The sequence below is a fragment of the Xiphophorus maculatus genome, chromosome 2, assembly GCF_002775205.1.
Source record: "Xiphophorus maculatus strain JP 163 A chromosome 2, X_maculatus-5.0-male, whole genome shotgun sequence".
Classification (NCBI taxonomy): Eukaryota; Metazoa; Chordata; class Actinopteri; order Cyprinodontiformes; family Poeciliidae; genus Xiphophorus; species Xiphophorus maculatus.
Window position 1 is genome coordinate 27,383,497 of NC_036444.1, and position 55,460 is coordinate 27,438,956.

The window sequence follows — 55,460 nt, forward strand, 5'->3', positions numbered from 1 at the left end:
CAATTACCAATAGAATTGAAAATTGTATCCATTTCCCCTTACCTCGGGTTGCCTAACTCTCTGCACTGGGATTAGGAACCCAACACAGATCTTCCAAGAGTGGGGAGTTGTAAGATTACTGCAGCCAGGAGAAGACATCTTGGACTAGATACCGGGTCACAAGATTGTTGGAAGGACGGAGCGTACAACTGAGGTAGATGATGCAATCCAAAACACATGAGCAGCAGCAACGTATCTGGTTCTTTAAATTCGTTAATGTTAAATCTTTAAGTCCTTCAATACTCTGAGTGCTGATTGTTTTAGTACATCTCATTTAACATCAGGGATGGAGTCAAGACCGTTTCTTCCGAGACCAAGACTGGACCAGACATTCCTAGACCAAGACCAAAGCTGAGGCCGAATGATTAGAACTTCGGTAAATATTTCAGGATATTGCTTTCTATATGCCATGAGAATTGCAAAAATAGATGGAAAAATATTTAATTACTCAACCAAAACTACTTCTTGGTATTAATCTAATAATTTTCATAATAAACTAGTACAGAGCAACCAGAACAAGAACCAACCATCTCAGAGACAGTTTCTACCCGAAAGCAATGACAAAACTAAATGCAATCAAAAACAACCATTAATCATCATAAATGATGTATGTGAGAATGTGGCTGTTCTTATTTATTTATTTTTTCTGCCAGTTGTTTGTTGATTCTTGCGTTGTGTGTGAATTGTGAGACAGTTATTTTTTGTTTTTGGGCATGTGCACCGACTGATGGCACCCTTTGAATTTCGTTGTCCTTGTGACAATGACAATAAAGATTTATCTTATCTTATCTTATCTTATCTTATCTTATCTTATCTTATCTTATCTTATCTTATCTTATCTTATCTATCTTACTTAGGTTATTAAATGCAGCCATACATTGATAAACATCCTCTAAACAGAATTAATCAGCTTATGTTGCACAGTAGTTGCATGATAAAATTTTTTTTTAAAACAGTGAGATTAGGATAATAAAGATTTGTCATATTTAACGAAAATTATCTGAATAAAAGCCATTCATCAGCGTCAGATGTAGAAAAGCTTACGTATCTTAGTAAGGTAATTTTTAGGGATCTTAACTAGTAATGCTTTTCTGTTTTGTTCATGATGTGTTTTTAAGATAACTTTTACTCTCCAACCTCCATACTGGCTTGTGGAAGTTATTTAACATTTCCACTAAGAATCTAGGATTTTATTAATGTGACTTATGTGGAAAAATATTTATTTCTATGTGTTTTGGACTTTCATCCACACAAAAACTCTGTTTTATGTCACAAAAAAATGATTAATTATGAAAACTCCGACCAAAGTGTAGATCTGAGAAAACTTTGTAGTCGTGTTTACGTGTAGACATGGAAGAAGTGAGATTTAGGGTCCCGCGCAGTACACTCTGTGACAAATAATGTCACACACTTGCCCCAGTCAACGTCGCCCTGTGTTTTAATAACTTCATATTCTAGTACGCTGTTAACCTATACATTTGTCCACACCAATGAACCTCTTGGCGCCATATTTAATTCCTAACAGGAAGTCGTGGTTGTTTTGAAGGACTCTGATAGGTTTTAGCTTTGTGCTACACTGCCCCCTATGGGTTTAGCATTTTTAAAACAATGCTCAGTGGCATTTTTGTGCAGCTTCACGTGTATCAAAACATTTCTGATTTCGTGTGTACAATATTTTCTTTTTAAATGTGACAGACATTCATGCTTGTAAAGCTGAGTGCACAAGGCTGTAGTTAGATATACTGTATATCTTAAATATATATTTTTACAATTTATATTACAGAACAGTAACAAACTGAAAATTGTGGTTTAAGCAACTGACCATATCAGGACTGCCCTTTTAATTGCATTTCTTAATAATGGCGCCTTTATTATTGCATGACTGCTGTCATGCAGCCTATGCAGAGTGACTCAGGCCGGCGGCGCCGTCAGAAGCTGGGCAGAGGCGAGCAGCTCTTCCAAAAGTATCTTAAGGAAACTTGGCACTCTTCTTTGGAGTCATTTCAGATTCAATCACACTTGATCAACTTGGACCGGATCCGGTGGTATTTATAGAAAGTTAAACATTATGCGGTTATACAGCCTGGCCGAGACCCAAGAGCCCGCTATTTATTTCTGCCTCTGCAGCAAAGCAGGGAGTTGAAAATTCTTGGCTCTCAGGTCGACTCGAGATCGCTCAGTTTCCAGTGAAACTGAGAAGGAGATTTTTGTCAACAGAACTATGCACATTTAAAACATTGTGCTATCTTAAGCTACAGTTTAAAAAAAAAACTGTCTTGAGTAAGAGTTGACATTTTCACATTTTTATTTACTTCCATAGTCCATTACTAGGGAATAATCCGGTGTAAATAATTGACTGATTAAGTTGTGTAAAACGTCAGCAGGCAGAGCCAGGAAAATTCCACAAAGTCTGTCTCCAGATTTATTTTTCTCCTGTGACATTCAAGGCAGTTAGCAGACAATAGACTATTAAACTCCTGACCCATTAACCTTTATTTTCCTATGTTTCAGCTCCCTCGCTAGCAGTCTGAGAGTTAATGAGTCAGCTAACATGACAATAAAATTAGCAAGGTGTTTTAAGCTGTTGCGTTTCTGATGCCTAGAAACAGGCCAACTTTCCCAATCAGCAGAAAGCATTTAAAAGCACCCTTCCCTCCTAAAAGCCATTATCGCAACAAGATAGATCTTGAAGCGCAAGAGGCCATTAAGGCAGTTTAATGAATAGACTAGCCAGAGCAGCCAGGTGTCTCCAGAAAAGCACTTGATCACACGCCTACAAAGTTTCAGCTCTTTGCTTCACCGGCTGGCGCGTTTCTGAATGAAAGCTCGGTGGAAATCCGCAGCGGGGAGCTGAAAATGGCCTTCATGCGTTTTGTGCAGAAAGCCATCCCATAAGACATAAGCATGTCTATCGGTTATTTGAACTGATTTCTCAAAATGCAAAAGCAAAAGGCATAAATATCAGCCTGGGCTAACCTTTAGCTTATGACTGAGTCCTTGGCTGTGTGCTGGACTTCCTCCTTCCTGCTAATATTGACTCGTTCTAATTTGCTCTCATGCTCGCTCAACTGGAACCAATGGTAGGTGGGTTGCATCATGTCAGAATAAAATGCAAGGCTTCTTCAAGCCTGCATGTTTTGCATTTGGAAAATTTGTCGCTGTCAAAGTGTTATCCCACACGAACGTTTCTCTTTGTTACAACTAGAAATAGTTGTAACAAAATCCAGATTTGATGCTACAGACGACACAAAGCAGCACATGCAATGCCTGACGTAGAAAATAATTACGGTTTTTAAAACTGTTTAATAAATAAAACCCAATCAACCAAAATTCAGAATCATATCCTCAACTCCAGCATATCTCTGGCTGACTTCTAACTGCGTACAAACAGAGAGGTAAAAGGGAGTTGCAAAAGCAAATGAGGTGTGTGGTACTCAATTAAATTTTTCTGAGTAACTTTTTAGAAAACGTGTAACTGTTTTTGAAAATATATATATATTAGGAGTATTTTTACTGTACTTTTTACTTTTACTTGAGTAATTTTATTATGAAGTATTCCTAATGTTTTAACCAAAAAATTCACCAGACACAGACACACATCTGCAGTATTTGATAAAGTTTCATAAATTTTATGTTGATAAAACCCTGATTTGGATTAAAAAAAAAAGTCTTTTGCCTGATTTATATATTTTTTTGTTAATTATTTGAATTATTGTTATTTTTGTCCTTAAAACACCGAAATTTGAACTTGACTTCATATTTTGGTTCGCCTGATTATGCAGTTCTTCAATATTAAATTCTTGATCATTTGATCAGTGACTCAGTGCTTGAGTCGACTTTTTACCAAAAACTTTTTTACTTTTGCCGTCCAAGTAATTTTATTGGACGGCTGCTTTTTACTTTTACTCGAGTAAAAATGATGTTGAAGTAGTCCTACTCTGCCCCCTTGTGGTCGGGGGGCTTTGGTCACCTGGGTGAGTGTTGGTGCAGCCCAGCGGACGTAGCCAGGCTCTGTGGTTGCTTTGGGTTTCTTGGCCTTGCACTGGGATTGGGTTGACTTGTTTGCTTGGTGGGGGATGCTGTGGACAGGTGTCTTTTCTTTTTTTTTTTAGAACTCGTTTTATAGGCAACGAGTTCAAACTGGTGGCTTCACTAGAGGTAGTCAGCGGAGGATAGAAAGGTTTCTTATAGACGGACTAATAGATCTGAGAGAGTCAGAATTCTTGCTGGTTGCTAGGTGATCAAATGTGTATTTCATCAAATAAAAGTATTTTTAAATTGTACAATATGATTTTCTGGATTATTGTTCAGATTCTGGTCCTAATGGTTGAAGAGAATCAAGTTTAAAAATGACAGACCTCTCCGTTTTTGTTAGTTGGAAAAACTTGAAAAATGTATGAAAAACTTGTTTTCTGACTGTATGAATGTGTTTCTCCTTTTTTACCAGTTATTTTTTGCTCAAAGAAATGGCGCTCTTCACCAGTTATTAGCCTCTAGAAGCAGTGAGTCGCTGAGGTCTAAAGTTGACATAAACGTCTACATTTATCAGGAAAGATGAAAAATTATGACTCATAGAGAGGATAAGCTACCAGTTTCTCCCAACTTTTTGTTCCCCCTACTGCTGCTGCCATCAAAACATCAGTCATCATGAATAGAATAAAAAAGTTTAAGTTTGGGATAACAGCTGACGGAAGACATTGTTCTCATCTCACACCGCAAGCAGAACATACTATCACTATAACAATAACAAGAATAGTAAGGCAGTAAATATCAGTATGTTTCACCGTAACATTTTTCTACATCATTGTTTAAAAAGGTCGTTTCCGACCCAACTCCCTTTTATTAAAATCACAATCACCGTTTCTGATGGCAGTGTTTCACCCTGGAGTTTATAAGTTACTCCATAGTGGCTTTTTTCCACGACCTTCTCGCATCAGACGATGACTAACGTCAGAGGCCGCGTTCACTCACCGCTGTGACATTCCGATAGCCAGTTGTCGTCTTGAGTTACAAGAGCCTTTAAATGTCAAATGGGAAACGTCTGGGTCATCCTTTCAGTGCAGGGGTCAAATCGGTAAGTGCAGGTAGTCAAGCAGTCTCCGAGTCGCTGAAAAACACTCATCGCACGATTTGTCTTCAGCTTTGTCTATTTCTCGTAGAACTCCTGGCTTTTTATTATTTATGCCACTGTCAAGCATACAGGTGGAAACGTATTTTAAGGCTGTGTCTTCGGTCTTCACCGAAATCATAGGGCCAAGGCGAGAAAGGAACGACCCCAGAACAACAACTGCAAAGTCCTAGCAAGTATCTAGACTTTTAAAAAATCTGCAGCGAGAAAAACACCAAGCTCACTTCAGCAAGAAGAAGTTTGGGAACATTGTCATTCATACGTGGCTGTGGGGTCCGAAGCCAAGGATATTTTCCAGGTTTAATATTCCAGGGCGTTTCAAACCCAACAACTCTCTCAGACAGAAACTGGTTCCTCCCAAAGACAAAACACCAGCGGTAAAACGCTGAGACAGATTCGTGGCAGTGATGGTTGTTCAGACCTCGTCAATGCAGAAACAAAAGCAACATAAGGTCAAACATAGAAGAACAAACTCATTAGTTCAAGAACAAGTGTAGAGTATGAGGGACAGCTGTTTGAAGATGTCGATGGTGACAATTAGAACAAGGTAGGAAGTTGGTTTGAGGAGTGAAGGAAGCCATCTTTGTTAAACATAAAAAACAATACTGAACATAGGAGGTATCCTCAGATTTGATCTTTCTAACAGCTACTCTGCAGGCCTGACTGATTTCCCCGGGTGATTTTATACTTGCATGTACACCTTAGGACACGTGGTCAAAACAACTCATGTTATTGTTAGGGAGACGCTTGGATCGTCAAGCAACAACACAAACATTGAGCTGAATGGAAGGTAGGACCAGGTGCTTTAACTGTCCCGTTAGTGTTGGTTTACAAATGACTGAGCTGTCTAACGTCCATTAAAGACATGCTGTTGTTCAGACCTCTCAGGTGTTCTGGTTCTGGTCTGCTCTGCATCAAACAGAATCAGAACCAAACATGGAGAAGCAGCATTCGATTCTAATCTGCAACAAACGTCCAGAAAACTTCAAAAACAACAAAAACACTGAGTTCCTTTAAATAAAATGCAAATTTTAAAACACCAAATAATTTGTAAAAAAAAAAAAAGCAACCTATTTTTATATTAACTGAGTTCACATGCAGTATTTAATATGTTTTCTTTGTCACTGTTTTATTTACTTTCCTTTAGAATAGCCCAAAATGGAAACCTCTCGATCTCCGCATATGAAATGCAGATTTGAAAGAAGTTTTCAAACTTCTGTTCCGTGAGCTGCGTTCAGAGGTAATCAGAACATTAAAATGATGGATGCTGGTTCTCTGGCACTGGCGTGGCCGCACTTCCTGGCAGTAAAACAATAAAAATGATAGATTGAAAAATCCTAATGACATAATGACTGAAATCAGCTTCTCCCAGAAAACGCTTTTCCTCACAAAGCATGGGGTGTACTTTTCCAGGGAAACTTTAATGGGACTTTAACTGGTATGTATTTCTGTAAAATCACAGGTTTTAAAACAAGTCTGGTTCGGTTTGGCCACAAAGATGGTCTTTTCCTACACTTAATAACCTGTGGGTAATTTTTCCAACCCAGATTTTGGTTAAATATCAACCAGTGGATGGGCATTTTAGATATCTTCTAATGTCTGTCTAATGTTAAGGCTAGCTGTAGCTAGAGGCTACCTCAGCAAGTAGAGGGGTATCCACCTAAGGTTATTTTAGGACAAATTAACCTACCCGGGTTTTCCCATTGTTGGAGAAAGCCGATATACTTCAGCTTGAAGTATTTCTTACATAAATACAGAAGAAAACATGGAAACGGGCTCTGGTCACCTAGCTCCTTTGCTGTTTAGGTTGTTTCAAACCTAACCTTGTCAGAAAAAACAATCGTTTCTTTATATTTCTGAATTTTTTACACCAACCATGTGTCAAGCCAACACTTATTGGCTTGACGCAAATTTTCTGTGTTTAATGCTTGGTCTACTGTCAGGAAATCTGGTTTTAGGACTCCAATTGATAATTTGATTTTATCAGAGGTCACAATCTGTCACGTTGCACAAGAATCAGAGTCCAAAAGGTGATTGAAACCGCAACAACAACATATGTACAAAATGTTTTGTTTAAAGTACACAATAAAGGGAAAAAAGGGATGAAATGATAATATATATCAAGTTTTTGAGACCACTGAGTCTGCAGCTGCCTGTTCAGTTTTAACTAATTAGTTATTTATGTTCTTCCTGTTAGCGACTTAGCCAGTGTATGGTATCAAACGTCTGGTCTGAGCAAAAAAACATATAAACATTTAAATCTGGATAAAAAAAGTTCCTGCTCAGTATGAAACACTACTAATTTAATTTGACTATACTGTCTGTTTTGTTAAAGTGTGAACATTGTAGATAGCTAGGACTAGCTTGCACTGGCTAACTAGCAAATTGAAGGCTAAAGTTATCTCAAGTTATCTAATTCAATCTCTTGGGTAAACGAATGTCATTAACACAATGACATAAAGAAATGACATAAACAGAACAATTTTACCATTCTTCCTTATGTTATTCGGTGAAACAAGGTTATCAACAGGTTGTTGAAGAATTCAAAATGGCAGCCTGTGAAAAACGATGAGCCCTGTCCTCCGGCATTCTCTAACTTAAGAACTACTAGAAACTCTCCCACCAGCTTTAAAACTGCATTTTTGTTAACTACCCAGCCCAGCAGTCCTTTCTGTGGAGGTGCAAAGACAGAACAACAGTCTTGCTGATATTATTAAGAGTAAAATGTGCTTTTTTAATACCTAAAAGCATCATCAGCGATTTACCATCTCAGTTCTGCACAAGCGCAAAAACAGGAAGCTGACAGCAGGGAACTGAGTCTCCCTTCTAACCTTTCCGCTCGCACCTACAAGCCCAGGCTCTTAGCCACAGGAAATGTTGGAGACAATGACAACATCCAGTATGAGGAGCTATAAACATAGTGGTACGGCGTAAGATCGAGAACTGGTGAGCCTTGACCTTCTTTTCTAAGGTCGGCTCTCAGCTTAATGCGAACCTGGCACTTTTCCCACCCATTAACCCCGGTCGTTTCCAGGGATCAAACCTGGACCTGTTTTAAGAAACAAGAAAGCGAGGTGTAAGTTTCCAAACTAATTTTGTTCTGTAAATTAATGACTCCAGTCCAGCTTAAAGAGATGGTTCCAAATATTTAAAGTAAAACTGTTAAAATGTCAAAAATGTTGTACATGTTGCAGTGTGAAAAGCAAGACGAAGGTGTTCACTTTAGCTAAGAAATTATTTTATGTTCTCTTTATTTAACTTCTATACCAGACAGTTATTCTGCCAGAAAACACTTTGCAGGATCTGTTCTCAGTACTTGTTTCACCCAGGAGAGTCATCGATGGCGCACCACCTCCAAGCCTAATTTCCTATAGATAACTGGCTAATGCAACCATGGCAATGATTTAACGGTACGGACTGAGAAAATTGTCTTCATTTAGACTACTTCAAAGTAATTTTGCTTTTTACTCCGCTTTACTTTTACGTCAAAAAGCTTTTCTAAGTGGAAACGCTCTGTTCTTAGTATTGGTGTCTTGCAGGAAAATCACCTCAATTTCCCAGGTAAATAATTATAAACTTTTGTGTAAATGATTGCCCAACTCAAGCGTGACGATGATTTGTTTTAGAAAATAGAGATGTTTTAAGATGATCGGGGTTTACTCTAGCGAAGATGCCAAGACAGCTATCTAGTGCAAGTAAGATATTCGCTGGTTATAATCGCTCAACAGAACCTCATTCCAAAGATTCGGAATACCTTCAAAACAACAGAAGAAGATAGGGGAAAAAAAAACAAAACAAGTTGAAGCAATTACATCCAAAACTGGTATGGAAACGAATATTTCGCCGTCACTAAACAAACTTAAAAACGATGCTTGTAGGGATGGAAGCAAACACACTGCATTCAGCGGTTAAAGGCATTTTCCTTCAAGGCATCATCTCCAGGTCTGCTGTGTGTGGCTTGGACCCGTCGCACAGTGACTCAGGCTGCTCTCCATTTGAAAAATTAAACAGCAGAGAGGGAGGTGGGTGGAGGTGGTGGCGGTGGAAGAGGCTGGAGTTGGCGGCGGCTAGGGAGTTGGCAGAGTTAAATGAGGGCCTCGGGATGAAGAGGGAAGAAAAAAAAAAATTATAAAATAAAATAAAACATGCTGAGCTCAGCACAGCCTTTACAATCTCAATCACAGAGGAGGGAGCCGGAGAGCTGATGTAATGGCTGAAGTCGTGCCGCCACCGCCTTGGCAGAGGGTGGGGAGCTCGTCAGCACAGCCGCACTAATTCACCCCGCCACACACACCACCAATCATAAGATCGACCCCCCCCATGCCGGATCAAGGGTACATCATGCCATCAGCGGGGTGGGGGTGGGGGGTGGGGGGTGAGTTATGGTCAAGTGTAAGAGCAGGCGCTCATAAGGTCCAGGATGGGAGATTTAGTGACACAATGAGAGAAAATTACCCCTCCTCCTGATCCCCCCCATGCAGCCCTCTCTTTTTGCACATTAGAAAATGTATTGAGATCCTAAAGAATACGTACTTGTTACACCTTCCTTGATGACTGAACACACTCCTCTCTCTTACGATCAGTCTTGGGGGCAATCAAGTAAAAATATAGTTATGGATTTCCGGGAAAAGAAAGGCGGCCAGTGTCGAGAAATTTTCTGGAGGTCAGCAGGTGGTGGTTGAAGAGAAATATTTTTGTTTTTTACAACCATGCCATGAAGCCATGCCAAGCCTCTGGTCACTTTTATGCAACGTTTGTGCAAAACTGTTCCACGAAATGGAAATTTATTCTCAAACGATACTTTAAAGCGGACCTTTCATGCTTTTAAATACTTATTTTTCATATTTAAATCATCCATTTAAAGTAGGACCTCAATGTTCTGGTCTGAATTCCTGGTTATTGCAGCTCCACAGTCCGCTCGTTTACCTGTTCTGAGGGGTTTTACAGCAACTCGTTTTGCAAAGGTTTTGTTTTTTAATTGTGATTGAGATATGACACGACACGCCCCCCTCCTTTACACCTTATTCGGCCATTTTTGTAGTTTTATAGCAGCGATACGATTATATACTGCAGATGTCAACAACGGAAGACTTGTCCATCGTATCTTGCATGTTGGACCCAGAGTCTGACTCCGAGCAGGAGAATGAAGACTACGAACATGCCGAACCAGGCGTTCAAATGAGTGTATTTCCATGGTGTACTTACCGTATTTACACCCTTTTTATCCCTACCAACTACCTACAGTATGGAGCGTAGTTTAACTACAGTGTCCATGCATGTCGGATACCTTTTCAAATAGTAATTAGCATTACACAATATGAAAGAAGTAAACAAAGGCTCGACATAATTGAGGAGGCAGCGTCGAGAACGTCACTGAAAGCATGTTAAATTTAAAGGCTCAAATAGTGGATTTTGCATATGTCCCTTTTGAAGTGCACAAGTAAAAAAAAAAACTGACAGAAATTTTCTTTGTCAGAACAAATCAGAATATCCTTTGAAATTACACCTGAACGTAAAAATGTTTAGGTTTAAGGCATCCGAAATGTCATAAGTAATTATAAGACATTCACGGTTGTTGTCTACAGGTCCGCTGGGTTTTCTTCGCTGACGTTTCTTCAGGGAAAGCAGTTAGTGGGTGTGTCCAAACTAAATTGTTCTCCAAGCTAAATCTGGACCCACAATAATAACTTATGTTCCGCCACATCGAATCAAAACTGGGGAGAGCGTGCAGTGATTTCTTCTAAGTCGCTACTGCCACCTAGTGTCCGAATGCTGCCATTGCGTGTCCAGGATGAAAACGGATGTAAGACGTCAACAGTTACGGAAACTTACGTTAGTTCGGGCCATGTTTACCTACATGAAAGGTATGGAGACACAATTCAACTTCACGTTTTTATTTTGTACATTAGTAAAACTGTAGTCGAATTCAAGGAAATTTCACAGAAATGGTTAATTTTTTAAAAAGTCCATTGTGACATAAAAATACATATTTTAGAAATAATTACTGTGGCAGCAGATAGCAAATGTGAATGTCAATGGACAACATTTTTCTTTCTTTTTTTTTATTTTTTTTTTACATATTTTAGATTTTATTTACCTTGTGAGATAATCCAACAAAAAGTAGTGAATCATTTTGAAAAGGAGTAGGAAGCTACAAGATTTAAAAATAAATCTTTTTAATAACTATAAATCTAAAAATAATCATGGGCATTTCTTTTCAGAAGACGTAAGTCCGCTGAGATATGTCGCCACTGCTTCTGCTTGACTAATAGAAGCTGTTTTTCGCAAAAAGTCAGGATCAGTCGGATTTGATGAATTGGGATCTTGAAAAGAAATTTTTGTGTCTTGCCACATATTCGTAAATGGTTTGATAATAATAATAATAATAATAATAATAATAATAATAATAATAATAATAATAATAATAATAATAATAATAATAATCATTAATCATTAATAATTAACATTTTCCAATAAAATTAATTGTACTCGGGGCGGGAGACCGATGACTGATTTGAAATCGGCACTCTTCTACTCTCCCCTGTCATCACATCCAGGAAGAACAATCGAGTATCACAGCGGCACAGCCTGCGCAGGCACTTGGACATTATCAGAGCAGAGATGGTAGGTTTGAATGAAGCTGAATGCCGCTTTATCACTTTAGTAATATGCGATATGTACATTAACAATAAAATGTCCGGTTAGTTATTGTTATGTCGCTATTTTTGATCAGGGGTTCATTTAGTCACGCTATGCTAAGCGTTAGCCTGCTAAGTTGTGTCTGCGCTGTGAGTAAGCAAAACAGCTTCAGTAGCTGTTAGCATTATAAGCTGTCTCAGAGGGAACACGAAGCAACTTTTCTTTAAAGTCCACTGTGGAGTACTGGAGAACACGTCTCCTTAAACTACATGATAAAAACCGAGAAGCTTATTTGTGCGGTTAAACCGTCGGCAGCGGGGTACAGCCGAGGTGCTAGCTGAAGTTAGCCGCACCAGATTGAGTTAGCATAAATGCCCTGAGCGGAGGGAGAACCGTGGCTTTACTTTCGCTTTGTCTCAGGTCACTTTCTTTTTATCAAAAATAACGTGATATATTTGTGTTGCATTCTTATATGTAAAGAAATTCGCTTGGAGAAATCTTTAGATAAATTTAATGTGTATATTTTAATCCAATGTGTATATATTAGGCTACAACCGCAGTGTAGACTAATAAACGGTTCAAGCTAGCATAGGCTACTGAGTTGTCATCGTTTAACGGGTTTATCAATTATTTAGCGGCTATACGGTCATTTAAAACCCCTGACCAAAACAGCCCAGGCTACAGACGGGCACAGTACGTTTTACCTAGAAGGTTTTTTTTAACACACATATTTTCTTAAAGAACTTAGTGATTATGGAAGACAATTACGTGCGTCTGGTTCTGTTGTGTTTGTCCAGCTATCAAATTGTATAATTTGCTCTGCATGCCTTTTGACGTCTTGCTTGTTTTCTCTCTAGTTCCGCAACCAGTACGACAACGATGTAACAGTATGGAGCCCTCAGGTGAGTTTCCCCCCGGCAGGCTCCAGTTGCACCGAGTTCAAGGCCGTTTTCTGAGGCGCTTCTGTGTCCGCAGGGTCGCATCCATCAGATCGAATATGCCATGGAAGCGGTGAAGCAAGGCTCAGCAACTGTGGGACTGAAATCCAAAACACACGCTGTCCTTGTTGCACTGAAGGTACGACCATGCAGCCCTCTGGGATGGGAAGGGAAATGTGATTGTTAGGACTTTAAAGATTTTAACAACAGAGTAGGTGGTTCTGGTTGGATGTTTACAGATTGACAATAATTGTTCTTAGTACTGAGGAAGTTTCTGAAAGGTGGGGAAAAAAACCCCTCAACAACAACAACAACAGATTTTTCAGTATTTGACCTGCTAACGACAGATCAGAGCTAATTACAACCTCTGGTTCATTTACCAAGGTGTTTACAATCAATACTGTTTTCAATTCAAATTTGAAAATACTTTACTGTTCCCAAAGGGAATTAAAATGTTGCTGCAACTCATATTAATTCAGGATTCTCCAAAGAGTTACTGTCGCTGGTGGTGGCTGTGGGCAGGAAGGATCTCCTGTAGCAGTCTGTGTTTCAGCGTGTGTGTGAAGAAGCCTCCGACTGAGGAAACGTTTTTGTAACCTCTGCTTCATAATAAATAGGCCTGTCACGATAAGCAATTTTGCTGGACAATGAATAGTCCCTGATACTATAACTATAATTTCAAGTATTGTCATTTTGAAATGATTTTGAGCTAATATAATAATAATAATAATGTCATATTAATGCAAGTACATGCCCCCTAAGATGAAAAAACTTTAATCTCCAAAGAACGTTTAACACTACAGCTGGAAAACATTTCAAATAAACGAAACAACAAAAAATTGAAATGGATTATGAAGTCTCTGTAACAGAAATTGAGTTTGAAAAAAATATGAACCATTCAGCTTTGACAGGCAAAAGGGGCCAGTTTTGTAAAGGGAAAAAAGAAAAGCAAACAAACTACGTTGCACTGGGCGCCAAATGTTTACAGCAGATTTGCAGCATGAATTGATTTACTGCTTATCGTGTCTGGCTTAATAATATTATATAAAAGATGAGCTTAATGTCCTGAGAGTGAAGCCAGGATCATTGCTGTTTTCCTGAAAGTTTTCTCAGTTTGCTAAATTTGCCTGTATAATAAACTTTGGGAACACCACAGATATTTTCACATTAAACATAACCACACAACTCTGTGTATGAAATTAACTTCTACGTGACTGATAACCATGAAATTTGACTTAGTTTTGCGTGAAATAACATTTTATCTACCAAACTTCCTGATGCCTTTTCAGAGCGAACAATGTGCTTGTGTCAGATTACTGACAGAGCTCATTAATTTTAATCATTCCTTTTGTTATCTGTGATCTTAGCATCTCATTTCGTTTTGGGAAAACAACACCTTCCAAGCAAGATGTTTGTGTAAAATGTAAAAAACACTTGGATTTGGTATGGTCACATAATGTTTTTTGTTTTAATTCTGAACAGAGAGCCCAGTCTGAACTGGCTGCCCACCAGAAGAAGATCCTGCATGTCGACAGCCACATTGGCATCTCCATCGCCGGACTGACTGCTGACGCCAGGCTGCTCTGGTAGGACATGAGGGACGTCCATCACCTGGATCTAGGTGGACGTTGGACATTTCGGAGACGTCAATAAAACTCTTGACATATTTTCTTTCTCTCAATATTATGGCATTTAGCAAATAAAAAAGAAATTCTGGTGATTCTGACTGAGCTAAAACAAGAGAAGTTTGGTCTGATTGAGCTTCAGATTATCCAGCCACTCAGCTCCTTCAGACTAGCCAGCAGCAATTAGCAAACATCTGGTGGAACTGAGCTTGTTCTAGGAGCTACTTCTCAGTGAAACACTGGTTAAAAAAATCAAAACAAAAAAAAAAACAACTTAAAGGCTTACTAGAGGAATGATGTTGAGATGACTTCCTGGAGGCGGAGTTTCAGAAAGAGCAGGAGTTTCTTAAAAGAAACAGGCCCAATTACAAAATCAAATTTCTTCTGTCATATTTGATGTATATATACATATAACATTTTAATAACAACTGAAGCTAACACTGTGCTGTAAAATGCCACTATGCGCTTGGAATATACGGACTACTTCCCCTTTAAACAGAAGGATTTTCTCTCACCTCCATCTGACAGACATCAAACAGGGAACATGTCTCTTAACCAGATTAAGCCTGTTGTATGTTTTGACTAATCAGACCTTTAACCTTTAACCTTCTCTCTTGCAGTAACTTTATGCGCCAGGAGTGTTTGGACTCGAGATTCGTCTTTGACCGACCCCTTCCGATTTCTCGTCTCGTTTCACTCATCGGCAGCAGTATCCTTTCTATTGTCAAAGTTCTCATTTGAAAAATAGTTTGAACTTTAGCATCAGTGTTGGGACTAAAAAAAAATCAATACTAAACCACTGAAAGTGATGTGGATCCCAATATATTAATAGCACACAAGCTTCTATCCATTGGATTGAGGAAAGTAGATGTGGTTCTACTGGACTAAACATGATCATTTTAAGTTTATGCAGTTATTAATTACTGCATAAACAAAATGGACAAAAACAAATATTGGTATTGGCCCAAATTGGAGGGCAGACTTTATAAAGATCTGTGATGTGTCAAAAAGCTTCCTCTTGACACTAATGTTTGCTGCCCTTAATCTGCTTTTCTATCACAAAGCAAGTTACATCACAGAAAAAATGCCGACTCATTTCCAGGAAAAGCAATGAATAAGGGAAACAAGCAAATTCAACGCTTAGCTAAATGTATGTTTAGCCTTAGAGTGAAAAAATAAGATCCTTAACTGAAACCATAGAAACCCAGATTCCCACACAGCGCTATGGGAGGAGGCCCTATGGAGTCGGGCTCCTCATCGCAGGCTATGATGTAAGTTTCTGCCGTTTGGATTTACGGAGTTCCAGCGTTAACTTGAAGCACGATAAATGGAGTGATGAGATCTTTCTCTCTGCCAGGACATGGGGCCTCACATCTTCCAGACCTGCCCATCGGCAAACTACTTTGACTGCAAAGCCATGTCGATCGGAGCGCGCTCCCAGTCTGCACGCACCTACCTGGAGAGGTGCATGGACAAGTTCCAGGACTGTAAGAGTCTGATTTGATCAAAAACTCATTTAGAAGCGTTTTGTGACATCATTCAGCGGTGACCCTTGTTGTTGGCAGGTGCTCTGAATGAACTGGTCCAACATGGCCTCCGTGCCCTCAGAGAAACGCTCCCCACCGAGCAGGACCTCACCACCAAGGTACCACGTTCCCTCTCAGTCTGCTCTGGCCAAACTTTTTACAAAATCGTCAACTGTAAAAATATACAATAAAAAAAACAAAAGAAAACAACTCACAAAAAGAGATTTTTTTTCCCCCTGCATAAACAATAAACTAAGAAATATAAAATATTTGAATTAACAAAGAAAATAGTTTTTTTTGTAGGAAAGGAAGGTATAAATCATTGTAGATCTAAAGCTTCATAAGGGTTTCGCATGTTTTCCTTACTGGAATAAAGGCAACCACTTTGATTTATTTTGGGCCGCAGTTTGGACAGCCCTGCCTTTCAGTGCCCACCATTGTTTAAAATCAGCAGGGAGGTTTTCTGTTTGGGTCGGTTTATGACGAATGAATGTGTTGCAGAACGTCTCCATCGGCATCGTGGGTAAGGACATGGAGTTCACCATTTACGACGACGACGACGTGGCGCCGTTCCTGGAGGGGCTGGAGGAGAGGCCGCAGAGAAAGGCACAGCGCTTTGGCTCGCATCACGCTGCTTTTCGTCTGAAAGGATATCCGTGAACTAAAACACAATCTGTATTTCCGTCCAGGTCGCTCAGCCTGCAGAGGGGCTGGCTTCTGGAGAAGCACCCGATGAGCCGATGGAGCACTGAGGGAGCAGAGCCTCCGTAAAACCCCCAGACCAACCGGATGATGCGGATCTGTAGAGGAGAAGGCTGTCGTGATGTGCCACTCACAAAACTGTTCATTCAAATTAGTCTTTGCCTACATCAACCCATGTAACGTTTTTTATTGTATGGGTCAAATCTACCATTATAGTAATAAACATCTTTTTTTTGAGTTGTGCTTTTGGTCTTTTTTTTTTTTTTTTTTTACCGATTTGAGTCCAAAACGTTTGATCAGACGTTTAAACGAACGTGAAATAAGAGGAAGCAAAAGCGTTTATTGTCTTTCAGAATATCTTAATATTTTCTGTCTGAACTTGTGTGCTTTTCTGACAACGGCTTTCTAAAACATCCTCATACGTTTTCAGGAAAAACCTTTTTCAGTTTGCATGCTAAAATGTAAAAACGTGGAAAACACAAGGAAGTCTGGAAATGTCCTAAAAAGGGTAACGGCAATCCTTTAAACGCAGGAGCAGATCAAAGCCAGAACCACATTAAAAAAATTAAATAAGTTTCTTGCATGATTACATATCTGCACAGTTCATTCTAAGTTTTTAGTTTGATTCTCATTGGCCTGGCTCCATAATATATAAATATTTTATAACTTTTTATTAAAAAAAAAAACTTGAGCTTTTAACAACTTTAGATGGTGATAAAGTAATAAATTAGAGCTTATTGTTGACATAACTTTCCAATTCTAAACATTTGCCTTCATATGTGAACAACTCCTGCCCAGATGAACTTGCTCTGTGATACCAGGTTCTTTGACGCAGCAGCATGTTATTGCCTATGCTTCTGTCCGGCCCGGCATCTATGATCATTCCACTCTAAACAGAACATTTCAAATAAATCATTAAAAGCCCAAATTTAATACACCAGTGATGATTGGCTGACAGTTTTTGTCAGAAATAATAAATCCCATAAACAGGTTCCTGGGTTAAAGTCAGTGTTGCAGTATGAACTCGGCTTATTAAACGGTTCATTTAAATGCTACTTTACGATACCAAACCTTCAGGTAGAGCCGTTCCTGACGCTCAGGTTCTGCTCTCTTCCAGGTCAAGGAAAGATTACCATGGCTGGTGTTGTCATGCTAACACCAGCTGCCATGCTACGGCCAACCTGCCGAGAGCTCCTAAAGCCCGAGCTAACGTTGCTAAGCCTCATGGGAGTCAGGGTGCGGCTTTCTTGGCCTTCCTTCTCTTGTTCCTCCGTCTCACTGAGCCGCCGGATGTTTCCGTCGCCGCAGGTCGGCTGAGCTCGTGGACTTTCTCCTGCTCCAACACGGACGTCACCTTCAGGGTGAGCTCCAGCTCCTTGAGGACCCCGGCCAGGTCAAGCTGAGCACCTTCCATGTTGTGCTGATGCTCCTTCTCCTCCTCTTTTGCTCTTTCTTCAGTGTCTTCAGACTCTTGACCTTTAAATCCCCCCAGAAGGTTTTCCTCCTGGTTGTCCGAAGCCTCTTCTCTTCTGTCTGCATCAGGTTCTCCTTCTGGGCTGTGCTGACAGCAGCACTGGGTACCGTCCCAACACGGGCGAGGTTCCTCTGGATAGTCTGAGAAATGTTGCAACAAATTTAGTCATTAGCTGCGTCTTCATTACAAACTTTTTTAATATTCCACTAATGCCAAAAAAAAAAAAAAAATTTGCAATTACTGTTTCCAATTAAAGTCACGCGTGAATATGTTTATTCCCGCGATAAGTCATCCTCCTACCACTTCCTTCTTTGTCGTTTCCGCCTGTAGTAACATGCAGTTATTGATTTTCCATTACAAATGTGCGCAAAATGTATTCGATATCCCGCTAATGTTGAAAAAAAGTTTTGCAGTGATCGTGTTTCCATTAAATGAACACAATTAAAATCACACGTGAATAAGTTTGTTCACACAATCAGTGGCAACATCTGGTTGTGGATCATGTGACTTGAGTGATGCAAAAAAAGTGTTTCCATTAAAGTTTGGTGAAATACACAAATTTTGATAGAGCCAAAAAGCCATCTCCTAGCACAAAAACCTTTTATCAGAGAACATACATTTTTTTTAACTTGGCGTTTCCATTAAGCAAATTTATTTTCAGAATTCCAATTTGAGCAATTATGTGGTCAATGGAGACCCAACTACTGTTTCCATCGCAGTTTTGCTGTCGTGTTCTGTGTTTTCTCTGTGTTAATTTCAAATTTTCAGTGTCTCTGTGTCTCCGTGTTGTCCTGTTCTCCCCTCGATTACTCCCAGGTGTTTCTTGTTCCCTGATTACCCCCAGGGTATTTAGTGTCACCTGCGTCTCTGTCGGGTCCTTGTCTTGCAGTCGTCTAATGTGCGTTCTGTCCTCGGTGTTATCCAGTCGTTTTAACGGTTGCTACTGGCGTCGAGCCCTGGCTTCTGCTCGGCCGTGCTGCCCGTTGCTGGACTGTGTTTTTCTTTATTAAAATCACTGATTCGTCTTACCTGGGTCTACAGCGTCTGCCTCACCACCTCTCACCACAAATTCATGACATTTGCGAATTTTCAAATTTTGATACAACCAAAGAACTAACTCATGTTAGCAAACCTAAACCTTTTTTTATTATCAAAAAACATGACCTTTTTCATCTGGAATGTTGCAGCAAATTCATTTTCGCAATTCCAGTTTGCGCAATAAAATGGTCAATGGAAACGGGAAATGTAGCTGGTGTTTCTATTGCAGTTTTGCTAAATACACTAATTTTGATACAGATGAAAAATGATCTCATACTAGCGCAAAAACTTTTTAGCAAAAAAATTAGTTTTTCTCAAAATTGCCGTGTTTCTATTGAGCAAATTTATTGTTGCGACTACAACTATGGGCTCTTTGCAGGTCAGCTTCCGCGTTCGGGGAAAAGCGGCTCAATCTTTTCCGATCTATTGAAAAAGGCTCTTTACTCTGGGTGTTTGCAGGGCTTGTCCATGATGAACATCGATCCAAAGCCCCGACAATAAGCTGGAGAAAGGTTTTAAGATGTTCGCCTCGTTATACACAGATAGGAAGGTGAGTTTTACTTTCTTTAAACTTTGTGGCTAACATTAGCTTTAGCTTATGCTAGACATTTTTCTTGTAAAAATGTGCTATTTAAGTTTCTAAACATTTTTCATCCATTCTAACGGACAATGTTTTTACCTTGTTTTCAAGTATATTACATGGTTTATTGTCGTTAGTGTCAGAGACCAAGTAACGGGGATTTTACGGTTCAGGCTTTTTGCTTCTGAAGCACAACGAGCCCATAGCTTAACAGTAGAGCAGCTCTGGTGTCGGAGTTCTAGTTAAGCTGACTGTTCAGGTTCAAAGTTGTTGCTTTTAGAAAAATATGGCCGTGTTCCTTAAGGTCTCCATGTTATTTCGCTTTATTAGTTTTTCATGCTTCTTGTGAAGCAGGACGGTGTTTACAGCGGTTTGTACAGGCGGATCAGTTGCTCGGCTGTCTGGCTCTGGTCTGCTCTCTGGTTCCCATAAACTCTTTCAGGCTGAATACAGAAGTGATTCCATGGAAATAACACAGGAGGCTCCTTTACCTTCTGCTTTAGGTTGAAGAAGTTGATCCGGAGTGAAGTGAAGGCTGTAAACTTTGCTGTGCGGCGTTAGCTTTAACTGGTAGCTACGAATATTTACAAGCCACCGTCTTCTTAATTCAGGACCGTTTGGAAATCCATGAAAACTTAAAAGCCCATTACATTAGGAAGACAGCAATGTTCATAGTATTGTTTTATTTGCATCTGAAATAAGACTTTGTCTTTTCTAGCTGTCATGGTAACAAAGCGGAAAAAAGAGAGCCGCATTTGCGCATGCAGTTGTGACGTCAGCGCGGCAGGTGCAAAGAGCCCATTGTGGTCAATAGAAACACAGTTATTGAGTCTTATGAGCTAACTTGTTTGGAATATGATGAGTTTGCAACATTCCCTCACCGTCCCAGCCTTCCTGGACCTTCTTCTCCGGCAGGATCCCGTCCACCAGCTGGCCCTCCTGCATCACTCTGGTTATCTCCGACAGCTGCTGCAGCAGACTCTCCTCCTGGTCGGCGGTGACCCCCGTCACCCTGCAGATGCAGTTGCAGTTTCTAGTCTGTTTTTCCAGAGTAATGCAACCTCAACTCAAAAAAGTAATTATTTTAGCAGAAGAGTCACCTGTCAGGACTGTGGTGGGCGCTGGAGACGATGTTCTCCATCACCAGCTCCGTCTCCCTGAGCTTCTCCTGCAGCTGGGCCAGCTCGAAGTCAGCTGGGGGACCAAAGAGACGAGACATTCAGACGGTGTGGAACCAATCGTACAGTCAGCCACTGCCAGTTCAGGAATACTGAGTTCTCCTGTGCTCCTTCCATAAGTTTTAGGGATGAAAGTATCAGCTAGATTCTGCTCTACATGGCTGTTTCCAGCGTTTTACAGTCAAAATAACAACCAGAAAAAAGATTATTTACACAATAAAAACATTTGAGACATTGTTCCCAATCTTCACAGGACTGAAATTCCTTTAGGTTCAACATGTGGAGAAATTACAACAAACCCAGGAGCTTCATCTGAGATTCAGAATGCTAAATGTTTAAGTTCAGAAATGGATCGAACAAAGGTGGTTTCCACGGAGAGGTTGCTAAGAGAAAGACCCGTCTTTCTGAAACAAACATGGCAACCCAGCTTAGGTTTGAATAAATAAACTAGATCTCTGAATGACAGAAGGGACCAAAGTATAGATGTTGGCAAAAAAATAAATAAATAGTACAATTATGTTAAACAATATTTTAGGCAAGCAAGTTAGTTTTTGTATTATTATTTATAAAAGTAATGAAAGGGTAAATCATCCAAGGAAGTGAATACTTTTCACAGGCAATCAGTATCCAAATATTACAAAATCAACAGGTTTATTAATGAGATGAAACTCACTGATCTTCCTCTTCATGTTCTCAGATCGATGTGGGAGACACCTTCTACCTGATGGCTTGTTGTTCCCTTTAGATGTGATCTAAAAGTACAACATTCCCAATGATTCCCACATCCTGTTGTTCTGGTTAGTAGAGCTCCTTCCTCAGTGTCACATGATTTTATTTATTGTTGTTTTACCTTAAATAAAATGTAGAGGATGTAGAGTAAGATCCCAAAGCCGTACACGGGGATAATCTGTCCCGCCAGGTTGGATTTGCCGCCGGTCCCGGTCCCGGTCCCGGCTCCTTTAGCCCTGGACATGGAATCAGAGTTATGGGTTCTGGAGAACCCGGACCCTGCTGCCCTCTGGCCACGGCCCTCTGGAGCCATCTGCCGGTGCATCATGGGAGGGAAATGGCCTGAGCCTGAAGGGAATGGGCCAGGTTGGTAAGATGGTTGTCCAACCCAAACAGAACCAATGAAATATAAACCCAAGTGACCAAATACTAGAACTATTCTCTACTTTTCAGCAGGCTTTCAAATGATTTGGAAATCTGTTTTTATTATTTTATTTTATTTTTTTCAGTTGATCTTTTTTTAATGTTTTTACTTTAGTGGCCTTTATTTCACAGTGAGTCAACAGAGAAGAGGGTTGTGAGAAATGGGGAAGACAGACAACGGGACTCGAACCTGTGACGGCCGCGTGGAGGACTGAGGCCTCCAAATATGGGTCGCGCGCTCAGCCTCCTATCCGTTTATAATGTTAACTTTTCTTTACGCTTCCGAAAAAACTAAGTACATTCAATTTCTGACTTGGGTGTTTTTGGCGCCGCCCGTAGGGAGGAAAATGCAATTACAAGACGAAGAATGATACAATTGTCTTGGAAATATTTCATGCCTCATAACAGAATAAACACAGCATCTTTATTGTGGTGTGATAGAATTATGAACCCGCCCGAAACCAGGATATCACCAAATCAAATACAGGGACGGTTTTACGGTTAGAAAATAAATGGCGACGCACCTTCTGGCCGCTCGGCAGCATCCTTCCTGCCCCTGGACAGCAGCATCTTGGGAAGCAGCAGCGCCACGCACAGCACGAGGCACGTGGCGAGGGTCACCTTTTGAAACGTTGACATTGACATACCGACAGGTGGGCGGCCGCCTTCCGGCAGCAACGCCGCGTTAAACAAACAGGTTGGAGTCACAAAAACAGAGAAGACATGATGGAGCGGCGGGGCTTCCTCTTTGACCGCAGGAGCGGAAGTGAGAATGAACGGCAATTACAATGATTTACCGCCAGGGGTCGCCAAGGGACCGTATTTTAAATATCAAGGGACCCGTGAAGAGTAAAGTATTATTAAAATGGAAAGTAATTGAGCTGACAAATATTACATGGGCTACAAATGTGGCTCCTAAACTAGACACAACATCAGCAGCGTCTTTCTTGTGGCTACAGAGAAAAATTACTGGGCTGTTTACATTTTCACATGCATAGCTAAAGGTATGAAATTCAAATTCTAAGATACATAAAATGTCCAGGTGCCCCAAGTATCTTTTACAAGCACCATAGTTACAATGAAGAAAGTGTCATATTTCACCAAATGTTTGACCTAAACTCAAACTGCAATTTTTCATAACAAGCGTGGCTATTTTTTTCTCCACCACTACAACACCCACAATAAAAACATTTTGGTTATAAAAGCAAGTCACGTAGAGGACCAGGGCAGACTGGAACAGACAGATTTAGTTTCAGGTACCAACTACATTTCATTGGAGTTGGAGCTGCACAACAGCCACATCATCTGCCTCGACTGCCAAGAATGATCACCAAGGAGAAAGAAGGATGTCGGGTAACACCTGAACCAGCCAGTAGTCATTTTACAGGTGGTGAACATGGTCAGAAAAAAATGCAATAATAAACACCAACCAGAAATATAAACAGAACGGTTTAACCCAGGTGGCACTGAACACTCAGACAACTTCACGTGAACATTGCCGTGGCGTTCAAACGTTAGCTGAACGTCCAGCCAATGTCCGCTGAACACTGGCTGGACGTTTGTTGAGGACGCTCATTGTTCCCGTCATCGTTTGTTTCAGCCTCCATAATCGCTCAAAACACGAGGCTAACTCCCTGCTTTAGTTTTTCTGATGAAAATGCTTCAGGATTTGTTCAAACACTGATCTTTTTATTTCACACAGCAAACTACTAAAAAAAAATAAAAAATCTCCCACTCGAGCCTCCTTCTGCCAGATCTTATGACACCAGGTGACCGAGATGTTTACTTTGCAGAAACAGCAGGGGCAATTTTAATGGGTCTTTTAAATCCTGTGTTTTAGATTCAGTATTTACTGTCCTTCTGTTTGTGTTCTTTTTACTATAATTTCAATGTTAAAAAGCAAGTCCATCCCCATCCATTAAATCTGGGTATGTAATAAATGAAGAGCGCTATCTAGTGTAGATTCAGATATTATATTTCTATTTGACCTTTTCTGTTGGATTTTATTCTTGCAGAACAAGCAATCCTTTCTTTGGCCTAAAGTGACCCTGTGATGTCACATGTAGTAATGTTGGTACGTAACATAAATAAACGGCAGACAAACTGTGATTTAATTAAAGTTTAATAAATCAAGAAAAAAAAGGCAGCAAGGGAAACAGTTTGAATATAATTAAACTGGGCTGGAAATCTAAGTTTTATGTATTTATTTATTTTACTGTTATTATTATTTTGTTTTCCTCCAAAGATGAAAGCCAGGAGAATCCGGCAGTCCTAGAGCTCCTGATTCTTTTCGTTGGTCTGTTGTATCAATTTTTGTTGTTGTTGGGTTTTTTTTAAACAAACTCCTCAAATTATTGTCAGAGTCCGCAGCGCTCCAGCAGCTCGCAGTCCATAAAAAGCATTGTGGGAAACGTCCTCCTCACAGTTCCTCCAGTTTCACTTCCTGGCTGACCTCGAGCTCATCTGATCGGAACGGTCAGTTGTTTTTTTTTTTTAGGGAAACTAACCACGCAGCTCTGCAACAAAGAGTTCAAACATCGGCCGCGGCGAACGTGTCCAATCGGAGATTTTCTTCTTCTTCTTCTTTTTTCTTTTTTACATTCTTCAGTTTGAAGCGAGAAGCTGATGAGCAGTGTGCTGCTGTGAGTTTCATGGTCCAGCTGGCTCACAGTGGTCCCTCTCCAGATCTGCTGCAGGAGAAGAAAATATAAAAGATCCTCGGGTCACTTTGCAGCAGCGAAAAAGAAGAAGAAGAAAGGGGGAAAAAAACACTTCACAAGTGTTTTTCTGCCATAATATAGTCCCTAGACCCCTTATTTAAGAAACATTTCCCAAAACAATAACTATCCAGTGGATTCTAAGTTTTTTTTTTTTTTAGCGTCATCCAACTTTTCTTCCACTAATATAAAACTTTATAGATTTGGAGCTCATTTCAAGATTTGAAGACATTGGAAGGAACTGCAGCACGTCTCCACACTTACACAGAGCGCCTTGCAAAACTAATAATCCTCCAGAGACCTTTTCACTTTTAGAGCCGCAAATTTCAGCGCGTTTTGTTGGTATTTTATATGACAGGCCACCACAAATGAGTACAGAATCGTAGAGTGGGAGAAGAGTGGTGCACTGTTTTCGAAAGATTTTACAAATAGAAATCTGAAAAGTGTGACGGGTCTTTGTATTTAGCCGCCTCTTGACTCTGATACGCCTAAAAAAAAAAAAACATCCAAGTAAGTGGTAAACGGAGTCAGTTGGTGAGTTAGAAACAGGAACAGAGCAGAAAAACTAGTAAAACTAGTAAAACCTAGCAAGGCATGGCGGTTTATCTAAACTCAGTGGTGGGCACACTTTTTCGAATGCGTTAATAATAGAATAAAAATGTTTCTTTTAGCACTTTATAGCTTTTTTGCTAACTTTGAAAATGTTTAGTGCACTTAGCTTCCGCTAAATTATATGTTCCTAATTTACTAGGCTGCTTTGCAAACGTTCAGGTGAATAAAGGTTGACGTCTGTGGTAAAGTTTTGGTGATCGACTTAAGAATTCTTCAAGTAGATAAATGTTTATTTTCACATTCAAATTTTTCGTTTAGCGCTTTAGTGTTTTTGCTAATTTTGAAAAACATTTAGCGCACTTCGTTCCTGCAAATAAACTTTTCCAGGTAAATTATAAACCTCTAATTTACTTGGCTGTTTTGCAAAACTTTCAGGTGAATAAAGTTTGACGTCTGTGTTAAGAGTTTTGGTTATTGGCTTAAGAAGCGGAAGGAGACTGTTCAAGCATCGGTTCTGTGATGCTGAGCAGCAAATTATGTTTATCCTGTTGGTAGAAGGCATTGCTGACAACAACGCCTCCTCAGCGAAACATTGGGAGAGCACAGAAGAAGACGGACGGCGCTAAATGGAGGAAAATCCTGAAGAATAACCTGTTCGAGGCGGCATTAGATCTCAGGTTGTGGCAAAGTTTTCCCTTCCAAACAGAAAGCCAGGCACACAACAAGAGGGTTTAAATCACAATATTCTTATGTTTTTGAGTAATCCTGTCAAAGCCCATGTCTAAGTTATACTGAGAATCTGTGGCAACACTTAAAATTTACTGTATACAGATGCTCTACATGTAGTGTGAGCTGCAGCTGTTTTTCAAAAGGGAAGAGGCAAAACCTCCATTTGCCAGATGTGCAAAGCTGGCAGAGACAAAACCACAAAAAGATTTGCAGCTGTAATTGCAACCGAAAGGTAATCTGAAATATCACACATGTATTTCTTTCTTTTTTAGTTCGTCAAAAGCGCGCCACCCCTTTCCTTTCAATTCACAAACCCTCCAAAGTCAAACTTCTCCAACTGGGATGGTTTTGTTTTTCTCCTCCTCTGAGGAGTTTCAGTCTCTGGTGTGAAGTATCGTATCTACATATGGTCTTATTTGGGACGTGTTGGGGGGGGGTAAAAAACGCTGTCACGATATCTCACGGATGGTCTGGTCCAAACTGTCAGCGCAGCTGTGTTGGGACTGCAGCTTCATTGTTATCAGAATATTACCTCTCATTGTGGCTGTCTGTCGGAGCCTCCATTAAGATGGCCTCCTTCGTAGTCCAGCTGGCACAGGATCATGTTGTTCTTGAGGAAGAACTTGTCTCCCACGCAGAATCTGCAGAGAGAAACGATCAAACTACGAACCGGCTCCTGCTCCTCGCCGGACCTCAAACGAATCGCGAGGTTTTCCCGCGAGAGCATTTTATTGTTGTTTTTTTTTTTTACCCAGGCATAATTTCATACCGCACACATCTACCGCTATTATAATCAGAAAATTAATCTTGCATAGCCACGGCCCTGATTAACTATTCAAGTGTCAAAGTCTTTAACCCTTTGAGCTTGTTTTTTTTTCTTCCTTTCTTTCTTTCTCTGCTGTGGATTTAATCAACTTGTGATTACGCCTGCACTAACAGTGTGCTCACCAGTGCACCTTCCAGATAAGTCAACTGAATTTGATCTCCCTGGCTAATTGCTCCCCTAATCTTACCTCTGGCGGCAGAGCTGACAGGCAAAGCAGTCTAAATGGTAGACGTTGTCTCTGGCTCTCATCACCATCTCAAAGGCAGGGATCAGCTTACTGCAGGCTGCACAGTTCCCCGTCACCCCGAAGAGCCTGCAGAGAGAGAGGAGGGCGACACGCGGGCCTTTAATCTGGGCGCGCAACATGGATGCATTTCACCAAAGAGCTGCGGTGAAGGGGGAAACACAATACAAGATGGCCTGCAGAGGAATTTCTACCGTCTTGTACTTTTTGGTTTTTCCCCTCCGATCCTTTTGAAACATTACAAGGAAAGACTTTATGCCTATTGTGTTGTGATTTTTACGTGACAGGACAGCAGAAAGTAAGTGGTGGGTCGCTGGGCAGAAAAGGAAAAAAAGAAACAAACAAAACGTATCGCCCGTATCATTTATCGCGATACATTTCTTAATATCATAAGAATTTTGATTCATCGTTTAACATTACATTCTGATTGATGATGCTTAAAAGCCCCCAAAATGTCTGAATTGTCGGATTTGCTGCTTTTGCTAACGCCTCCACTGTCTGTTCAATGAAATCAATAAATATCAATAAATGTGAAAATATGATTAAATGCATTTATGCTGTGAAGATCAGCAATACAGATCTAATTTTTTTTATGTGACCAGTGCCCTGAGGAAACATGTTACAAAAGCAAATGTTTTTCACGAGCAGTATTTGTTTTTGTGGGTCTATAGTTGCTGTTCCCCTTCAAAAGAAGTAATAAACAGTTATCATCACTTTTATCGTTATCATGACACTACCACAAACGATCGTGATAAAACTTTAAGTCCATATCGCCCACCCATACTTCCATGTATGTGTTATTTAATTCCAGTATCGCGAAAGATGTTCGGTTAGATGTTTGTTAGAGTCACGAAGACCAAATCTATACTTGTTCTTTGGCTGATATTGAAACGATTTCCAATATTAGCATCGAATTAGAACAATCCTGTTGTGAACTTTCCAAGATGACTTTCCTTCCGCACAAACTGACAAGTCAGGCTAGGAGAGCGTTGCTCAGAGAAGCAGGCAAGAGGCTCGTGGTAACTCTAGAGGAGTAGCATAGCTCCATAAAAGGCCAATATGTCTAAAAAATGTATCACGATATAAAGGCTTCATATCAATCAATATTGATAATTATTGATATTGAAAATACTGTCAAACTGGTGATGTAACCTTTCCTGTTTTATCGAGTTCTCACTCCACATTGTTATTTTTTTTAATTTCTGAGTAATTTTGATTCAAAACATGAAACTGCTGCTATGCAAGTTACTCAACAAGTTGTTGCTAGGCAAACCAAAGAATGAGTGAGTTGCTAGGCAACCAAAGAGTTAGTGAGTGAGTTGATTTCACCAACCTATAGCTTAGCTAACTGTGAGAGGTTGAGCGGCTAAAGCATTTCCTCTGCCTACGTCCCCCAGAACGCTGAATCAGAGTTCAGTAAAATTATTGTATTTTTCTATTATCTGCTGATATTGATCATGTGTCTATTGTGATATACAATATTATTTCATTATCCAGCCTTACTTTACAGCTCACTCTATCAAAATAAAAACAATTTTGCAGGCTAGCAAAGATGGGCTGCAAGCTAGCAAACACATAGAAGTTTTTTTTTTGGACAAACATGGTGATAGTGACCATTTTTAAAGAAACAGTACCTCTTTAAACCGCTTTAAAATTTACTGCCTACAAGATGCTCGTCGACAGTGCCGGGCTGGGCAGAGAGCTTTCTCGAGTTAATACTTTTTCAAAAAATTAAACATTTTTGGGCTCAGAGTGATGTTATGAAATAAAACAAATCTCAAATGAAAGACAACCTGGTCCTAAAACACCAAGCTGGCGAAGAAGCTAGTAGTGTCTTTGGAGTATTTGTAGTTTTTCCCTAAACTAAAGACATACTGGGACTTAAAAAAAGAAAACAGGCTTCAATCTGGAAGGACATTTCTAAGAATATAATCTTAGTAGACATGAGATGTTTGGGTTTTTTTTGTATTTACTGTTGACACTCAAATACTGTTAAAACTGGTGTTTGTGGTAGAAGCGCGACACATTACAAAACACTTTAAGAGGTGTAAATACTTTTTCAGTCAACTACGGAGAAAGTAAGGCTGTTAAAAACCTGCTTGTGCGTCTCAGTGAGCAGCACAGATGCTGCTAATCCACCATCTCCAGATAACCAGTTTACTCCTTTCTTTCTAGGGGTGATCTGCATTTCTCACAGATTACTCACCAGAGTCATCTGCACACGCAGCCAAGTGTGAGGAAGGGACTCAAGTCAACATCCAAATTGTAATTATGGGAACATGATGGGATGAGCTTCTCATAAAAAGAAACTGCACTCTACGTCGTTAAAAAAAACAACAAAAAAACCCCCCCGCCGCAAACCATTAAATCCACTCATCCTCCAAGTTGTCCCATTGCAGGTCGCAATAAAAGAAAAACGGAACGGCCCCCCCGACTCCCCATCTCGGAAGTGGAAAGTGGTCAATGTTTGCACATGTTGAAAACTGATGGATTGTTTCAGAAGTGGAGTCCTGCGCTGCCACTGCCGTCACTTACATGGTAACAGTGACTTCAGTGAGTCGGGGGTTCAGCAGCTCATCGTCCGCCGCTCAGACCACTGCCGCTTCGAGCAGCTTGTCACGTTTGAACACAAAACTATGATGTCTTCTGTTTGGTATTGTATGTGATAGATTGTATGTGCCAAGTCACTAAAAAGTGACTAAAAGTGACTCGGCGCTTTCTAGAACCACGTTTTGGTGTGTGCTTGTACCAGGTTTACACGTCCAGACGCTGAGATTTTCCCCCACTGTTCTTTACGAAACGGATCAATCTCAGTCAGGCTGAGTGAAGAGTCTCCATTGTTAGCAATTTCCAAGTCTTGTCACAGATACTTATTTAAATATAGGTCTAGACTTTGACTGGGCCAGTCAAAAACATGAGTTTTGGGGTTTTTTTTAAATCTAATTTAATGTCAGAGCTTTTATACCCCGAGGGTAAAAGTCGTTAAGTTGAAAGCGCTTGGGGCCACAAAAATTGAACTTTTTTTAATAAAGCATTTCTAAGACAAACCTTTGGTGCCTTTATTTTATTTAAATGTTACTAAAACTAAGAAAAATAGTCAGATTTTTGTACAAAACAGACCCACAAAACCGACGTTTCTTCAATGTTTGGGTTGTTTTCTTATTTGAGAAGTAAGATTTGCTTTTGAGAAAAAGTAGGTCACTGTTTATGGTTCTAGTTACTCCAAAACTAAGATGAATACTAAAAACTCTGTTGATAAATGGGAATCCATATACTGTCAACAAGTTTCATAACGTAACTTTGATATACATTTTCCCACAACCCGACCCCTGACCTTTCTGCTATGTTTGTCCTTTGGTGTTCATTCTAACCGGTGAGTTAGTCTGTCACAATAACAAATTGTGTCTGCAATTATTGCGATAAACGATAATATTGTTGTTTTGAGACTAGCGGTGGACGATATTGAATTTTATCGTGATATTTTATAGTACTAGTATGATAACGATATTGTTACTTTTGTTTTAGGCAGCTGACTGTGAAAAGCATTTCAATTTCAAACAGTCTTAGGAGAGGAAGATTTATATCACTAACCAGCACACAGAAACTATTTAATCATATTTTCAATTTTACTGATATGTATTGATGCTCTTGGGGAACAAACAACACAGAAATGAGCAATTTTAATATTTTCAATAATACTATCACTTTTGTTTCTTATTTAACATCAGTAACTGGAGTTGATTGAGGCAACGATGAATCCAAGTTCTCATCACAATAAGACATTTTTCACAACAGTTGATAAATGACACGATAAATATTTCATCTTTAATCAAGTCAGACGATTGGTTGCTCTGGATTTTACTCGGCGGTGCCAGAATAAGGTCGGGCTGAAAAACAAAGGCGTGCCCCACTTTCCAGATGTCCATGTAGGGTTAGGGTTCCACTTCCCCTTCACAATCATGTCCTACATAATGCTGGTCTGTCTCATAAAATCCCAGTAAACTGCATCAAGGTTTGCGGTCGCAACGTGACCAAAGTTCAAGGGGTGCAAATACTTTAGCAAGGCACCGCACTTCCAGCCTCTTATTCCTCTGCAGAATGTTCCTCGCTTTGCTCGGGACGGTTTTACTTATGTCCGATTTTAGTCAGAAACAGCTGGCCAGGAATCTTGTGGTTGGGGGCTTTTTATTTTTCTTTCTTTCTTTCTTTCCATCGGGGTATACAGTGTGATTAAAGGCCTAACAAAGCAGCCAGCAAGGCCGGATTAAAATGAGCATGCTCCCCATATTTTAACAACGTTGCTGCTCTCCTGCCAACGTTTCGCGAAGACAAGCTCAAGGATTCTTTTCTGCTCTCATCAACGCTCTGCTTCCTCTGATATGTGGCTGTATGATATTGAGGGTGATTTTTTTTTTTTCACAGCTTCACTTTGTCAGCTCTTTTTCTAAAAAAAAAAAACCCTGAAATGTTACCAATTTTAACATGGAAGACTGCGGGATCCGAACATTTTCCTTTAAAGCAACAAGTGAACTACCTGGGAACTAACTCTGTGGGGCTTTAAAGCGCTCTGGCTCTGGCCAGCTGCAGATGGCTTCACCTCTCACTCACCTCCGACAGAACGAACAAACGGCTCCCTTGGAGCCGGACACGCAGGAAGGCAAGTGGCCACGACTGATTTCCATATTCCATTAGAGGCCACGTTAAAAAAAAAATTTAAAAAGGGGGGGGGAGGTCAAAGAGAAAGCAGTTGGAAGAAAAACAAAACGACATCCGTGGCAGAAGAGGGAAAGAGAGGGGGGAAAGAAAGGAGAATTTGTATCCCACAGCCTGAGACAACAACTGAAAAAACGTCATCAAATGAGTGACTAATGCGGGAACAAAAGCAAGCCCTAATTACCAGAATGTTCTGATCTAACGAGTGTGAGTCCTTCACAGGCACCTGGTGGAGTTTTTTTTTTTTTTCCCCTCCCCCCTTCTCCTTAACGAGGCTACGAAGCTCAATGCTAATTCTCCACTAATGGTCCAATTAAAAGAAATCACATGGTTTTAATCCAGCTCTTCAAAGGCTTTTGGTCTGCACCCTTGCAATGATGAGGGAAACAGGAGGCAATCTAGCCAATTTAACTGTCAAAAGGGGTTTTGGTCTCCTAAGTGCAGCGCGGCTAATGAGCGACTTAGCTCCAACGAAATCCAGCTGGATTGTACATGAGACTAACACATGGGTTCGGCATCGGGGGCTGAGAAATCAGGAGTTCTAGCTGCTGACCTGACTCCACACGTTGCTAATTTGGTGGAGAAATTGTTTTTGGGGTGTGACCTTCGGACCAGCCAGTTTTATAAAATCACGTTGATTCAAATCCTACATTTGGCACCGTTGTGTTCAGTCAAGTCAAGTTTATTTGCACAGCACATTTCAGCAACAAGGCAGTTCAGAGTTCCTTACACCTCAGAAACATAATATAATAAGCAATTAGGAAATAGCAATACGCATTACATTTTGAAAAAGGAAAGAGAATGACATGAGTTCAAACTAGGGGTGTCCCGATACAACTTTTTCACTTCCGATACGATACCGATATCACATCTTTCAGCGCTGGGAGATACCAATATTGACCCAATGCGATATCAGAACAAATAACATTAATTCTTTAATCCTGTAGATGTTCTTCAGGTGATAGAAGGCTGACTTTGTAACTGTCTTTATGTGTTTGTGAAGGTCGAGGTTACTGCACTCAGGTTGTGGATCTGATCACTCGTCTCTAGCATGAAAACCACATTAGCTTGGGATGATTTATTCCAACCAGGTTGGAATGATTTTACAACACTTCAATAATTTAGAAAAAACAAGAAGCGAGTGGATACGTTTGAATCTACTGAGGTTTTTTGGGTTTTTTTCATAATGACCGTTTTCAATCGAGTTGATTTTATAAAGCTTATATGAATACGCAATATTGCTGACTTAGCTTGAACAGCCAGAGGCATTTTAGAGAGGGGCTCGTTTTGACAAAGCTCCTTGGAGACAGAGACCAGTGACACTTGTGTTTAAGCAAGTTTCAATTTATAGCAAATTAGAGCCTGGGTGGTTCCCAACCATCCAATTTTTATTCTTTTGGTTTTTTAGTTGTCATGCAGGCCTTGACATCAGGTTGACTTAAACAAATCACTTGTTGTTTGGAATTTGCTTTATTTTTTTTGAAACTGGATTCGAAGAAATTTCCCAACTTGCTTATTTCTCAGTCCAATCAGTCTTGTCAAGTAAATCTCTTTTTTTTTTTATAGCAACACAGAAACTATCATCTGCAAGCAATCATCATCACCAGTCAGAAGTTAATGGGACTTTGCCTTTTCAAGTTAAACACATTCTACAACCATCAGCACCACTTATTAAAGGATTTAGAGGGATTTAGGCTGTGTGTATATTTGAGTACAAGACCTTGCATGGATTAGAGAAAATCTAGAGTAAATTCAGGCCTGTGCAGCAAATTCTTGTTTTCCTTTTAATCAACTTGTGTATGGAAAAAGGTTCAATCAGCTTTTTAACATGAATGTATTTTGGCAGGTAGGCAGCTATTCATTTTCTTGACAAACATAAAACCAAAGAAGTCCAAACCAAAAGATATTTAGCTTAGCTCACCTCAGAGAGAGTAGGCTAAGCTAATTATCTCTCGGGTGTTAGCTTGGTTTAGCATAGAGATAAGTAGGTGGGACACTGCTAGCTTGCCAGCAAAAACAAAACCTCTGGGGGCAACCGGGGAATGTCTGCAATTACCATAACCGTAAGCTAATATTTTCCCTGAAAACCTACAAAGAATTGAGTTATTATTGTTTCTTCTGTCTTTATCCCATGCTATGCTAGGAATGCCACCTTTCAGAAATGAGTACATAGCAGCTAACAAGCTGTATCAATAATTTACCAAGACAGTTAAAATGTATTTTATTTGTTCATTCCTCCTTTGTCTGAAAGAAAAACGTAACAACAATTATTTAGTTTTCGTTAGTGAGTTAATCATGTTCTACTTTGCAAAAACAACAAATATATGATATATGAAGATTGTTAGCTAAGCATAGAGAGTTAACTGACTAAAACTTCCAAATCTGCATTGCCTAAGTGTGAACCTACTTTTACCTAACAAAGCACATACATTTCCTGAAAATGCACAAAGAATTGTTTTTTGTGGTCTTAATGCTTTTGCCACATGCTTCTCTAACAAGCTTCCATCTTCATCGGGAAACTTTCATTGGAGACAATCAACGTTACCCACCATTTTTGTAATGGCGGTATAAAAAGAGAAAGGAGAAAAGACGTCAACATGTTGGTGTCTAAATGTGGTTGAAATGTGTTTGAGGTTGACCAAATTCTCTAACCAAGACTTTCAATGTCTTGGTTTCGCCTAAATTTGGACACGCCCTATGGGCTAAAAATGTTCAACATGTGTTTCGTGCTAAATAGAGACAAGGACTGGCCAACATTAAGCAGCAAAACAAAGACATCCACAGGCATTACAGGCCTCCTGTCTCTCGTTGCTTATTCCTTTGGAAAGAAAGCTCAAGGTTTCCCCTCACATCTTACAGAGGAAGCCAAAACACCTGTATTTCTACATTATTTTTCCTTCCATTCTCTGCAGAACAAATCAAACAGAGGAAAGGTTTCATAATTCATTTTAAGAAAATAAGGGTAAGTCTATAGAAAGTTCCAACCCCACTGTTCTGGCTTCACTCTGCATTTCCCGACAATGACTCAAAACATACTAAAAGGTCAGCAGCTTGTCTCCTTTGTTCCTGCATTCATTCTTCCAAGTCCGTGGGCTTGCTGCTGACTGTTGCATTTGGTGTCAGTTCTCCCAAATCCTTGAACCCTCTAGCTAGTTTATGTGTCGAAGAATGTAAAATTGTTGCAGTCTGATTTGCGTCTAAGTCAAACAACACTATAGCAAACAATCAAATGCGGGCGACACAACGATCAAGCCCATCTATTGTCTATTCCAGCTTATCCTTGCTCTAACTGGGCAAAAGGCAGGGTCACATAGAGACACACAGCATAAACAACTAAGCACACACACTCACACCTCAGGACATTTTGAAGAGACCTGACCATCCAGCAGGAGTACCTGGAGAGAACACATGCATGCGCAGGAAGAACACATCTAGAACTGAAAAATCGGTTTGTGAACTAGGGTGCATTCACATCAGCCCTGTTTAGTCTGCTTTAATCAAACTCTTGTTTGTTTGCCTAGGAAGTCCGGTTCGTTTGGGGAGGAGTGAACGCGCAATCGAACTTTGATGCGGACCAAAAATGCGAACTCTGGTCCGCCTACAACCTTAGGTTGTGGTTCGGTTGAAGTGAGCTCTGGTGATTTGAAGCTCTGGTGAGGTTCAAATTAACTTGTGAACACCAAGCAGACCAGAGACGGCTCCAAAAGCTGTCCTGCAGGAAGCGGACTATGGCACAGGGCATTCTGGGTAAATAGAACCTAAACAAATGCGCATCTTTTGCGCCACCAGGCCAAATGGCTTGTAGTTCTTTGACAAAGATAAAAGAGAAATTGTACAACCGCTAAAATTTGATGCCATGCAACTTTCGTTTACATTTTGTGAAGAAGGACGTTGTACTCAGTGTCTTCTTCAGAGGTTTTTATGTCCCTTCCTTCAGTTCTTGGAGCAGCTCCATCACAGGCGAAAAGGGGAAACAGCTTTTTCAAAGGGTTTGGTTCATTTGAAAGCAACTTAAAAGTGAATGGTATAGTCCACAAGTGTCAAACTCCAGTCCTCAAGGGCCGCTGTCCTGCAGTTTTTAGATGTGCCACAGGTACAAAACACTGGAATGAAATGACTTAATGACCTCCTCCTTGTGTAGATCAGTTCTCCAGAACCTTAATGACCTAATTATTCTATTCAGGTGGTGCAGCAGAGGCTCATCTAAAGGTTGCAGGACACCGGCCTTTGAGGACTGGAGTTTGACACCCCTGGTATAGTCATTTATTCTGTCTTCACACATGGAAGCCATACCTCAGGTAGTCTCTGCGGCAGAGGATGAGATTTGCCCGGGTGTACAGGGTGGAGCCGATCCGTCCCAGGCGGCAGTCGCAGCAGGCACACTTCAGACAGTCTTCATGCCAGAACCTGTCTAACGCCTGGAGCATGAAGCGGTCCCGGATCTTCCCATTGCAGCCGGCACAGCCTCTTGGCTTCTCTCTGGACTGGAGGGGAACGACAGACACGCCTGAAATGAAACAGAACGAATGACCAAATAGAAACCTGAGAACTGATATTTTTTCCAATTTTTCTAACCGTAGGGTATAGAGCATCAGTAAACTTAATTCCAGTACTTCCTAGTTCCCAGCATCACATGAAATGTGGCAAATCAACTGATTGAGTTATTTGTAAAATTTCTTCAAAAGAAGGATTTACAGCAAAGCAAAAAGAGATAACAAAGACTGAGTTCAACTGAATTAAGAAGTTTACATGTGTGCAACTTTATGTCAGTTTAAATCCTGCTGTTCTTCCAAGGCCTTAGTGGTTTGTTAGGCAACACTGACCAGACAGTATCATAAAGACCAAAGAACACAGCAAACAGGTCAGTGGTCAAGTTCTGCAGAAGTTTCAAATTGCTTTGCTTTAAGCTTGATCTGTCAAGCTTTAAGCTTCTCAAGGAGCTCTGTTCAATGTGTGATCGCACCTTCAAAACTACCAAGCTTTGACCTAAACCGACAAGTGGGATAATTAGCACATTAGCTGGAGAGATCCACAGGTTAAGTGGAAGAATCTGTTGATTGGGCAATCAGTGAGGTGCTCCTCAAACCCAGGTAGGTATGTCTGCAGGCGAGGTAGAAGTATCTAAATATCCAAAGGAAGAACTATACCTGATTGGACGAGCAAAGTCAAGCACAACACGATTGGACAGGCATCATGGGGGTATCCCAATGTCAAAGACTGATTGGATGAACGTTGCTTAGGCGTTCCATCAGGAACAGGAAGTGATTGGGTAAAATTAATGTCTGTCATCTGACTTTTTCTTAAAGGTACGGTATTATGTCAAATGTTAAAAACACCTGGGTGGACCTAGTGCTGCCTTTGAGGACGAAGCTCCTCCTGAGAGCCGTAGTTTCCACGGCTCTCAGGAGGCTGCTGCCTCACAGAGCCGCCCTCCCCTCACTGCTCTCCCACTCGGCTCCTTCAGACTAGCCAGCAGCAATTGGCAAACACCTGGTGGACCTGCTGAGCTCATTATATTCATTATAGAGGAGCCGTGTTGTGATGGCTTCCTGAAGGTGGAGCTTCAGAAAGAGCAGGAGTTCTTAAAGAGACAGAGGCCCAATTTCAAGGTGTTGAATTATAAAGTCAGATTTCTTTTAATTTGATATAAATAGTACTTTCATAACAGCCGAAGGTAACATAGTTACTTGACTGTGCTATAAAATGGCTCAGTCAAGTGACTGAAAAACACATAATACTGCTCCTGTAAATATCACTAACTGACTTCTCTGGTATCATCTATTTATTTACTTTAGCAAGATTGCTGATTTAATCACTAACGGTAGCAATTTTTCAAAGTTATTTATAAGTAGGGAGGGTTAAACGTTGATGAGTTCCTCCGTGCAACTTAGCAGTGAGGGGACAGAAAAACAGCTCAAGTAGAGCCAGCCAATCAGTGTTTGAGCTGAAGGAACTCCTACGCTTTCGAGACTCCCGCCTCATGTCTGCAGGCAGTATGAAAGAGCTGCAAGAAACACTCGAGTCCCACAGCAAACATGGTGGTGGCAGCGTCATGATGAGGGGAGGCTTCTGTGCTGCAGGACGCCAAGGAGAAAAACTGACAGAGACTGCGGAAGACTTGAGATCTTTCTTTCACCATCTGCAGGACAACAACCCTCAACATGCAGCCGCAATGGAGCGGGTTAGGTCAAAGCATATTCATCTGTTAAAGGCCTAGTCAAAGTACCGATCTAAATCTAATTAGGAATCTTTAGCAAGATTCGAAAAGCGATGTTCACAGACGCTGTCCGTCCAATTTCACTGAGCTTTTGCAAAGAGGAACAGCTGAACATGTCAGTCTGACAACAGCTAGGACGATTTTCCACTTCCTATTGAACTCCAGTGTTCTTTTGTTTCTTTGTTTTTTGGGGGGTATTTTTTACATAAAATGCTAAGTTATTTCAGGCACATCCGTTTATTCTGAGTCAGTATTTCATTTTTTCCATTTCATTCATATATTTATAATTTTATTTGACATGCAAGAAAATTCAGCTGCATACCAGATCACAGGATAATGCAGCACCACATATTCTAGTAAAATTCTTTCTTTTTTAAAGTACAGCTGATGACAACCAGTGATATAAGTCAGGAATATACAGCTTCATGTTTATGGGAGAAGATCTGAGCAGATAAAGTGCATTTCAAGCCTCCACTCCACATCTCACTTCAAAAGGAACCAATATCCCGTTATACTTACTCTCCTCCTTGTCTAGCACCATCCTTCAGGGGAGGAAAAAGCGGCTACAGTTCAACAAGAACAGAACTACCCGCACGTCTTCTTCTTCTTCCTCCTCCTCTCCTTCCTCTTCTATCTGCTAAATAACAGCGCTGATCAACACGGACAGCCTCGGAGCGGAGCGTAAATGACTGCGATCCGTCTGGAGTCGCTCAAACTTCGGATCCGCTCCTCATTGTCCCCGGAGAACGGCGAGGAGAAGGAGAAAAAAAAATCTGTCTTCTTAATAAAATAAATAAATAAATAATAATAATAATAATAAAAACTGAGTCCGTGGATGGATGACAGATGACGTTTCTCGAGTGTCGCCTCTTCGGCGAGGGGGAGATGTCCTTTAAACGTAGAGCGTGTGAGCGCCGTCCTGGCTGATGTCAGTGCTTAAGTATGTCTGTATCTGCACGGACTGCGGCCGTTCCCTTCAGTGCAGTGAGCCGCTCTGCACACACTCTGCACGGCTCCCTCCCCTTCTCTCTCTCTCTCTCTCTCTGCTTCTCCCACGGCAAAAAATTCAAAAAGAAACTTCCACAGTCAAATGTTGTTTTTTTGTTTTTTGTTTTTTTTTTAGTCCTTCCGTGCTAATTCTATAAAGTCATTATGCTTCAGATCTGATAGGAACCGCCCCTCCCTCTTGGAATCAATTATTCAATAGACACACACACACACACACACACACGCACACACACACACACACACACACACACACACACACACACACACACACACACACACACACACACACACACACACACACCGGGACAGCCCGGGCCTGAGGTGTTTTAGAATGAGCTTATTCAACTCCAAGGACACCAATTATCTCCGGGGCGCCCTGTAGTCAAAGCCGGAGCTTCTCAGCTCGACAGATGCACAGCCGGCTGACGCTGCGCGAGCTCGTGCGCATGCGTGCCAATTCCTGCGCATGTTGTTTTTATTTTTTGCTTGTTTACTGTTTTTCCTGTTTCTTTTTGTTGTTGTTGTTGTTGTCAGAACTAGTAGTAATAGATTCATTGTGAGTAAATGCCGTGCTGAGGTAAAAACAATTGACGCCATTATTATTATTTTTATTTTACGTTTCTTTTAACCCAGTCGTCGAGTGGACCCTTGTGAGCTTTTTACCTCGCACGCGGTTCCAGAAGGGGCTGAGTGGACCCCCCACCTCCAGGTGGCCTACTGACCCTGAAAGCGCTTTTACAAGCTCTTTCCTCGGGTTTTCAGGAAATGACGGGACACCCACTTCCGCCCCGTCGTCCGACCCTCCCCGAGCTCAGCGGGTATGTGAGGGAGTCAAAGTTAAAATACTGAGTGAGTACAAGGTCCACTGGTGGAGTATCGCCGGTTGGACTTGCTTTCTTCAGTGGAACCCACAACAAAAATCGTCCTTGTATTATTTAAAAATAACGATTGCAAACTGATGTAGGAACCAGCAGTGAGCCAGGCAGGACTGGTTAGCAAGCTAACAACTTAGCATAATGAAAATAATAAGCTACTCTTACAAGTTCTGTACTTTTTAACACAGTAGTAATAACACGTTGACTAATGGAGGTTGTATAATGCCGTATGTGTGAATTTTTTTTTTTTATATCTATTCATTATCCTCATTAATAATGAATTCATTAACGGCTTATCCATCCAGTGTTGCGTCACAACTAATGGAAATTTAGGGAGCCAAATTAAGCTAACAGTTATTACATATTGAACACCGCAGACGTTATTGTTCCTCCCTACAGATAGATTACTGGAACATTACTGGGATTTTTTTTTTTAACCACAATCCATAAACAACACTGTAGCCTGCTTCCCTAATAGATCACCCGACCCTAAATCCTCCTCATTAGGCGCTGTGGGATAAACAACTGTTCTAACATGGCCCCTGGATCAGGTCACACTAATTAACCAGCACCATCGACCGACTATTCCTCATTATCCGCCCTCTCGTCTGATCGCATATAGGCCGTCAAGACGGCTAACGATCAACGCGCTAATTAATCAGCTGACGAGGTGCAAGTGGAGCTCTAAGGTTCCCTCTTCATTTGCGAGACACATGGGAGCTAATTAGTTCAATTATTAATGAATCTAATTAAATATTTTCTGTAGGTAACCACGGTTGCGGTCTTGTCGTCCATCGTTGTGCGTTAGGCCTCTTTTGTCCCCCCGTTTTTGGCATACAGTCACTCCATTGCAAAGGCTGGCTTAGACTAAACATTACAGGCTATTCATGGGATCCCATTAGTCTAATTGCACTAAAAAGCAGTCTGTGGATGACAGTAAAGGTGAGCTGTGGTTAGAGCTCTAATTAGCAGTCTGTGTGGCCATCTGCCGCAGCGTACTGTCATGTCTTCTGTGTGAAAAGGGCAGAGACAAATTTAGGCATGTTCTATTAAAAAAAAAAAAAGGGCCCGTTTTGTCTGGTACAATGCCACGAGAGGCCTCGGCGCTCATTGGAGCACATTTTTAATGAGCGATAGGCTGAAACTTAAAGGAGAAAATGCAAGAAAGTCCTCCCAAGATGTTCCATGCTAAATCTCTCTGGACGTATCTGAATGCACAGGTTAGGAAAAAGTTCCAAATGTGTCCAGATGGTACTTGGTTTTCACAATTCTTTACAAGTAGAAATCTAAAAAGTGGTGTGAAATCTGGTGCAAACAACTACTCAGTAGTTAAAAGTCTTCACCTAAACTCCAGCTGTTCAGTGAAGGCCTCACGGGTCCGTTAGAGAGCTTTTGTGAATGAACAGAATCGTAGGGAAGTGATAAAGACTTGGAGGAGCTATGTTGTTGTAGTCTGGTGGACCCGGTTCCATTGCTTCCACACTGCAAAGTGTCAAATGAGCAAAACCCCTTGAGGAACTTGTTCCCCTCATTGCCTATGTTGTTTCCGGCCACTGAAGGAAACAACAGGAAAACCTCTGAAGAAGACACTGAGCGCAACTTCTTCCTTCATAAAATGTAAACAAAATTGGAGTGGCATCAGATTGTAGATTGAATGCGCAATCAAACCCTGATGCGGAACAAAAAGCAAAGCTGGTCCACCTAAAAACCTATGTTGTCGGTTTGGTTGAAGTAAACCCTGGCCCGGTTCGAATGCATATGTGGTTGCAAGTGGACCGGAGACCGCGCCAAATGCTGGAAGTGGACTATAGAGCAGGGCATTCTGGGTAAATGCAACCAGACCATGAAGAATTCAGAGAGCATTTGGAAAATATTAGATTGTTCTTCAAGGAGGCACTGGGATGATTTTTAAGTCTTGGGGCTTAACCTTTCAAAATTTGAGTAAGAACATCTCAGCTAGTTTTAAAGCTTCATATATACATTCTGCAATAAATCACCATTCACTCATGTAATATGGTACAATGTACATAAATAGAAAACCTCAACCCATAGCTTTCTGATTTCCACAAGAGGAAATGTTTCCTTTTGCCCTTCTAACAGTTGATCTAAAGGGTAAGTGTTTCACCACACTTTTATAGTACAGTGTACAGTGGTGAGTAAACCCCGCCTGTCACGCGGGAGACCGGGGTTCGATTCCCCGACGGGGAGTGAAGTTTGTTTCAGGTCCCTCTTGAAAATGAGATCTAGATCTCAACGGGGTTTACCTGATTAAATAAAGGAATATATAAAATTTCCATCTTTTTCTTCTTCAAACAAAATGAGCAAATCAGTCTGTGTTCTTACCAATGCTTATTAATGCAGCTAAATCAGCAACCAGAACTGATGAGGAGAGAATGAACGCGGATCCTTTTCCACGGAGGTTCGCTTCTCCGGAAGCCAACCAATCATCAGTCGCTCGGTCAGTCTGAGCTGCTGAGATTTAGATTGGAGTGGGGATGTGCTCACCAGCTGCGTGATGAAGAGAGACTGATCGATGGGCTTTCTGATTGGCTCTGGGGGTTGTCTCAGCAGCATCCTGTCCCCTCAGTTCTGACGGCCGTCCTCGAGCGAGCCGAAAGCAATTGTCCCTCCACACGGGGGCCAAATAAGACCACTGACCTGAAGCTGAGGGGCCACGCCCCGGAGCGTCCGTCTCCGTGCGCCTGGATTCCTCGCTTTTCTTCGTAAGGGAAAGACGACGGAGACAGATGGAGAAATTGAATCGATTTGGATTTTTCTCCACGTTTGCTGTGCGCATTATTTGAAAAATAATGCTAGGCTAAAAATGCTAGAGAAAAACTGAGTCCTCCTCAAGTACGTACAGACGTACAGACAGAGAGTGACGCACACCCGAGTACGTTGGAGGCAACATGAAAGTTGCCTCCAACGTTTTTCAGACAAAAGCTGAAAGCATCTAAAAATGATAGATTTTTAATCAGTTAAGTCAGATAAGAGCTTACGTTTGTCTTCTCATCTTTCCAGTCAAACCTGTTGAGGATCAATGCTGGAGGGTGTGGTTAATGTAAAGTAATGTAAATAAAAAGCTTTTGTTAACACCAGAACCAGGTGGCTGCTTAGATGATGGACTGAACAAGCTGTGTCTCCATTCACATAAAATTGCATAATTTAAGATTTAGGAAAACAAAATTGAAAATATATTGAAAAGTTTTCAATTTAAGGTTTTGCCGCCAGGATGAGATTGTTTTTTTAACGCCGTATCGTAATTGTTGTATTTCCCAAAACTGCAATGGAAATACTTCTTTCGAATCACACGAGTCACATGATCAACAACCGGATGTTACTGCTGATGGAAACAACGAAGACCACGACAGGAAGTGGTAAGAGGATGATGGGGTTTTGTTTTTTTTAAATGACTCATCGCATGAACAAACTTAGGCTACAATCTGCAGTACTAAGTGACCCAAGTCCGATTTTTTTTTGTGTAAAATCGGATGTATCCCAAATATATGCGCCTTGTATGTGAAGAAGAAGTAAAAGTGCTCAAAAGTGTTTGTGGAAGTAAACATGGACGCTAACGGTGGAGCATAGCTTACGATTTGGCAGTTGTTGTCCGAATGGAAGCAGCACATTAACAACTTAATCCTCATTATCGTCCGCCATGGTTGTTGTTTTTCTTCCCCCTTGTGTGTAGCAGGGCACAAAATCGTGACCACGCATCCAAGTAGTCTGGGTCACATACGAAAAAATCTGACCTGTGTTATTCAGAAAAGATCAGATACAGGTCGCATTAAGGCAAGAAAACAAAAACAAATGTTATTTGGGTCACTTCAGGCTGCAGTGTGAATGCAGAATTATTCACGTGTGTTTTTAATTGCATTTCCTGTTCAATAGAAACACAGCAATGGCAAAATTGTGTTTAGTTTAGGTTTTTTTTTTTTACTTTAGCAGAATAACTACAAAGTTTTGCACACATTTGTAATGAAAACGCAGTCGGTGCTGCGTGGGACGTTCAAAGCTATACATTTTATTTTGTAATCTAATTCTGCTTTAAATTTCTCCACAACTTTCTCTCTGACCTGTCTGCTTTGTTCCTCAAGATACCATTTGTTCTCTAATGTTGCCCAACAAAATCCAACAAAACCTGTGAAGCTTTCACAAAACAGCTGGATTTATGATAGATAATTGCACACAGGTGGTCTCTGTTTGGTCATTTGATAACTTCTAAAGGAAATCGACAGCGCTGTGTATGTTTTCTAAGGGTAAGGCGGGTTTAACTACAAATGCATGCAGCACTTTTAATTTGAAACAAAAAAACTTATATTTTATATTCACTTCACAATTTTACACCAGTTTCTGTTTTGTGTAGATGTGATCCCAACAGAATACACACACTGAAGTTTCTTTGTAATTCAACTAAATGTGTAAAAATTCAACGGGTGTGAAGAGTTTCCAACAGTTGTTTTTTGGATACATCCACTATGTCTTTGTCATTTTGTGACTAAATCTTTGAAAACTCATTTTGCATCCTTTTGTGTTGCTTTCAAACAGAAGGTGATCATCTATTTGACAAAAGGGGAAAATAGAAATTGCGAGTAATTATACAGAGCCATAGGTCATTTTTTGGGGGGGATTGTTTATGTTCTAATCCATTTTTCTCCCCTTTGCCATGTTATTTTCTTCCACTTGTAATTCTTCATTGTGTTGTGGAACCTCATATCGTGTCCTGTTGGGCCCTTCTGACACAATCCCAGTGATGTTCAGATTCGTTCTATGCACAAAAATAAGTGACAAAACAAAGGAAGAGACGTTTTTGGGTCCAGATCATGTAAATGTCTGAAAATGGCCTCTCTGTAGTAGAATGCAGCCATGATTGGCGTAGTTATACTTCATCTGCTGTGACTCATGCTTGAGAAAGGCTCTCTTAAATTACTCTATTACACGGCCTATCAAGTACCAAGAGCAAGGAATCATTAACTCCTTCCAAAAAAAAAAAAAAATCACAACGTGTTTTGATATCTGTGCTGCCATCTAGTGGAAAACCTTCAACTAATTTGTTTGTGGAAATTGCTTCATACTTTTTCCACCTTCGGTCGGGCTATTTTTAGCAAAAACACACAACAACAAAAAAGCCTCCTCTGGTGGTGGTCTAATTAAAGTTAAGCTCAAAGCATGGGCGCAGCCTGCTGAGGTACCAAAATAGCCGTCGTGTTATGAAATGTTTAGCTTTAATTTCCTCTGGAGCAAGCAGTGTTTTTAAAGTATTTACAGAGGGAACATTGGTCTCCAGATCGCTCTATATAAGAACACGTTTGTAATTGTGTGCAGAGTCTGAGGGGTGACTTCACTCGAAGTGGAAAAACACTAGAGTTCATGTCCTTAACTGGAACGTGGCTTTCTTCGTTCATTTCATAACCTTTTCTTTACTAATCGCATAAAATGTCCAACATATACATGTACAGACCAAAAGTTTGGACACACCTTTTAATTCAATGAGTTTCCTTTATTTTCATGACTATTGACATTGTAGATTCACACTGAAGGCATCAAAACTATGAATAACACATGTGGAAATATGCACTAAACAAAAAAGTGTAAAACAACTGAAAATACCCCTTATATTCTAGTTTCTTCAAAGCAGCAACCTTTTGCTGTGATTACTGCTTTGCTCACACTCTGCATTTTCTTGATGAGCTTCAAGAGGTCGTCACCTGAAATGGTTTTCACTTCATATGTGTGTCCTGTCAGGTTAATAAGTGGGATTTCCTGCCTTATAAATAGTCATGAAAATAAAGAAAACCCATTGAATTAGAAGGGTGTGTCCAAACTTTTGGTCTGTACTGTATATGTACACAAAACACACACTATAAATTAAAAAAAACAAAACTGCGTTATCACTAGAATGTTATATGATCACGCATTACAGCATGGAAATGGAACAAAATTACCTCCACACAATAAATCCTATAAAAATAACTAAATTGTCAGACTTGGAAAATTTAGAAGAAAAATGCTGGAGGATTAAAGTGAGAAAGGAAGTGGTTTTAAATTGTTGTTCAGAGTTTCTTTGTTGGCTGGATTCAAATAACGACTTCTGTGCAAACTGTGAAAACTCCCGTCTGCGCCATAGCACCACGGCTCAATTATGAAGTTATACATCTCATATATACAAGAGATATAATTTCTGACACACATACATGTGTTCGCGTCTAACGCTGCCGGGATGTTTAATGACTTGCTGCGTGAACAAACTTACTTGCGTGATTTCAATGCCATTTTTTATTTAATGGAAAAACCGCAACTGCGGTTTTATTTACCGAGGGAGTTTACGTCCGCCATTTTGATCGCTGTTTACGTTCCCCCATCAGCTGATGCAGCGGTGGCCTGTGACGTCATCAGCTCTGCCACAGCCAAACTCCAGACTCAACACCTGGACGTTGTGATTGTGTCTTGTCTCTTGTCTTGTCTTGTCTCTATGCTGTAACTGCGAAGTAATTTCCCTGCTGGGATGAATAAAGTACTTCTATTCTTTTCTATTCTATTCTTTTTTTCTTTTAACAACAAATGGAGGAAGATTTGTGCACATTTGTAATGGAAATACAGCCGACGGGGGAATAACCGGTTAAAACCAGTAATGCCGAGAGAAAGCCTCTTCTGTCAGTCTGCACTGTAGCAGTGGCTATGACGTACATTACCATGAAGGTGTGGTATAGTGTGAAACTGTTAGGAGTTTGCCGACTTGATAAAGGGCTTTACAACTTTTACAACTTTTATGTATGTGGTTTCGGTAACTGACGTCCCAGAGACGGCTTATGACTGTAGACAGAAAAAAAGAGAGGAGTAAATTTATCTCAGATTTTTTTTATTTATTTAGAAAAGCAAGGACATTTCTGACTTTTCCAAACTCATACGATTTTTGGCGGAAATTTACTCCTTTTTTTTTTTCTCAATGGCCCCATCACACCGCCGGCCGTTGCATCTGCCGCGCTCTTCCTGAAAGCCGCGCTTTCATAAATTCATTAAAGTACATTTAGAAAAAATCTAAACGCGGCTATCCAGAAATTAAACTTAATAGCAAAAGCTATAATTTCAACACACTTTCATCGTAACAGGTAAACATACACAGACAAATGAAAGCCAGAAAATGAGCTGCTTAGCATTTTCCTTTATTTTGTGGGTCAGAAGCTAATATGTTTGGAAATCAGGGATTAGATTTAGAAATTAATTTTTTGTTCCACAATGGAGAAACTCTGGTATTGATACCAAACAGAGCTGTATGGTAGTGATTTGTTTGGTGAATAATAAACACAAAATGTCACCTAAGGTACCTAATACCAACTGTAAAGCCTGGTGGTGGAGGGTTGATGATTTCTGTTGGCCACTCTTATGGTTAACAGTTGTTGAGAAAAAACTTTATTTTGAGAAAATATATTTCTACATGAGTCTTGAGTCCAATTTTATTCAGTAAAAGATTGCATTTGGCACTGCTGCATCGAGGAATGTAACACTAAATGACATAACATAAAACATATTTTACCCAACTGTAGTCAACACTACAGCTTTCCAGGAGTACCATTACAACGAAAGTATGTTTATAACCCTTTACATGATGTCCATCATATATATTTTTCAGTAACGACACTTGGCTAACAGTTCACAGCGTTGCTAAAGTTTCTAAATGACAAGGTGTTCTCTACTAGCATCTCAAAAGTTTAATCCAGACAGGAAATGCATACAATCTCACACTGACACTCTCGTCTTTAAATTTTGTTCAGGTTTCAGCCCAAATCTGAATATTCATTTAAGAAAAATTACAAAAGAAGTAAGGTTAGTACAGGGAAACCATGCAGGAAATGCCCTGATATACCAGAAGAAGAGTTATAATACAGGACAGCCGCCAGCAGTGCACAATGGCTACAAACTTAGAGGGTTTTTTTTTTTATATTTGGCAAGCTGCAGCGTTAGCTGGCTGTCGTCTCCGTCCTGTCTGGAGCAAAAACATAATTTAAGAGTTGGCCAGACTTGGACATTTTTCTATTGTTGACTTTTCAACCACTTATCATTTATCATAGGTGTTGTCGTGTTGTAAAACTGCCTCAAGCTACAACAAGAACTGTGTTCTGAGTGAAAAAAAGGGGTGGGGGGAAGCAAATTGAAGCATTTCAATTTGAGAAAGGAAACGTTTGAGTTATTGCCTCTTTTTGTGCAACCATCTGCTCTGTAGATCCTTCAGGTCCTAATCAATAAACCTCTGATTGTTTGATGAACGCCCTCTGCACGTGCATGTTTTATGTGTGCAGGTGTTTGTTTCTTCTCTACGTATCAGTTTGATTTTTGGAAAAAGCAGTTAAGATAGGCACAATAATTGGATTTATAACAAGAAAACCTGGGCAGAAAAAGTGCTTATTGCAGGATTGTTTTCTAAACTAGATTTGTAAATATTCTTTAACTTAAAGCAACTTGTTAGGGGGCTTACAAAAGTGGCCGAAATTTGAAGCGGATCTATAGAGTTTTGTCACTAGATGTCTATACACACTAATTGCTACTCACAGTCAGTCGTGGGCACACTTCTGCTAATCTGCTAGCATGCTGATAGCAGAGCAAATTGTTTTATTAGGGCTTTAGCACTTTTGTTAACTTTGAAAATGTTTAGCATCGTTAGCTTGGCTAAATACATTTTTTCACATAAACTCTGAAGCACTTATTTACTTTGCTGTTTGGTAAACTTTCAGTTGAATAAAGTTTGACGCCTCCGTTGAAGTTGAGAATTCTTCAGGAATTCTTCAAATGATCAAATCTTATATTATTTGTTGTGACACGTGCTTCGTCATTGACACATGGCTGGTACTAACATGTTTGAATTTTGCATTTTATATTAGCTTCTGATAAGTACCATGCTGGTATAGAACTAGCAGATCTAACTTTTACGATTAGCGCTTTGTGGTTAGCACAACATTTTAGTTAGCGGTGCCCATCACTGCTTGCAGTCAGCCATTCATGTTTCTTATTATAAAGTGTCTTTGAACAAGCAGCTGTGTTTGTGATCGTCCAACAGAAAAAAATAATAAATGAGAAGTGATAAAAAGTATGCAGGATAATTCACATTTGTTCACAAAAACAAAATGACAGTGTGTTTCGGACTCATCCTCATTTACAATAATACCCCTTAATAAAGTCCATCCAATCAACTGCCATCAGGAGTCACCTAAGTGGTACACAGAGCTCCCCTGTTTGTAATTTCATCTTTTCCCAGGTTCAGTTATTCTGTAACTCTGGAGGGATTGTACGCTCTGTAAATGTGGGCTGTAAAACAAAAGCACCAAGGAGAAAGGAAATGTTCAAAAGCGCTCCGGTCAGATGAGACCAAAGTTCAACTTTTTGAGAACTAACACACCATCTACATTGTGCGACACTAGTGACCATAAAATGGAATTCACTTAACGGAAACATGGCAGTTTCGAAAAAAACCTCGAAAAACCTTAAAACGTTTTTGCTCTAGTATGAGGCGAGGTTTTTTCGGCTGTATCAAAATGTGATCAACAACCAGATTTTACCACTGGTGGAAAAAAACAACAGGAAGTGGTAGAAGGATGATGGCGAGGCATGTGTTTTAATTGACTTATCGCGTGAACATAATTATTCACATGTGGTTTTAAATGCGTTTTTTTTATTTAACGGAAATACCACAATTGCAAGATTGTTTTTTCAACATTAGCAAAAGAAAAATAAAATAGAAATGTTGACATTTGTAATTTGTAATTATGACATTGCTGCTGTTTTGCTTTAGATCAAAGCATATTCAGGTGCTCCTGTGGCCTAGTCAATGTCTACAGCTAAATCCAATTAAAAATCTCTGACTAAACCTAAGTTTGGCCAAAGAGGAGGTTTCATTTGCAAAAAATATTCATAAACCAAGCTTCATTTTACAGTTTCGCACCACTTTATGTGTCTAATACACGAAATCCCAAGAAAGTAGATTAAAGTCGTGGCCGTAACGTGAGAAGTGGAGATGTTCAAGAGTACGTTTCAACGGTACTGAACGAACACGAAGCTCTGCTGCTTGCCTCGACTATGGCTTTGTTGGAAAAGGAGAAGAAGAAAAAAAAAGAAGCAACCTCCCAGTTCACCCAGCTTGACTATGTTGTCATCTCATACTGGGACCATCACACTGATTTCCTCCTCTTGCCAAACACGTTGTTGATGAGCTTGGCCATGGACTTGGAGCCGCTGTAGCGCCGGCGGTCGGCTCGGTACTTGAGGTGCTCCATCACCTGCCGGATGAGCCGGGTGAAGAGGCCGGCGATGTCCTGGTAGCTCTCAGCCGCCGACACCTCCTGGAAGTGGCAGCGGGTTTCCTGCGCCAGGCTGCGGCCTTCGTCCTCTCGCACCTGCCGGACGTGGCACAGGTCCTGCTTGTTACCCACCAGGCACACGGGAACGTCAGAGTCCCTGAAACGGGAACGAGTGTTAACTTGGACGGACACCATCATCACATATCCTACGTCCGGACACATTTCTGAACCCAAAACGTGTCCCTTCTGCGTTTGAGGCGGCTGTTCTGGCTTGGTATTGATCTTAATAACCGTATCGATCCCGTTAATGAAAACAGAAAAAAGAAAAAGGCTCATTTTTATTTTGTTATTCATTGCAGATCCAAAACTTTAAAACAGATGTTTCACATTTGCTGTATCAAAAGAAAGCCATCTAGTTTTTCCTCCCCCCCCCCGCTTGATTGAACGAATTTACTGTTATTAAAACAGCATTTGGGTCACTGTCTATCAACACTTGCTAATATTTAGCCAAGTTTCATCGGTTAAGTCAATGCTGATTTTGGCACAGCACAGTCGGCTTTTCAGTAAAATTCTCTGGACAGACATGGTTCTAATTATTATAAAGGTTTGTTTATAAAAAAGATAAATACATTGTGCCGTATTTAACATTTTCAACTGTAATAAAATGAGTATCTTAATTTACCGTCTAATTCTAAGCTTTGATCTCTTATTTCACTTTATATTTAGAATTCCTAACTAGACTTTCTGAAACATTTGAAAGATTTTGCCGTTTATGTTTTACATGTTTGACCAAGATAGTTAACCTATTGTTTCTGTCAGTTTCTTTATTATTTATTTCACATTGGCTAGGAAATGTGATGCAGGACGGTTCAGTGTTAGGAACTGGAAACCGACGGCACGGTGAAGACAGCAGTTAGAGTCCTGCTTTATGGACGCTAAAATTTTATGGAAATTTCTAAAAGTTTCTCCATTTTTAGAAATTGAGAAATATCGGAGTCAAAACCAAACAGAAGAATCAGTGCAATTCAAGTCACTTGGACTGACTGAACCAATTAAAGTTGTTTTTACACGTTTGACCAAGCTTGTGAAGCTATTGGATAATTTAAGTGTGCAATACTGATGCAGTTATCAAATAAATTTGTAATTTAGAACATTTTTGTCAGTGTTAAAAAAAAAAAGAGAAGAAGAACCCTTTTAAGTCAACTCGGCACCGTTTTTCTGTATCATATCGGTATCGATACTAAACCTCAGATATCGGTATTGGAAGTGAAAAAGTGGATCTGTGCCTCTCTGATCCTAGCATACAAATGCAACATTCACATCCTCTTCCTATCTTCGCCATGAGTTAATGATCTCCTCTTTCCTTTCCCTTGGTGAGATGAATTTTCCTGAGCCGGGTTGCCAGCCTGATGTGGCTCGGCTTGTTTTTCTCACCCATCCTCTTGAACCGTTTATCAGGACCCACTCGGCTCAGTCGGGACATTCCACAAACTCAAACCTGCACAAAGATTCCTGTTCATCTCCAAAGAGCCGAGTGGCGCTCTCGTTTTCGTTCCGTCTGCCCGCCGTATTTTTTTCTTTTTGGTGGATGTCTGGGTGCGGTAGATGTAAATAATTCCAACCATTTCACAATTTCCCTTGTTTAAATATTCTCTCTTAAACCGACAGTCTAGTTATGAGAAGAAATGCCTTTTGTTGGAGGTGGCTGGTGAACGACTTCCTTCGTCAGAGCGGATGTAACGCTACTCATTAAGATTTACGTTGTGTGCGAATCATATAGTGCTATGGAATCAAAAACAACAAAAAAATTACATTTCTTCTTAGGAATCTTCGCTTTTTATTTGTTTTTTGAAATAAAAACGTCTTTCCGTGTTCAGTTTTATTGTTTGGTGAAAATACAGCTATGAATATCACAAAAGTTATTTTTATGCTTTTCCACACGAGGACAGGTTTGGAATGTCTCAAAATAATAACGACAAACACCTCAACTGATCGCCATCACATGTTGGGCTTACAACATGGCAAAGGAGTAACGTCAACAGGCCTCAGTTAGCAAGTTAAATGTCAAACTTTATGACAGAACAAGGAGATAAAGAATAAAAAACAACCATGTCATGATAGGAGGGATACACAACATACTGCCAACATCATCAGTATTGGCCGATATTAGTCATGTCTTAACAAATCAGTATCGCCCCCGTAAATAAAACTGGGCTGATGTGAACAGATACTTATGCTGATACTTATTTTTATCTTGTTTTATCTGTTTCTGGTTGGGTTTATTTTTTTCCCCCCAAAGGTGTCGAAACGGTAGTGAAATATATGTATTAACTAAAAATATCGGTTATCAGCCATAATAGCAATGAATAAGGAGTATTCAAAAGGTACAAAAAAAATGAGGACAGTTGGAATGTGGAAAATATTAAAACCAGATATTGATATCAGCCCAAACCTTTGTACTGGTGCCTCCCTAGTTTCTAGGAATTGACATTAAAAATGACTTTTCTCCCTGAACAACTTTGGGAAAGTGATTTCTGCAATCAGTTATAGCATCTGTCCAGCATGGAGGGTTGCTTTTAGAAATATTATACTCAAACCAAACAGAAGCATTGATCCAACTAATGTTTCTTAGTGTTTCTGTTCTTATAATTTAGCTTTTGTCACTGGTTTCAGTGTAGTTTTTGTAGTACATTGCACATTTTGTTAATTAAGAACATTTTTATATTTTCTTTGTCAAAAAGCAGTCTCATCTTTCTTTTTTACTTTTGAAAAACATGGATATTTTTGAGTTTGAGTTTTTTTCTAAAGATTTTTAAAGATTAATCTCGAAATTTCAGAGGGTTGTTTTAGCAAATTTTTGGTTTTTCAAACTCAGAAATTTCCCCTTTTTTGTGGGGCGGGGGGAATCTTTGAGGTTTTCACCTCTTTTTTTCCACCTTATCTGCAGTGGCTCTTAACACGCCGCTGTAGTTACTTTCTGCGCTCTCAAATTCACAACAGAACTTCCATAAATGTTCACAGTAGGACATATTTCTACCTGTGAAACAATTAGAGGCTAACAGGAAAAGCCTCATTGCTAAAGACAACCTCTGTCAGAGCTCCTCACAGCTACGTGACGTCGGCGTGTTGTTGTTTCTGATCTACTGTTCTCTGTGGCCGTGTTGAGTTGGTTTTGCCTCTGACCCTTTGCAGCTGTCGGTGCGCGCCTCCCGGATCTGCCGCAGGATGCTTTTGGCGTTGATGAAGGAGGAGCGGTCACTGATGTTGTACACCACCACGAAACCGTCTGCCCAGTCCACTGGCTCCTCCAGGATGCACCGGGCCTCGGAGCTCTGCTGACAGGGGGACATGTGCTTCTATTGTAAAATCACTACAAAAGTACACACAAAAAAAGAAAAAGCTGCTTTAATTAAATTTTCTATTCTAAAACTATTAGCTACCTAAGTTTCTATGAGTATCTTATGCTGTTTTCATGTCTGAAAGCTACGTATAACACCTTGTAGAAGTCTTCATACACCCCATTGTTTTCACGTATTACAACCACGCAGTGGCTGTAAAAAGTATTCAACCCCTTTGGATGTTTTACCCTTTAATTACCCTTTAACTCCGAGAATAGACTTTAAAATACTTCTGTTAGTTTCTATTTGCTAAATGCCACAATAATGAGAGAATATGTCAGAGATTTATATTTGATTGTCAAACTCAGACGTTTACATACAGATTGATTACTGTCTCTTCAAACAATGAGGTGAAGCCCAGATGATGACGTGGTGAGGAACAGGTGCACTTCATGAAATAGATGACATGATGAGAAAAACAACATTATGTGAAAATATTGAAACAACGTCCAAATCAAGGTTTATTTATTAATAGATATTAATGTGTTTTTTTTTTTTTAAATTAGAAGTTTACATACATTTCCTCTGTATTTCTTAGCATTGCCTTTGGATAGTATGAGTTTTATGAAGTGCACCAGTTCCTCACCACGTCATCATCTGGGCGTTCCCCCATTGTTTAAAGAGACATTAATCAATCTGTACGTAAGCTTCCGATTTTTAACATATTCAAAAATAAGTCTGACATATTCTTTCTCTGGTTACTCTGACATTCAGCAAATAGAAATATTTTTGGTAAATATAACTGACCTAAAACAATAAAACTTTGGTCTGATTTTACTTCGGAGGCTGAGAAAAAAAAAAAAGTGTGCGTCTTCGTATTTGGTGTATGTTAACGTCTGATTTCACCTGCACATGCCACACTTTTCAGATTTATAGAATGATTTGAAGTTTTGTAGTTGGAATGTGGAAAAAAAAAAAATTTTTTTAATCTGTTCCAGGTATTACTGCGTCCATCCTGAAACAAAACTTGTCTAGAAGCTGACTTTTGTCTATCTAAAGTAATGAACGTTGAAAATAAGAGAATTCCAAACAGGAAAGTTGAACCTGGGCTTCGCATCGTAGCTTTGAGATGTGAGCCGTACCTGAGAGCAGGGGTCAAACACTTCGAGGTTCAGCTGCCTGCCGTCGATCGACAGCCTCTTATGGTACAAAGAGTCTGTAAACGAGACGCAAGAGAGAGAAAAAAAAGGGACAAAACCTACAGGCATAAATATCATTGCAGCTTTATTCTGTTGGATTTGTGCATTTTGTGTTTATGAGTGACGTACATTTTGAATTTGTCCTTTACAAATTAACTACAGTCTTGTAGTCTTGCATGGATTTTAAATAGACGCACCGATCCTATATTAATATCGGTCTTGATATTGGAAAAAAATACTAGATCGGGTATCAGTGCCAGTGTTCCTGATCCATAAGGGCAGATCTATTTAGTCTAATTCAATGCTTTGTACTCTGAGGATCATGCTTTATTATTTATTTGACAATGTATTTAGATTTCCTAATTGCACTTTCTGAACCATTTGAAAGAAGTTTTACACGTTTGACCAAGGTAGTCAACCTTTTGTTTTTGGCAGTTTCTTTGTGTTTATTTCACGTTGGCTGTTATGCTTCTAATTGCACTCACTAAACAAATGAAAGTTGCTTTTACATGTTTGACCAAGATACTGGTGTATTTCAGCGTTGCTGTACTGGCACACAGTCATCGGATAAATTTGTAATTCAGTACATTTTTCCACGTTGCCAATTTCTACCCTCACTTTGTAGCCTGTCACTATTGCTTTTGGGTACTTTTTAATAGAGAAGTCAAATAAATATCTACAAATGCACAAATGTTTTGTACAAGTCCAATTAATTGCATGTTATTTGGAGGTTT

General features: G+C 40.1%; 4 protein-coding genes across 6 annotated transcripts in view; 1 reads left to right on the forward strand and 3 right to left on the reverse strand.

Moving 5' to 3' along the window:
* The first annotated feature begins 11,712 nt into the window (after nt 1-11,712).
* On the forward strand, nt 11,713-16,831 carry psma1 (proteasome subunit alpha 1). Its single transcript, XM_005807441.3, has 10 exons — nt 11,713-11,791; nt 12,664-12,708; nt 12,782-12,883; nt 14,227-14,330; nt 14,990-15,078; nt 15,570-15,640; nt 15,727-15,856; nt 15,935-16,014; nt 16,397-16,501; nt 16,585-16,831. The coding sequence occupies exons 1-10, from the start codon at nt 11,789-11,791 to the stop codon at nt 16,645-16,647; spliced, it is 792 nt and encodes a 263-aa protein (XP_005807498.1). The 5' UTR covers nt 11,713-11,788; the 3' UTR covers nt 16,648-16,831.
* Nucleotides 16,832-16,917: 86 nt separating this feature from the next.
* Nucleotides 16,918-22,785, reverse strand: LOC102227097 (protein RIC-3-like). The gene is made up of 6 exons (XM_005807461.2): nt 22,544-22,785; nt 21,718-21,944; nt 21,541-21,619; nt 20,790-20,883; nt 20,571-20,701; nt 16,918-18,211 (listed from the first exon to the last, which is right to left on the reverse strand). Exons 1-6 carry the CDS (start codon nt 22,662-22,664, stop codon nt 17,829-17,831), a joined length of 1,035 nt encoding a protein of 344 aa, XP_005807518.1. The 5' UTR covers nt 22,665-22,785; the 3' UTR covers nt 16,918-17,828.
* A 1,354-nt stretch (nt 22,786-24,139) lies between these two features.
* On the reverse strand, nt 24,140-39,004 carry LOC102221591 (rhombotin-1-like). 2 transcript variants are annotated; one of them, XM_023345071.1, is made up of 5 exons: nt 38,537-39,004; nt 36,094-36,307; nt 27,031-27,156; nt 26,550-26,658; nt 24,140-24,706 (listed from the first exon to the last, which is right to left on the reverse strand). In XM_023345071.1, the coding sequence occupies exons 1-4, from the start codon at nt 38,556-38,558 to the stop codon at nt 26,553-26,555; spliced, it is 468 nt and encodes a 155-aa protein (XP_023200839.1). In that variant the 5' UTR covers nt 38,559-39,004; the 3' UTR covers nt 24,140-24,706; nt 26,550-26,552. The 2 variants fall into 2 exon arrangements, with proteins under 2 accessions (XP_023200839.1, XP_005807497.1); XM_005807440.3 differs by having other exon boundaries at nt 24,140-24,709.
* Nucleotides 39,005-49,544: 10,540 nt separating this feature from the next.
* The window catches only part of rergl (RERG like), a 12,861-nt gene continuing 6,945 nt past the window's right edge, over nt 49,545-55,460 (reverse strand). Inside the window, exons 3-5 of one of the 2 annotated variants that reach the window (XM_005807439.2) lie at nt 54,670-54,743; nt 53,373-53,521; nt 49,545-50,346 (exon numbers count right to left, since the gene is read on the reverse strand). In XM_005807439.2, coding sequence (XP_005807496.1) covers nt 50,061-50,346; nt 53,373-53,521; nt 54,670-54,743 — 509 coding nt within the window. In that variant the 3' untranslated portion in view covers nt 49,545-50,060. Of the gene's footprint in view, nt 50,347-53,372; nt 53,525-54,669; nt 54,744-55,460 lie in introns of both variants that reach the window. The other variant, XM_023344704.1, reaches the window with a different exon arrangement.

Coding starts and splice junctions, on each gene's coding strand:
- psma1 (XM_005807441.3), top strand. Junction 12,884..14,226: donor CTGTCCTTGTTGCACTGAAG/GTACGACCATGC, acceptor AATTCTGAACAG/AGAGCCCAGTCTGAACTGGC. Junction 16,502..16,584: donor AGGAGAGGCCGCAGAGAAAG/GCACAGCGCTTT, acceptor ATTTCCGTCCAG/GTCGCTCAGCCTGCAGAGGG.
- LOC102227097 (XM_005807461.2), bottom strand. CDS start 22,664: ATGTCAATGTCAACGTTTCAAAAGGTGACCCTCGCCACGTGCCTCGTG. Junction 20,702..20,789: donor GCCCACCACAGTCCTGACAG/GTGACTCTTCTG, acceptor CTGCATCTGCAG/GGTGACGGGGGTCACCGCCG. Junction 18,212..20,570: donor GGTCCAGGAAGGCTGGGACG/GTGAGGGAATGT, acceptor AACATTTCTCAG/ACTATCCAGAGGAACCTCGC.
- LOC102221591 (XM_023345071.1), bottom strand. CDS start 38,558: ATGGTGCTAGACAAGGAGGAGA. Junction 36,308..38,536: donor GGTGCTAGACAAGGAGGAGA/GTAAGTATAACG, acceptor GTTTCATTTCAG/GCGTGTCTGTCGTTCCCCTC. Junction 26,659..27,030: donor TGTCAGCTCTGCCGCCAGAG/GTAAGATTAGGG, acceptor TTCTCTCTGCAG/ATTCTGCGTGGGAGACAAGT.